Raw genomic sequence first — 72,089 nt, forward strand, 5'->3', positions numbered from 1 at the left:
TTTTGTTTTAACAAATTATCTTGAGCATATAATTGATTATCTAAACACTTAAGCTAGTAATGATTCATTTGACCGTTATAATATATCGGGCTATAAATTCAAAGGATTAGACTATGTAAATTGATTTAATCCATTAGGAAACTTATGTAATAGATTATTCTAACACTTAAGCATATTGTCTATCCAACTTCCATTCTTAACAGATTATCTCACTTATGAAACAAATTATGGCTTCCTTTCTATTCTAATCGGTTATATACCTTGTATAATCGATTAATATAAAACAGTTTGCCCCTGTTAAGCTTACTAAGTGATCTTGTTAAATCTAACAGATTATATACCATGTTTAATCAATTATTTCAACAAAAAATGAGATTATTAATCTGTTTAAGCATGATTCATTCAACAATAATGAATTCATATATCAAGCACAAACATAATAAAGATAAAACAATTGTTACGTCATTTGTTGTGCAAGAAATCATAAAACCATTCTATTGTTCATCATAAAAAACAAATATATAAGGAGGTTAAAGCTCCCCTTATCAACAGTTAATTTCTAATCATTCTTACACAACATAATTTGTAAAAAAATGTTTGAAACATTAACTATGTTTGTGTTAGATGTATTAATCATGAGAGGATGAATGAAATAGTCCTAAACATATCAAGAGTCTATATTTATGGTAGTATTAATCGGTTACTTAAGTAATCTAATTCATTAAAAGAAGCCAAAACACATAGAAAGCAAAAACAGGGCAAAACTATCTGTTATAATCTATCACATAACTAGCATAATCGATTAAAACAGAGAGATAAACATAATCTATTATGCAAATAGTCTAATTTGTTAAACAAGGTGAATGGAAATGAAACAAGGCATAGTGTTAGTTTAATAAATTACATAAGTGACATAATTAATTAAAACAGAAACAATAGTATAATCCATTATGATAGCAACCTAATCTATTAGGTTAATTGATAGAAGTAGTATTAAGCATAAATGTCAAAAATAATTGATTATATAAATGATCTAATCGATTAAAACAGACAGAAAAGCATAATCGATAATGATATTAATATAATCAATTAAACTGTAACAGGATCTAATTTTCTATATAAATCATATTAGAGACCTGACTCTTTAACGTTTTAATTGGCAAATACTAACATTCTCTCTGATTTTTTAGTATAAGCATTCTCAAGAAGAGTTCTTGGAGGTTTAAAGCAACATTGGTGAATAAGGATTTAAGAAATCCATCAAGACTCATTGGAGCTTATTTGTTATGATATTTTTGCACTACTTGAGCGTAATCTCATCAAGTTCTTATTCATTTTGTGTGATTTAATACTTGTGTTGGGTAGGCCAGGATAGAGATTGAGTGTATCATCTCTTGTATTGATTGAGAGTGAGTGTATCCTCTCTTGTATTGGTTGTATTAAGATTTGAATGTGGTGAGGAAAGCAATTGAATGTATAATTGTATTCTTGAACTCAAATCTTGATTAATGGATTACTCCCCAACTAAGGTTGTTGAGGAAAGATTGGATGTAGGCTTGTGAAGAGTTGAACCAATATAAATCTGTGTGTTTTTAGTCTTTCTTTTTATTTTTTTACTTGATTGGTTCAAATACCTTTGATTAGTTCAAATACCTTTGATTAGTGATTTCAAGATTTAAGATTTTTTAAAGATTTAAAAAGTTTTTGAAATCTAATTCACCCACTATTGGCTTGATATATAGGGGCTACTTGATGGCAATGCTCTAGCTAGGAAAGCTAAATCTAGATAGAAGCAACTAAGCCATGTATTCAAGATGCTCACGATTTTTATGATGGTTTGCAAAATGATGGTAGATGAAGGTAGAAGGTTTACGATTTCAATGTGTTGAATGGTGAAGGATGAAGTGTTTAGGGTTCTCTAAGAAAGATTGGGCCAAGTCTTAGAGGAAGGTAGCTAGAGGAGGCCACTTGGGTTACTCTAGCCTAGGGTAACCTTAGAAGAGGTTGTGTGCACAAAATACCAAAATAACTTTACTATAATTTCCAAGGTAATTACATGATGGAGAGCACTTCTACTTATAGGTTAAGGTATCTCAAAATAGGCAGAAACTTTAACCTAAAAGAGCCACCTTGGTTGGCTTGGAGAGAAAGAAGAAATCATCTCCAATAGGAGGGAGACAAGTGGCAAAAATCCTCTCAAATGAGAGAGTGACATGTGGTCACTACCTATGGAAAAATTCTCCATTCTTAGAGTGACACATGGCCACTAACTAGGAGTAAACACTCTCCAATAGGGTGCTTCCACATGTCTTGTACGAAAATGACTCCTTGGCCTCCAAGCTTGTCCAAAAAGTTGACCCCTTGGTCAACTCACCAAAAAAGACGTCCAAACAAGGTCAACATTGGGCCTTGGCCCTTTGTTGACTTGGTTGGTCAAAACTCTATTCTTCTTGACCCAAAATACAAGGCACGATCAAACCTATACTACTAGGCCGAAGGCCCAAATAAAATCCTATACTACTAGACCCAAATACAAGCCTAAAACTTATTCAATATGGCACATGAAAAGAAGAATTTGACTATGACTTCACCTTCTTTGTTTGACTCTTCTTGTATTTGTTTGGCCATGCTTCTTGTGATGGGATCTTTAGTGAGATGGTTGCCATTAGTACTTTTCTTACAATTTCTATTATTTTGAATAATGTAATTATATAAGCTTTTGGAACTCATATGCTTTGAATCAATTATGTATGCTTAAATATTAAGGTTTTGAAAAATGTGTTTTCACGCTATGATAAAAAGTTTGACATTTTCGGTTTTTGAATAACTTGTGACACCCTAAAATTGAGACATTACAAATGTTACGTTGTTTTTTCCAAAATCAGTTGTCCTCAAAGCCACACTATAATGGAGATTCCGAGACGAATGAGATCTATGAATGAAAAATATGCAATCGTGAAAGAAAATTTGGAATAGGTTACCGAAATGTGCATTATGAAACATAATAATTGATAACGTGTAACAAGTAATTGATAAGAAAATATTGGAACTGGGTTCGATGTTTATTGTGGATATATTTTTTTTCATTTCACGTTTAGTGTTTATAAATAAAAATACGCTTTATCAAATCCTAAATGAAAAAACAAAATTCACTAAAATAACAACAATATAATCAAGGTTTAATACTAGTTTCTATTTCATCCACTTTGTTAAATGTGAGATTCATTTTTTCAAGTATTCAATGTGGTCTCAATTTTCATAATTTATGTTCAATTTTATTACTTTTCATGAATAGCTAACGACAGATAAATCATGTGTGCCACATGCTAGTTTATGGGTTTTTAATTTTTTTTAAAATTGTTTATTATTTTTTTAAATCTTTTTACATTTTTTTCTTAATTTAAAAAAATTTGTCCACGTGTTAAGACAATATTGTGTCATGTAGCAACGTTAGTGCCACATGTGAAGACAATGTTAGTGTCACATATTAAGTCAATATCAGTGTCACGTGTCAACATCAATGGCACATGTCAATGTCTATTCAATTTAGTCCTAATTTATGTTAATATTTTTTAATTTAATTTCAATTTTAAATTTTAGAAGAATAAATCTTCATTATTTCAAAAGTAAATGAAATTTTTTTCATTATTTTTAAGATTAAAAGAACTTTTTTATTTTTAAAGTTAGAAGGATCATTCTTCATTATTTTTAAAATTAGAAATAAAATTATTCATTATTTTTAAAATTAGAAGGATAATTCTTCATTATTTTTAAAATTAGAAGAAAAATTCTTTATTATTTTTAGAGTTAGAAGGACAATTCTTCATTATTTTAAAATTATAATGAAAATTCTTCATTAATTTTAAAATTAGAAAGAAAACTCTTCATTATTTTTAAAATTAGAAGAAAAATGCTTCATTATTTTTAAAATTAGAGGGGAATTTCTTCACTATTTTTAAAATTATAAGAAAAGTACTTTATGATTTTTAAAATTATAAGTAAAATTTTCATTATTTTTAAAATTAGAAGGAAAATTCTAATTTATTTCTAAAATTAGAAAAAAAATTAATTTGTTTATAAAATTGGAATGATATTTTTTTATAATTTTTAAAATTAGTAGGATAATTTTTGATTATTTTTGAACCAACTCTAATCCTATTTTTTTGCATTGAGGTAAAATCAAACATAAATATAATAATTATGTTCCAATATAGTTAGTATTAGTTTAAAAATAATGAAAATATTTAATAAAAATTAAATTTAATCTTTATTTAGAAAAAGATAAAATGGAATCGAATAGAATAAAATTAACAAAAATTAAAATTAAATTAAATAATATTAATGAAAATTGAGATTAAATTAAATACAGTACATTAACACGTTATACTCACAATATCATGTGACAACTATTTTTTAAATTAAGAAAAAATTAAAAATTTACAAGTTTTAAAAAATAATTTTTTTTTTACAAAGATACACTCTTTACTAACGACGACGTTATGAAAAAGAAAAATCAAATTGAATATATATACGAAAAAAAACGTTGTCGACGAAAATAGAAATAAAAAATGGTATTAAATCTATAATCCAAGCTGTATCGGCTGAGTATATTAATAAAAAAAAAGTATATACAGTAAAGATTTAATAAAAAAAAGTAAAGTAATTAAATTAGCGTATACAGTTAATACAGGAATAATGTTTAAAATAAAAAAAATTTAAATACTGCAAGAAAATGTCAGATTGTTCTTATTATATTATTTAACATGGTAGAAAAATAAAATTATAGAAAAATAACAGTTTTTTTTCAAGAAATTCATGTAAGTATTTCTTATCTAGCGTACACTGTAATAACTACTTTTAGAAATCACAATTTGCTATATCCATGGTTTATGAATATAAAAATTCTTAGTAACTTTCAAAATTGACAAACTTTATAAAAAAAAATTCAACTACAACATTAAATAACGTTGTTATGTGCCAACTGCACCTGACAGAAAACTCAAACTAGAAAAGTAGACACCGCATAGCAGAGTGCCGTTTTACATTTCAGTCTCCCAACCAAAATCCTTCGTTTTCCTTTTCTTTCTTCATTTGTTCACTTCTTTCGAAGACAACCTTTGCTTGAATCATTGCTACCTTTTTTCCCCCTTTTCATTCATAAAGTTCTTTCCAAGTATGGATTTTAGAAGCAGGGGAATAACATGGCACACGCTTTTCCTATTATTTCTTCTATTTTCTGCCATTTTCCCACTCTCTTTCTCAGCAGCCAATCAACCCCACAAAGCCAAGAACCTCGCCACCCATCGCCTTTCCTCCTCAGCTGTTTTCAAAGTTCAAGGAAATGTGTACCCTCTTGGGTATGTTGTTATTCTACCATGACTTTTTCTTCAAACTTAATCACTTTCTCACTGTTTAACTTTTTCTCAGTTCTTGTTTAGTATGATTTAATGTTTTCTTTTTCTTGGATGACTTTGTTCTGGTATTTCTATTCTAAGTTGAGCTGTGCTTATGAAACATCCTTGACCTGTGTTCTAATATTTTTTTAAAAATAGGAAAAAAAAAACTGATTCTGCTTTTCATCAGCTCTTGTAATTTGATCCCTGATCTAGTCTTAGACTTTTCATGGCTGTATCATTGAGTTTTACCTACCATTCAATTTATAATTTAGTTAGAGAAGAAGGAAAAGTAGGTGTGACTAACCTCTTAACCTTTTTTCCGTAGTCCTTTATTTTTGAAGGGTGGGGTAATTGGACCCCATCTCTGTTAACAAAATAAGTCACTTTTTTCTTATGCCTGTTTTGGGGTAAACACAAAGAAATATGGTTGTTGAATTTCTAAAGTGAATTGGTGTATTGAGAACTAAGTTCAAGTCTAATATATCCTCCCCAAACCAGGTACTTAAGTAAAGTAAGGTTGACTTCTTTTATAAATTGTTCTTTATCTCTAGATTTTTTAATGTTAAGTTTAAATTATGATGATTTCGTGAAAAATATCTTAATCTTGTTTATGCAGGCATTACACAGTGACTCTCAACATTGGCTATCCGGCCAAGCCTTACGACCTTGACATAGATTCGGGTAGTGACATCACTTGGGTTCAATGTGATGCACCATGTAAAGGTTGCACAAAGGTATGCAATGCTTAAACTAAGATTAGGCCTGTTTCTAAATTCTATCCTCAGAATCAGTATTCAGCTGGTGTTAAATTTTTGCAGCCTCGTGACCAACTTTATAAACCCAATCACAACCTTGTGCAATGTGCGGAACAATTGTGTTCTGAAGTGCACTTACCAACAGACCATAATTGTGCTTCCCCAGATGACCAATGTGACTATGAAGTTGAGTATGCAGATAATGGATCATCTCTGGGTGTGCTAGTCCGGGACTACATTAATTTTCAATTCACCAATGGCTCTGTGGTCCGCCCTAAGATAGCCTTTGGGTGAGTGTTTTCTTTACATCTGCGTGAATCACACTGGTTGTGTATCTGCTGTTAGGGTTCTTTTTTGGATAAACTTATACATTAACGCTTATAGACAAAGAAAATAAGCAGGTAAAACGATTGACCCCACATGAGCTAAAACTAACTTCTGCACTTTTATGGAAATTCTCTCATCTAAATTTTCTAAACTTGCTGCATGAGATGATTTTAGGTCATAGGAAAAGCTCAATTCACTTTTGCTTGTAGTTTTCTTCTTATACAAGTGTTTATACAGAAGCTTATTCTAATGAGACATAATTAGTTAATTATTGGTGAAGTTACGATGCTAATAAAAATATGGTGAAATTTTGCATAAGTAAATAGGGCAACACAACAAAATTGATCTGCTCACAGGATTTGTGAATAATTTAAGAGTTTCTTTGTGTGATGCATGGCTAGGTGCGGATATGATCAAAAGTATGCTGGTTCTACCTCCCCACCTTCTACAGCAGGAGTCATTGGCCTTGGCAATGGCAGAGCAAGCATTTTAACTCAGCTTCATTCTTTAGGTCTGATACGCAATGTAGTTGGACACTGCCTAAGTTCAAGAGGAGGAGGGTTTTTATTCTTTGGAGATGATCCCGTTCCCACTTCAGGAATTTTTTGGACAACCATGCTGCATACTTCTTCGGAGTAAGTTTTAAAATTGATGTTATTTGTTCTTTCTTAGATGTTATTTTTTTCAGACATGCATCATCTGTTGCCACTCATGAATGCTTGCAAACAATAATTGTTTCAGAAAACACTACAGCTCAGGACCAGCAGAGCTGTTGTTCAATGGAAAAGCTACGAAAGTTAAGGGTCTTCAACTTATCTTCGATAGCGGGAGCTCTTACACATATTTCAACTCCCTGGTGTATCAAGCTGTTGTAAATCTGGTAAGATGGAAACTGGAAAGCCTCAATTTTAGCCATCAATTTCATTGTCTTATATGTTCTACATATATTTATTCCGCCATCTTCAGTTAATTATCCTTGATCGATGATACAGGTGTCGGATGATTTAAAGGGGAAACAGTTGACAAGAGCAACCGATGATCCATCACTTCCAGTTTGTTGGAAGGGTCCAAAATCTTTCAAATCGTTAAGTGATGTCAAGAAATACTTCAAACCCCTAGCATTTATCTTCACAAAAACTAAGAATGTGCAGATGCACCTTCCGCCAGAAGCTTATCTTATTATCACTGTGAGATCCGTTTAAGACTAAATCTGTAGTTAAGAGAACAAATGAGATAGGCTAACATACTGCACTTTCACAGAAACATGGCAATGTCTGCTTTGGGATTCTTGATGGCACCGAAGTAGGACTTGAAAATCTCAACATAATAGGAGGTAAGGCATGTCTAATGTTAAGTATAAACAAATTCCACTTTTGTTTCTCGTTATTTGTCGTTTTGATGGCAATACACCTTTTTGTCGATCTCAGACATTTCTTTACAAGATAAAATGGTCATTTATGACAACGAGAAGCAGCAGATTGGATGGGCTTCTTCAAATTGTGATAGGCTTCCCAAGTAATATGTTTTACATTATGATTTCTTATATCATTTTGAACATCAAGTGTTTACCAGAGTGTTTTTTTTTTCTCATTACCAGTGTGGAACGTGATTTGGAAGGCGATTTTCCACACCCATACGCAGCCAATTTGGGTATATTTGGGAACGGTTACCCTGCATCTTTTGAAAATATAGACGATCAATGAGCTGTTGGGAAAGGGTGCTCGGATGTACACTTGAGAGCATCTATAATTCCATGTGGAACAACATATATACATAGATTCTTTTGTCACCTTAGTACAATATTTTGAGCTTCATAAGCTTCATTTTGTGAATTTGTATATGATAACTACCAAATGACACAAGCTACAGTTACCAATCCTTGCTAGCAACAGTTTCATTTAGTCGTGCGGCCTCAAAACCTTTCAGCAGCAACTACCTATTCCCTTAAATTAGCTGACAGGGCTTCACCGCTTCCATACACCAGCTTAAGTATGATTGGTAGGTGGTTGTCAGTATTTTGGTAACTTATGAAGTATAATGTATCTGCAATTAAAATGCATATTAAGTTAAAAGAACCTCCTAAATTAAGAAAATAAAAATCAGGCGTCCGAATGCTTGGGAATCGTTACTAACTTCGAATACCCTGTCTGTAACACTCCAGCAAGATGCTATAAGTTTTGATTGGCGTACTGCAAGATGTTAAATACCATTCATCAGTCACCATAGGTTGGTCGCAAGAGATTATAATATTAGGTAGAAGATAACAGACAAGTACACCGCTTAAAAGACAACTGCTCAATAAAAGAACAGCATGTTGCTCAGTTTTCTTCCTCCATAAACACCACGTGGTTTTCATGAACTGGTAAATGCAAGTCTACAATTTTGAATTAACTTACAGGACTTTTCTTTACATATACAGCCTCTTCAGACACTGAAAATTCATAATATCGATATCTAGGTATTGCCAATTCAGCACCGGTGTTAAGAAAATAATGAGTAAAGGAAGTAATCAGTTGTACAAGAAAGGTGATTTCAGATATTATAAGGTACGTTGGAAAGCCGGTTTTAAAAAACATATCTAGGCATCATCAATGTGAATATATCAGAAACATCTTCGACGGAGTTGGTGTTTACTTTTCCAGAATATAAAGGAAAATAAGAAAAAAAATAACAAAAATATGACCCTGAAACATATATTAAAATCTTAAAGCGAAGCAGAAAAAATATAATTTTCTTTCGAAAAGATTTAGCAATGAATAATTATTTTTGAAAGGCGGGAAAGTAAGACGTGTCACCTTTGCCTGGCAAATCTTTGTTATTGCCTCAATATGAAGGTTTTGTAGTTCTTCAAGAGCCAAAACATCCAGACCAGCGATATCCTCACCCTATTACAAGGTTAAAAGTAATATCATTTCCGATCTTTCTTCAAGTATGAAAATCAGAACACCAAGTCCAGGCTTATCTAAAACAAAATACATGACCCCTACGGAAATAACTATTCTAGGCAATTTTGATTCCTACTCTTCAAAGAAGACTAGAGAAACCAAATTCATGATACTGCTTCACCGTGTTGAAAGATCAAATTCCATAGAGTATGAATTTTCTATACTAGTTGCAAATTTTAGGCTGGTGCTAGTAACTTGGTTTGTTGAAGCTGGTCTCCCTGGTTGCAATATTCTTTTACCATTAATCATTCCTACTGGTCCATTGTCTTTAGCTGCAGCCATACAGGAACCTAAAGCTCGCCAGAGATTTAGCTACTAGATTCCAGATATCTAAGCAAATTGTGTTTCGAACTTTGTAAATTCCCGCTTTCCCTAATTCAGTGTCTGAATTTCAAACACAAAAATGTAGTCTAAGTCACACTATAGACTGAGGTAAATTCTTTCAGATACATATGTAGTTGTATTTGTAGTCTGATCTATCCTCTTTGAAAGATTTATTCATGTTTTTCCACTAATTATGTTTCTTTGACAGAAATTTCTATTTTATTAATTACAATTTTATAGAATTAGTTAATCATATCTATCATGAATACATCTATTCCTCCTCCCTTTACAGTCTAGCTTTCCTCAATTTTCTCTTACTTCGTCGTCTCTCGTAAAAACCAGTCACCTAAACTCATTTTCTCATCCCCAACCTCAGTTAAGTCAAGAAATTCACTCAATGCAGATAATTAGTATGATTCATATTATCATGGAACATCAATGAAATATAAAATGAGATCATCAAAATGAGATACCTTCAGTATAGAAATATGACTTTCAAGTTCCTTGCATCTTCTTCTCTCTCTTTGATAATTAGCCCTTAGTTCTTCTAATGCAATCATATCTTCCATGCATCCTAAAGTTTCAGCTTCTTTGTACTGTTTCCTATGAGAGTACCCATTAGATGTTGGATATCCACTTTTAACCTTGGTTTGTACATCATCACGCACATGAACTGTTGACTTGTCCTCAACATTAATGCCAGACTTCCTCATCTTTGACACCAGTATCTGCATGCTAGAAAGCTCATATTCCAAATCTTGTTTTTGGTGTTTTATTTCATCAAGTGTCCTTCTTAGGTCAGCTTCTACTTCGACTTTCACAGACAGAGCTGCTTCTAGAGCAGCTTCTCTTTGGAGTCTAGCACTAAGGTCCTTCTGCAACTCCTCAATAAGAAATTCATTCCCACGCTTTTTTGATTTCCCATCTAATTGAAAATTATTCTTAATATTTTGCTTGCTTTCATAAGATGCTGGAGACAAGTTTGACTTGCCAGGTGTCTCTTTTGCAGCTGCCAGATCACCACTCAGCTCTGCATTTTCATATGTAAGTTTGGTCACTTCTTCAGCCAGGTTTCGGAGTTCAACTGCTGCGGCTGCTGCCAACTCTTTTGCATATGAAGCTTCCTCGGCAAGTTTCTGACTTTGAATTTCAAGCCCGTCTTTCTCTTCTGCCAATCGCACATTCTCTTGCCTTAAATTCTCTATTTCAGCAGCCTGCACAATTTTATAGTAAAAATTATTTCACTCCTACTGGAACACAAACAAGAAAACACGTGTAAGAATCAGTTCCCAAATTTATTCATTTTAAGTTTCCTTCAGCAGAAGGTGCCAGAAAGAGAGAGAGAACCTGCACAAGAACTTCGGAATGTATAATTGAATCGTTACTTCCTTCCTGCACATTCAAGTTTTTGACTGATTGTGCTTCATCGGACTTTCCCAATACGTCTATAGAATAGTCAGTCTCATTATCAGCAACATGACGATAATAAGTTGATGATTTATCCAAGAAATTTATCTGTTTCTTTAGTGAAATAATTGTCTCTTGCATCTCAGCATTCTCTGAATTCTGTAGAATTTAAGCAAATGTCAGGAATTGCAACAAGTCGCCTTAAAAGGTCATACAATTGTGTGATATACCTTCAACTGCAATTGCTCTTGAAGTATCCTGTTATCTGCAGACTTGATCTGAATGCCCAATTAACATTAGAACGCCTTACTATAGTACTGAGATTTATGCTACTTAAATGGAATGAAACCATTCTGAAACTATCGAGAGGACAAGACAACCTACCTCAAGTTCAAATATTTTTTCATTGAGCTCAGTGGTAAGCTTGGATAGAGCCTACATTATAAAGTAATGTGTTAGTTGATGTTTACCGATAAAATATACCCCAATTTTTATTTTAGAAAAAAAAAAGAAAGGCCATGAATACGTAGAAAATTTGCAAACTAAGCTTTCATTAAGAACCATTAGAAAACGAAGTGTCATTCATTACAAGCTACTGAAATCGCAACTAAAACTTTGGGTATGATAGATTTTATTCTTTAACCAAAAGAAAGTGGGGAAGTATCTCTCGACAAGGCAAGAAAAGAGAATTAAATTTGAAGTTCATTTGTTGAGCATAGGACCCAGTACATGCAAACCAAACCCATCGGAGTCAACTACAGAAATTTCTATCAAAAGTAGTCCAGTAACGCCCTCACTGATATCTCTAGAGATCCTCACGACTGAAACAAACAACTTAGTCAAAGTTTGGTATTCTTGAAGAAATAGTTTATATGACAACCTCCTAGAGTTGAAGTGGGGGACAAATTTTTTGTTTGTAAATTGAATAACGCATTCGATGGGTGAAAACAAGCACCACAACAATGGTTCAACAGGTTGCAATCAACACTTCGTCAGCTAGGTTTTGTAAGCAGTAAATTTAACTCTTTGCTTTTTATCCACAAAAATCAATGCAAGGTTGTGCACTTTTGGTATATGTTGATGATTAGAACCAAACTTCATGTAATGATGCCTGGTTGTCACATACAAAATGAGAGGAAGTGTTGTAAATAGCAGACTATTAGCAAAAATATTCTCAATATCTACATAATAATCAGGAAAAAAGATCTTTAGAATTATTTTATTCATTTCAGTATATGTTTATTTCCTTATTTAAAAAAACTTTATTTTTACAATTAGAGAATATGAAAATGTCATTGGTGTAATTGTTTTCAATAAAGAAAATCTTTATTTTCCTAACATAGTAAAGCCAAGGCACTTCAAATATATTTTAATTTAGTTACCTGTGACATTTCGGTATTACTTGGTGCATGTCCTAAGGATCCAATCATCCGTTGTTCAAGGATACGGATTTGATTCTTCTTTTGGCTAATTTCACCCTTCAACTTATGCATGTCCTCCTGTCATAATAACCAAAATACCCCACCCAGTTTTACTCAGATATATTAAAATTGTTGGTCATTTGTCAATCTCAAGTAGAAATCTCACTTGTAATTGGATATCTTCAGGCTTGTTAGCAGCTTGCTCTGACAGTCTTCTCAGAGAACTAATGCAGAAGGCCACCTCTCCAGCCAACATTTTCACTTGTTCCCGCAGTAGATCCATTTGATCTGTAACAGTAGTTCCAGTCTGCAAGGAAGTCATTCAGCACAATTTTGGTTCACATCCACAAAGTCGTGGATTTCAATATGCATGTATCATGTTTATCTTTCCAAAAACATTGATCACTAGTATTTGAGATCTTACCTGAGGAAGCTCACGGCCTCCAACAGTTAAACTGAATAAATCACCTGCTTGAGTTCTTCCTGGAAAAGAATTAATGGCTGGGGCATTATGCTTTCTGCTGACTGAATTCCTGCGTGAATCTTTCATGTCATAAAGCATAACTCTAGTTGGAGTTAATTTTGAGCCAGATGCAGGTGATCCATTTGCAGACCCTTCACTATCAACATTTGGTGATAATCCATCAACATTATCAGGTTTCTGCATCGGTGGTAAATATTATTGGTCGGATAACATACAAATGTGATGTACTAAGTTCATGTAAAATTTAGATCAAGCAATACCAATCGTAAAATCCAAATCCACACTAGGCAAAAAGTCCCCAAACTTTAGTAACCTATTATTTATGAATTAGAATTTTTTTTATTTATAGATTCATATTAACTTCTGATTTCTTCAATCATCTAGTCAATTATGTCAACATAGTAAATAATATATTTCAAATAAAGAAAATAACTTACTCTTAGCTTCAACCACCCAAGCATTCCCCGCCTTTTGCTTCTTTTGTAATCCTTCCCCAATTCATCTAAATTGATAACATCATCCTTTTCTTCTGGTGAAGGAACTGAAGCGTGGCTCCCTGCATCATCATTTATCCAGGACTCACGTTTTCTATCTGGTAAATATGCTAGCTGCATTCAAAGAAGATGAACATCTGTCACTATCATAAATAGCGTTTACAATTTTACTGTAAAAAACTGCAAATGTGTATGTAAAAACAACACATCGATTGAAAGTCTATACATTAAAGGATCAAATTACAAAGCATATTGACTGCTTCACTAACTGGAGTACCCTTGTAAGAAAATACCTCATCTTCCCCAAAAGAATGCCTCCGTCTATGGCTGGGCCTTTCTGGAATGCTTGATGACATCGCATTCTTTGTAGAAACCAAGATTAATTTGGTTAGACGTTGAATTCTTCCCATCAATGCTGCTTTAGCTTGTTCCTCCTCTTCCAATCTCGACTTCAATTTGGATTGGCCAGCTTCAAGCTATTACATAATCAAGTAATGCTTAATGTGGGGAAATGAAAGAACATCATACCCAATAAAGATATCACTAGGTTAAGATTCAAGACACATAAGTCTCCCACCAAGTACAGTGGCATTTTTTAGATGATCCAATATACATGCCTCAGCACAAACCTGAAGCTTCAAATTAACCAGATCTTCTTGTGAAGATGTGGGCATATTGGGATTCTCAACCATGCCACGCTTTAAATGTTGCAGCTCCTGCTTTAACTCAGAAATTTCCCTCTGATATTTCTTGATCAAAGACTTCTCATCCAAAATCTAGCACAGGAAATCAGCTGAAAGTTAAATAGCATGAAACTAATGTGTCAAGAGGTTATCTGATAGGTCATAAGGGTTTATGTCAGGGAAAAAAGGGAGGATCTTTGCATCCTGTGGGGAGGAAGACAGGCTTCCTTAAATGCGTTTGTACATTGTTGTGTTGCCAGAAATAAAGAGACAGTTATTCTTTTGTGAGCTAGGGTGAGTTACGTATATAGTGTTCATACTAGGATGGTGTTCAGGGTTTCTTGCCTTCAAGAAACCTAACATTATCACAATATCGGCATTTTACACATTAACTAACCTTATTTTGAGAAGCTTTGATTTCAACATGCTTACTCCTGTGAGCAAATTTTAATGTGTTATGCGTCTCTTCACTACTGCTAGATGCGGGAGTAACTGTGCAAATGAGCTTCAACAACCAAACCATATTCATTTTCAAACATTAGTTGGCGATGAAAATGTTTACAAATTACAACTGGCAGAAAATTTAAAGATAAATTGCACTAACAGAAATCCTTCCATGGCCACTAAGGGATGATTGTAACAATCGAGTGAGCTTTGAATCTCGATAAGGAATATGAGTTGCCTTTCCATCTGTTAGTTTAGCAATCACCTGCAATGCAGAAACAAGATAAAGATAATTACTTCACTTACAAAATTTGATATTGGGGATGTCACACCATAAGAATGTAAAACATGAGTACACCATTGATATTCTTTACTTGTAGAACATACTACAAGCTGGCACCATAGCATAATACTAGAAATAACCAAAATATGTTCCTTATAGCCTTATAACAAAGACTTACTACCGACACAGAGATGTATTCCAAACAATTGTTAACAGACGAAGCGACTCGTTAGATAATTCACTGCACATATGGGCTATATAAGGACTTTTAAATCCAAAGGATTAATGAAGAAAGTGAAGCATAAAACTCAAGAACAAATTATTACCAAAGCAAGTACTGCAGAGGGAAAAAATGTTCTATTTAGTACACTTGAAAAAGATTCTACTGACTGAAGATTTTATTGAAATTGATCTTTGAAACAATCCATCAACCTCTATTTATAAAGAAACCTAATCCTAAAGTAATAATCACCAAGAGATCTTAGAATCTTTTAACAGCTTCTTATAGCACACTTGTAACTAATTACAAAATCCTATTGCTGCTTATCATCTATATTTTATCTTGAATCAATATGCTCCCCCTCAAGTTGTTGAATCTCCTTAACATGGCTAAATTTCTTAAAAATGAGAACACCAACACTCCTCCTTGCCTTTTGAGCTGAGTTTCATGTTCCCAAAATTTGAAGTTCTAGGTCGGGAAACCTTTCCAGAGAACATGGCAATTCTTTGAGTGGAATACTCATTCATCATGACCATTCAACGAGTCTCCTCACCTCGAACAATACCTTCAAAAAGAGGAGTCTTTCCTTCCCAAGAATTTGTTCCCTAACAGGTCGTATTCTTATTCCATCCTAATAAGAACTTAAATATCCTGAATTGTTCAACAAACTGAGTAAGAGCTACAACATCCCTGCTATTTTCAAGCGCCAAATTTTGATATTGGTCCTACTCGATCCATAACCCTTCAACATTCCATAATATTTTTCCATAGAGAGGGCACCTTTGTACCAAAGATCTTACTTTCTAACTTATAGCATGTAGATATGTTTAGTCACATGGAATATGTATTTGCAAGGTCTTCCCAAATTTTACAAGTACCATAGTAGGACACATAATTTTTATTGATTCATGTAGTCATGGATCCACATAGCCATGTAACTAGTTGAATAATCATTGTCCCAAATTAGGAAATAAGGGTTATCTTGAGATATGACCTCTCCTTCAATATGGTTGAGCCTAACTCTATCCTTTAACGTGGGCCTAATAAATTGAGCCCATTGGAGATAATTTCAACCATTCAAATCAAGCAAATTTGGAAGATTAACATTGCATAGTGGAGTTGTCATGCCAACAAATATGAATTTGTTAGGGTAGAAGGTGGGAGGTAATGAGAAGGAGAAGAAAGGTAGGAGGGAAGTGAGGCCGAACGGTATTGACCGTAAAGGCCAAACGGTGGAAGGCATGGAGAGGTTAGGCCGAACGGTGGACAATGGAGAGCGACCAGGCCAAACGGTGGGAGGCGGGGAGCAACCAGGCCGAACGGTAGGAAGCAGAGAGAATATTCAGTATAAGTTAATTAGAGTAAATAAATATAGTATAAGTTAATTAGAGTAAATAAATATATATTCAGGGAAATATTCAATATAAGATATTTATAATTAAGGATATATGCTAGGATAATATATGGGGAGATATTTATATTAAATATAGGGATATTTATATTAAATGCAGATATATTCTAGGGAAATATTTAATAAGAGATGTGCGAGAAATAATTAGTATAAATAAAGTTCGAGTCTAGGGTTAAAGGTATGCTTTTGATTATTGAGTTTTGTGACAGACATTATTGTCTTGTGAGGGGGGTTATGCTCCCAAAGTAATTGAAGGAGGTTATGCTCCCAATTATTGTTTACCTGTGTTTACTCAGATATTACCATCAATAAAAGAGATTCATTCGTTCAATTCCATTCTTTCATTATTTTTTTGCTTGTTTTGAGTGTGAGAGGTTGATTTCGTTACGTCTCGTACTCGGTCACGTAACAGAATTCCATAGCTCTTTTGTTTAGGACAATAAATAGATCAAAGAGAAATAAGCATAATAGTGTCGCCATGATCAGTGCTCCTCATAGGAGAGACATGCAACCAAAGGCAAAAGGGAAAAACAATGGCAAATTTGGAACCGCCACTTCAAGATGACTTCAACCAAGCAAGCAGTGGTGGGAATGGTACCAGAAATGAGTGGTGCAAAAACCCCACTCCAAAGAAAAAAGTTGTGCATGCAAGCAAGCGACTACTAAGATGGCGGCGCAACAATGGTGGTAGAAACAACGGTCCTGAAACACAAGTTGGGCGCACTTTAGGCAACCCTATAAAAAGGAACCATAGCTAAGACAACAAAGAAGAAATGTGAAAGAAATGCAGAAGGTGAGCTCCCACATTCAAGAGATTTGATACCAAATTGAAAAAAGATTAAACTAAATGAGAGAAATTTTATTGAATTGATACACCAGTCTCTATACATAGAGAATTCTAACCCTAAAGTAATGATTACAAAAAGATCTATAAAATCATCCAACAGCTTCTAACAACACACTTATAATTAATTACAGTTGATAAATAAAAGAGACTATATTTGAGAGACCTTAATCACTCCTCTCATATGTTCTCATATTTATATTGAAAGAATTCTGATACAAAGAGTATAGGGAAGAGAAAATATCAAACTAGAGACCAAGGTACAAAGACAGGTACAGTTCAGATAGCAGTTTTCCAATACAACTTCTTTCTATTTATTCTAACAATTACTATGTCCTATAGTAACTTATCAACCATAGTTTCTCCTAAATCAACAAATACACAACTAACCTCAAAAGCAAACAAAATAAATATGTACAGTACCTGTCCTTTGAAATAACTACAATGTCATGCATAAAACAGGGCAAGAGAAAAACTAAGATCTAAAACATTAGTATAGTATTACCGTTCCAAGAGTAAGCAAGCTTTTATTTATATAAGAACCTTCTTTTCTCCGCAGACCAGTTGTTTCAGCTTTAGAACTTTCTGAACCTGCAAGGTCAATTAAGTGCTGGAAAAGGAGTTGGGGGGTGGGGAAGGAGCTCTTAGAAATAAACAAAACGATGGAGGTATTTACTGGAGCAATATAGTAATCATAATCCTGGTCTTGTGAGTGTTACCAGGTGGGACAATGTCACATCCTCTTCCCTTGTATTTTCCCCTCGCGAACTGCTTTCAATAGTCTAATAGAAACAATGTAATCACTAAAACAGCATAATCCACAACAAAAAGTAGAAACAATGGTATAGTACAATCCCAATTATGATTGATGTAAACAGATTGATAATGAATTCTGTCATATAGCTAGCTAGACACGAAATTAACCAATTCATGAAATAATAGAGCTCTGCAACCACAAAAATTAGTTTAAAACTTAAAAGAGTGCAAATAAGGAAGTGAAAGAAAAAAATATATACCAAAATATTTTTTACTTAGATCTTTTAATTGACTGGTAATGTAACTAGTGCACACCACCAATAATATGGGCTTTTTTGAGTCAGGACCATCTGATACAGACCAAAACTTAATTTTCTTAATGTATTGTCAATTTGGCCGGTTACTTTCTGATACACTCTTCTGGATGGCATTTGGAAGAGGAATCCATGAGCAAAGGATGAACAGCTCGTGATGTGAAAATGGAGGCAGCGGAAACAGAGAACTAAGGAGGCAAAGTAATGGAATAGTAGCTCGGTGCAAGGGTGTGGTTGTATTTGTGATGAGCTAGGAAGCTTAGAAGGATAATATATGTAAGGAAGGTGGCTAGAGGAGGTCAAGCTCTCTCTCTAGCCGCAACTTTGAAGAGGAAAGAATCTGGAGTCATCTCAACATAGGTTCTTTACCATTAATGTACAAAGTGATTACAAAGAGGTGGAAAGGTGGATTTATAGATCCATCCAAGCCTTTCCATGGTGCTACCAACTTAAGTTGATCATCACGCGCACGTTGGGCGAGAGAGGGTTTGCGTTGAGCACAGCCAAATCCGGAAATTCTTCTAGCCTTCTTTCCAAATGAAGTAGTTCTTCATTTCTACTTGCTTGGGAATGTCTTCTAGGTCCTCTAGGAGTCTTCTAGCCATACCTCTAGTGATGGGGCCTTGATTGAAAGATGGGCTTGGTCCTTGATTGGCAGATGGGCTTGGGCCCAAGCTATCACTTTCCATCATCTTCGAAGAAAAGAAAATTGGGTCTTTCGTTGAAAGTTGGGCTATGAAAAGATTGTATCTATAGGACGGATAGAAGTGCCAGCCAAATAGGTATAAGTGAAGTCTTCTAGAGAAGAAAAGGACTATCAGCAAGTCAGTGTTGATAAAGTGAAGCTATTTGATGTCTAGCCCGTAAAAAGGGGATGCAATGTTACGAGTCTCACATAGAATACTTAAACCTTAACGCTCTCCCACCTAACAAACTATTCTTTTTGGGTTATAGACTCTCCTCTTGTGATTAAGTCCTAACAAGGTATTACCGAAGGTTAAAAAGAAGAATATTCAATGCAATCACTTAATAAAAACTATATTCCTCTTATGTTTATAGCATCTTACATCTGTCAGGAATTGTTTGTTTTGTGTGGCTTCTGAACAACCAAAAGCTTAAAGCAACATTAACTAGATTGGACTGTAAGAATGTTAATTTAGATTGTTATTTATTATGACTCTGGTTAACAGCTTCTAACTAGCTCTAGAATTATTTCTTGATTAGCTTCTGTAGTCAATCACTAATAGTATTAATAAGAAGGATTGTGTTAAGAATTAAGAAGCAATTTCTCTCAAGCAACCTCTGTTCTGAGATTGTAGTGTAGGATCAGAATCCTCTATAATCTTTTTGACATGTTCCCAAAATATGAAACTCCTGAGAAAAAGTACATTTTCTCTTTTTTGTTTTTTAATCTTCTTTCTTGTCACAAATGTATTCTCTAAGATCCAGAACTTCAGATATTTTACTCCGTAACGGGCATCTCAAAATAGTCACCATGTCAGTGTCAAATACTTTTGACACTCATGACTGCATTCCACTACTCGTACATTTAATAATATTGCCTATTGAAAATAATTTGATTATATAACATTGAGTCCAGAGGCTGCAAACACATTCACCTATGTTCAGTAGCTGCTGCCAGACTACTACAATAATAATGCATATAGACAGGTATTTTACACAAGACTTTGGCAACATAGAAAATTATATTAGTAAACATAAAAATATTGAACACATTCTAAATCTAAGCCCACTAGAAATTCTTTTGGAGTTTTAAATGACAAAGAAGCATGCATTAAAATCTTAAGCATATGGATATTGTCTTGACATACCAAGGTGAAAATAGTGTGGCTTCGACTGCTAACAAGATTGAAATTATTTGAACCCACGTGTCTATGCTCTGCATTATTTCAGAAACAAGAATTAAAATGCATGAATTAGAATAAACAAGAATCTAACAATACATGACCAAAGGAAATATTTCAACAATAAATAACTCCCAGGAGATCATAAAATTGCAGGAAGCAGAAAAATTTAAGAGCAAAGGATGGTCATGTTTCAGTGGAGCAGAGCGTAAGGCATTCTAAGGGTAAAACTAAGAAGTGAATGCTACCGACGATTTAAAATGATAAGAGAAGAAAAACACTGAAAGGTTTTTCATACCTTCTCCAGTAGCAATCAAAGAAAGGGCATGAGCAGGAGATAGCACAACTTCCTCTTTGATTCCTTCAACATAAGTACCCTGTTACCATTACATATACCTCTAGTCTCATTATAAGATTCAATTAAAAGGCATATTGTGCCTACTTTATGTGATGTCTACGACAAGAAAAATAAGAACCAGTAGCTTTCTTTGTGTATCGAAGAACATTGCTGGCAACAAGTACCAAATTTAGCTAGCTTCCAGGTATTACTTAAGTAATGACACTAAGAATTACATTTGACATAAAATACGGTTTATATTGATAAAGAGAAATGGTATGCGTTGGTGTGACATAATCCTTTTGTCTTCCTATTTTCACAGCTGAGGAAGATATAATATAAAGCATTACATAGGGCTTGGCCGAAGCCCATATACAAAACATATCTAACAGATATGAATTTGAATTGGGATCTCTTATGGCAGAATTAGGATTGTTTTACATATGTTCATACAAGAATTAGAAGTGTATGGACCTTACAACTACAAGAATTAAGAATCATATTAGAATACACAATATTGATCTGATATACTATTATTCAAAGTCTCAAAACTCTCTTTCCCCATATTTAAACCTTATAATTTCAACAATCAAAGATCAGACATGCGGAAAGTTGAAGGTAAACTGGCCATGTAAAATTCACCAAAGTAAAACTTATAACAGTGAGAACACAACGCTAACAACTAACAACATAGTAAGCTCTAAAAAGAAACTCAAAAGACTTTTGGATAAGCTATTTGTGAGATGAACAAATGAAAATAAATAATGACCAGCTCTTGAAACCAATATTAATTAATAAATACAAATACCTGAGCATCCTCTCGAATTCTTAGATTCTGCCCAATTGGATCCAGCAAGTCATTAATGACCTACAACAAGAGCAGACAAAATTGAAGAAAAGGGATGCTGTTAGGTACCTAGATAGAAGAAACCTGGAAAAACCCACTGCAACCACCTATACTCACTGTGTAGAACTATTATTATTGATTTTGGGCACAAATACAGTATGAGAGCAGCCAAGGGACAATGTTCCCTTCACACAGGATGCCAAAAATCCTGTCAACCCTTCTCCAAACTATCAAAAACGTCCCCTGCATACAAAGACCCCCAACAATATAGAAAGTCTCACCCAACCTAAAAACCCAACTAACAACTATCAGGCTTGGAGTTGATAATCAAATTGGAGAAAACATTAAGTGAGAAGACATTTGAAATTAAATTTTTTTTTTCAAAGCACAACTTTGTATGCTTATATTCCCTAACAACTGATCCAACCAAGATAAAGTTTTAAGCCAAATTTAATATTTTAAGTCTACTGCAAGACGTCAATGACCATATCACTAAGCATTTTTTGCATCATGGAATGCTAAACCTCTTCCCATTTTCATCTGCAACAGACTTCGTGGAAAGCATTTTATTTTCCTTTGGGAAAACTGGGTTCCAACAGGGTTGTATGTGCTATAAAACATGTAGCTTCCATTTTCTATTGAACAAACACTAAATAAATATTCATACTGTTTTCAAACGTCCATGCGTCTACTTGTATAATGGCATCACTCTACATAATGGTCCACCCATTTCAACCTATGTCATCTGCAACCATTTCATATTGAGCTAATGTCACACCTGCTTTTAAACAAAATCTTTCAATCCATTTTTTACACCATAACTAAAACTCAGATGGTCCTTTTGTATTTTGCAAGGGCTATTCTCTAACAACAATAGAGTTAATCTGGTCATCATTCTTGCTACTTCAAAGATGAATTGCCCCAGAATAGGTATAACAAGCTTGAAAAAGATGAGAGAGGTCAATATAACATTGTAGTAGTATATGATGCTAACCTCATTGTAAATCTCAAGATATGAGACACGTAATAAGAATTCCCGACCAGGAGTCTGAAATGACAAACATAGCCTATCAAGGATATGAGCGGATTTAAAGTGCAATTTGAAAAACTCAACTCTGTACCTCTTGTATTATACTGAAGACATCCTTCACTGCAAGTGGGATAATTCCAGGTGACTTTTGCTCCCCCTGGCAAAATTATATAGCAAATATAAGGTTTTTTTCCTCTTGTTAAATTTCTAGTCCATGCTAATGCAGATGATTAGCAAATATAAGTTATAACTTATAGGCAGTTACTAAGCATTCACACATCACTCTCCAACATTGTGAACTCATTAAGTGACTAGATTTGTAACCATTGGAAACCATAGAATTGTAGGCATACCCGTTCCACTTTCCCAAGTTGCTTATATTCATTGTAAAGTAGAGAATAGAGTTAGAATTATTCACTTAATTATTCCTTCTTGTAAATTTAAGTATAGCACACCTCCCCAAAGTCAAAAGGTGTCCTTTGTCCAATGTGTTTCTCTAAATTTTATCCCAAAAAAATCAGAATATTTAAGGGAATGAAAATATTATGCAGAAATGCAAATAACAAAGATACTCAGAAGTCTACTCTCATATAGGAACACAAATAAGGAAGCTACGTGACAACCAATCCATTTAATTCTGATTATCAATCGGATTAATTTTGATTACCAATCAATCTAAATTTGATTATTCTGTTAGGATTTTTATTTATGGCATTGATAGTTAATTGGTATAATGCATTTCTATAAATAAGCACACTCTAAAGAGAATGAGGGCATCTGAATTCTGAATAAACAGTCTTGTAATCTTCCTCAAATCAATATATTTTGGATTCTATTCATTCATTGGAATCCCTAAAGTTCTGTAGTTCTTCGAATAGTTTTATTCCAAGTTCTACCTACATCATATTCCCGAACAAATTCAATAAAAAATAAAATTAAAAAATAGCCATAAATCCCATTCAACCAGTTTTTCCTTGCAACAGTTTGACTGCAACCACCATGTGGGGATCAATAACAGGTTGGACTATCAAACACATTTCCATTTTGCAAAGCTCAAATAAAATAATACAGAGTTTGGTGGCATATATGATAACATTGTATGTAGATGATAAAACAGTTAACTTACGTGCATGGTATGAGTCTTTCCACTACTAGTAACACCATATGCAAAAACAGTACCTGCAGATCAGCAAAGCAATTTTCAACCAATATTGTGTTAGGTGCTATAATTGGTTTGTGAAAGAGGGAGAAGACCACCAATGTGTTTTGCTAGGAAATAATACGATTCCGCCTCGGACACAACATAAAGATTTATAAAACCAAACTAATGCCAACTTTGGGAGGAACCAGATCCTATCTCAGAATCATGAATATAAACTAGTTGCAGGCTATTCCAAGGTTAAACAACATAAAACCTTATTTATTGATTCCAAAGGAGTGCCAAGGAGAAAAGGATTGTGTAGCATTTTGACACCATCTCTTTTTGTGTACTCAAGGACAACCAAAATGGTAAATGAATGGGGCAAGGAACCATGGTCTTCTTCCTTTTTCCCATAAATATGTAGTTGTCTCACTAGTAATAAACCACACATTTTAGTGGGAAACTATTGGAGATATGATTTAATTATGTTGAATGTCAATAGGGATATAAGATATATCTATCAAATTTGTACAAATTTTACTTTATTTGTGTTGTAAATAGCAGATTATTAGGACAAAAGTATTATTAATATCTCTATAGTAATTACAAAAAAGTATGTTAAGAATCTTCCTATTTATTTCAACATATTTTTATTTCCTTATTTTAAAGGATTTGATTATTACAAAATAAAGATGACGAGAATGTAATTGGACTGATTGTAATCAATAAAATAATGCTTAATTTTCTTACATAGTCCAAGTTGGTTTCGGAGATGGCTATAAGAAGTCTTGTTTCCGTTGCCTTGTTAATAGTCTTTGTCCCCACAAAAACAAGGTAGTCAAGACCTCCTGAGCCAATTCCAAGGGTGGTGATGTTTCATTTGGCTTTGATTTGAATTAAATAAATTGTTTTGGTTCTTTTGCCAAAATGGATTCTCCATGTTACATCTTCATTTTGTGAAATTTTTTTCAATGCCTGGTACGAAAGTTTATAAAGAGGAACTTGATCATTTGAGAGCAATGATGGAATCAATGACTAAGTCCTGCAGATCCCATACCCATCCACAACATGTAATTTTTCCCTTGTGTGGTGCAGCTTGTTGTAGTAGGCACATCAGGCCTCATCATGTTTTATCTACATATTGGAGATCTTGTTTTTGCTCCAATTAATAATCATGGTTGTTCCACCTTCAGCCATCATTGTTGAGTTTTCAGTAATTGAGGTCTCCAACTTCAATCCTCTACTGCTTTCTTCACTTCGAATAATGGCTACCACTTTAGTAAGTTTTAGAATTTCCCTTTTTCCATGATTTGAAATCATATTTAGGATTCAAGCCTACAATAGACTCTATCTTGTTGAATGTACTTCTTAAGGATTGTAAGTCATTTGAACACTTTGCTTTTATAGCCTGACAGTGATTCAATTCCGTCCACAAAGATTTGAGTTGATTGACACATTTTGTAACTGATTTGTTTCCTTATTTGGCAGCCCTACTTTTCACCATTACATCATAGATTTGTGTCGCATCCTTCGCCTTAGAATAAGTTTGTTCCACTGCCTCCCAAATTTCCTTTGCTGATTTAAGTATGCAGATATCACTAAGTCATGAGACCACTAAATTCCACAATCATGCCAGGATCATGGAGTCTTCTTCATCCCATGATTTTAACTTTGCATCATTTTCATCAGGGGCATTATCTGTGAAGTTATTGACCTTTCCTTTTCCTTTTAAGATGGTCCTATCAGTTGAGACCATTTGAGATAATTATTTCCATTTAACTGATAAACAGAACAAGCTGCAATTCTCCATCAATGTGGGATGTATCCCCAAATTCCAAACCATGATTCATGATCTCAGCCATCATAGGTGGGAAAGATCATGGGAGGGTGGATTGCGCAACAATGAAGGTTGCAATAGGGGTCAAGGTTGTGCAACAATGATGGTTAAGTTTTAGGGTTTCTAGACATGATTAGAAGCTCCTAAAGATCAAGAGCTCTAGTACCATCTCAAATTTAGAAGGACTAAATATTCTACTTTTTTGTATCAATTATAAGGTCATTAGGCCTATAAACACATGAACCTGCTAGTTATTTTAGGAAATATGGACAGTTGATTCTATGGAGACAAATCCCTCTGACTATGGGATTGTTCTAATATACATTCATTGTATTAATAGCAAGATATGGTTGTTATAAAGAATAAAATTACAGCGAGGATAAAATATAGAACTTCCTAAAGTACACAGTGAACATAGTATTCACTCAGGGTGGCAAAACAAGCCAGGCCATTTTAGCCCCACCTGCCATTGGCCCCCAACAAACGGATCGCGCCGAGCCAGCCTCTGACATCAAAACAAGTTGAGGAAAGAAGCTCATCCCACACCTGGGTGTTGACAAAAGAAGAAGATGAATATCTTGCTTCAGTAAAGAGTCTTGATGATGATGACTCATGGAGAATTGTTCAAGACTTAAAGAATGTTTGGATTTAAAAGATACATTGAAGACTTAAAAATTTAGTTGTTGAAGTCTTGTAATCTATGTATTTTATTTAAATTAGAAGATCAAGAGTCAATAAACAGAACCCAAGAAGCAAAGCATTCAGGGAAAGTTTTATTTTTCACAAAAACCTATATGATAACTGATTATCTAATTAAAATCAAGTTTTTCAGAAGAGTCTCTGTGACAATCAATTATCACTACTGGTAATCGATTATCACAGCGAGAAATGTTTTTTGAAATAGGTTTTTGTGATAATCAATTATCACTTCGATTGTCAGCAACAACTGCGACCAAACTCTTCAGCTTTTCACCAAATTTTCAAAAGAGAGAGTCTATATATTTTAGCTAAACCTAGTTTCCAAATTATTTTTTTACTTGGAGGTTTAGAACTGTAACTGCTAGAGAAACTCTGTGTTTGTGAAAAAGGATTTGAAAAACCTATAGAGCAATGACTTTCATTGAGTGTGTCTCAAGTGATTGAGTGTTGTTGTTGATAGGAAAGTTGTCCATCCTTTGTGTGTCAAAAGAGGTGTTGTTCATCCTTTGTGTCAAAAGAAGTGTTGTTCGTCTCTTGTGTCTTCAAGAGAGGTGCTTTCTAGCCCAAACTTTATTATCTGTGATTGTAAGTTATGGTTGTTTGATAATGATTGGTTAATCCCTCTTTAGAGAGATTAACAACTAGATGTAGGGTCTTTTGATCCAAACCAATATAAAACTATTTATGCAATTCTCTATTCCCCTACACTCTTTATTTTTATTGTTATTTATAAAGAATCGATTATAATTATAAAATGGGAAATTTTAAGGCATAGTTTGTTTTAAAGAAACCAATTTACCCCCTCTTAGTTTTGTCCAAACACGAATATTTCGCTACGAGATTCTAACCCTGGGCGGGTTGACAAGGTAGCGGGCTACTCCGCTAGTTTTTTATTTTTTTCCTTTCTCTGTTTGCATGTTTTGCTATTAAATGGAAACGCAAGTGCAGAGACACTATAAGAATGCAACCTCAATGAAAATGCAAGTGCAACAACATTAAGAGATTGCAAAATCATAGCAAATCAAGAAATCAAGGCAAATCAAAATCATGGTAATGCAAGAATTCATAAAAACACATTGCACATGTAGAAACCCCAATCTGAGAAACACAAAATCAAGGTAAATCAGGACAACCGATAAACAATATGAGGGCGATAGGGAAAAATTAAGGCCAACCGAGGGAAATCAGGGAAAATGTGGTGGAGCACCTCCTTGCTCTATGAGGGAACCGCCACTGTGGGATTCGCCTATATGGGATTCTTCGCGCGTTCATCCTGTTCTTGCTCTCCCTTTGGACCTGTATGGTGTGCTCTTGGTCTCGCATTGGATTCGCTCTTTTGGACTAGCGTCACATCGCGTCACGTGATTTGCTTCTCCCTCTGGACTCATTGGTGTCTTCTTCTTGGTCTTGTGTGTTGTCTTCTTCGACTCACGTGTGCATGGTGAGTGTTTGTTTTTTACTGAGCAACAAAACCTTATGTTGGCTCACTCTCGCCCAATCCAATCACGCATTTTTTTATTTTAACGGGTTATGGCCTGGCCCATCATGACTCGTGGGTTCCCTCGATAGGTTGGCGGGTTGTATGGGTCGGCCTGCCTATTTTAGGTTGAGTTGGTGGGTTGGCCCATCAGGTCTGACCCACTTTGCCACCCCTAGTTTTGACAAGAACAAACTCAGAGTGCCACCCATTCGCTGCTTGTATACTCAAAAGCCAAGGTACCTATTGTCACACTTTTTGTCCTATGATAAACTATCCAGTAATCACAAAAGCTTCATGTGACAACAATATCTTAGTAGCTAAGGGATATACATGCACTGAAACATATAAGACTAACTACCTAGAAAATTTATCACCTATTACAAAAATGAATTTTGTTAGAATTTATCTTCTCTAGCAGCTAGCAATGGATAGAGTGTGCAGGAATTTATCTTCTTGAGGAAGAAATTTACATGGCAGTTCTGCTTGGTTTAGCGTGATCAAGCAAGAACAGAAACCTTAAAAACATGTTTGACAATAAAATTTGAAATAAGGAGTTAGGCTAATTGAAATATTTATTGGGCATTGAAGTTGTTCATTCCCATCATGGTATTTTCACCTCCCAACAAAAATATGTGCTAGATTTGTTGGCTTAAACTAGTAAATTAGGATGCAAACTAGTAGAGAAAACTACTGAAGATGTTGTAGTGGACAGACAATCTTATCAAAGGCTGGTTAAGAAATTGATCCACTTGTCTTGTACTAGGCCCAACATTGGTTATGTTGTAAGGATTGTAAGTTAGTTCATGCAAAATCCAAAAGAGACTCATCTCAGAGTAGTTTATCATTCCACAATACTTCAAAGAAACTCATCTCAAAGTTGTTTATCATTCCTCAGTACTTCAAAGAAACTCCTAGAAAAGGAATTCTATTTTCTGGGGGAATGAGATGATATTAAAAGCTTACATATGCAGAGTATGCAAGTTCTATAGCTGATTGAAAGATCTATCTCCAGATATTGCACTATTCTTAGAGGAAATTTGGTGACTTGGAGTAGCAAGAAAGAAAATGTTGTAGCAAGGTCAAGTGTAGAGTTAGAATTTTGAGCAATGGCCTTAGGAATTTGTGAAATACTACATTTAAAGATAATTTTAGAAAGCCTGAAGATTGATTGGATGAAGGTATTGCAACAACAAGTCAGCAATAAATATTGTGCATAATCCAGTGCAACATGATAAAACTGAGATAGACACCTCATAAAGGAGATGTTGGATAAGGGGACAATTTGAACACCATTTGCATCCTTCGGAATTCAACTTGCAAATGTATTGACAAAAGGGCTAAGTGGTGTTACATTTCAATCTATTGTTGGCAATTTAGGAATGGATAACATCGACTCATCAACTTTATGTTGGAGATAATATTTACTTCTACAAATTTAATTACATTTTGCAATTAGCAGATTTAATTACATTCCGTAATTAGGAGGATAGGCTGACATTATATTTTATTTGTATTGAACACGATAATTGACCCTAAATTATAGGGATAGATTGTGCCTACCATATATTAGGAGTTTCCATAATTAAGGATTTTGTATTCTATTGAAGAGCAATTGTTCTCCTATGAATGTCATCAGAAAATAGTTTTTCTGACATAACCGAGTTACCGTCATAAATTGGGATTATTAGTATTAAATTGCTCCTGCAGACAACTTACAGGCCACTAATAAATCATTAACTTACTACAAGTCCTCTATCTATTAATTTCTTCCTTTTCAAAATATCAATTTAACATGCACTAGTAAAAATAACAGCAAAATCATTACCGTTAATCCCTTCCATTGCACCACTGACAACATGATGAGCAGCCACATCATAAACATGCCGAGTTGTTGTGGCAGGCCCAAATACCTTATCTGTCACAGGAAAAATATAGTAACAAGAAACATCATAGACGGAACGCACAGAATGAACAAGTAATATACGCTACATTCTTCAATTTAGAAATCCTATATAAGAGTAGTTTGTAGTTGTTTTAAGTGAATCAATGAAGTAGTGAATTTTAATGCTTACATGCTTATTAAACAAGACGGTTATTTATCTTTATCTTATTTTATGTGTTCTTTGTTTTGCATCTCCAGTTAATGTGATACTCAAACTATTTTGTTATTGTTCTTTGCACTCATTTTGGCACTAGTTGTACATCAAGTACTAAGAACTTTTCTAAAAACTAATGTAATCAACAACTCCAAAAACTAAAATTAACATACATAAATTAAAATAAAAAAGTAGTGAAGTTATAAGAGAGTTTTACAAAGTAACTTATACAGCTAATTTTAACTTATGGAAAAGTTGATTTTATATTTTCTTACTTTTATTTGTCTAAAAGTGCTTGTGGAGTACATTGTCCAGACATACCATAAACACTGTATGTACTCATGACATAAAAGAGTTTTACACTATCATTCAATTATAAATAAATTAATTGACTATAACAATAACTACCTTAAAATAATAATTACCTTGATTGCTAATTTTAACCGAACAGTAATTTTATTTAGTACATACAAAATGAGTCTAATTCTTTGTTGTGTTCTTGATATTGTCCATATTTCTTCAAAATATACCCAATTTGATATATTAAAAAAATTAAAATTAATATTTTAAAGGCAATCCAAATTCATACAAAACAAAGTCTAACATTTTAACTATAGGAAGGACACGTCTAATTACGAAAAATTACGAAAAAGATGGAATATAGTAAGAGTTTCCTTTATTTTATGGAAGAGTTTGTTTAACATGTGTAGTAATTAGTGAATAAGAATACTAACCAAAGCCATAAGCAATTGAAGGATTGTACTCATTCCTCACTATATGATCCCCATCCGCATACCACGCCACCTCGTCCCCCTTATTAATTTCTCTCCCACTACCACAACGCATTAACAACATTGTTTAATAATAATAATAATAATAATAATAATAATAATAATAATAATAATAATAATAATAATGAAAAATATACGAATTGAAAACACACATACTAAACAACAAACTAGAGGGGAGCGAAATGGACGAACCTAAGGGGTCGAAACCGAACTGTGACAGAGACATTCTCCTTCGCCTTGTTCACGTCGAGCACAGCGGCGGCAGCCACCGAAGATATAGAGGCCTTGGTCGACGGCCTCGAGGAGGTGGAGGAGGAGGACGGTGTGGTAGGTCTTCCGGCGGGCTTGGCAGGTCCCACCGGCGATTTCCGCGAGCGGAGCGGCGAGATGGAGGCTCGTTGGGAGGAGCGGACGTAGCCGGAGGAAGAAGACATTGACGGGGAAAGAGAGGTAGGAGAAGGCGGTAGAAAGAGTAAGAGTTTGAGAGAGAAGGAATGGGTCACGTGCCGGCCATGGAAGTGCAGAGACTTTGGAGTTTGGACTCTGTCTTCTCCCTCCAAAAAGAGGACAATTTATTTTGATTTTTCTATTACTTTTCGCCTTTCTTTTGAATTTAAATAAAAGTGAAACTTTGAACGTAAAGTTAATTTTCATGTACGGTTATTTATAAATGACTATAATATATTTTAATTTTTTTTTTAGTAAAAAAAAATGAAAATTGATTAAATTTAAATTAGATACAAATTAAAAACATTAAACATATATTTTAAAGTATACTTTTAATAACTATTTATTAATTTATCGTATAAGAATTTTGTATTAATAACGGATGCATTTTATTTTCCTCTCTTTATAACAAATTTTTGGACAATGCATATTAATTATCATAAAACAAGAACATTTTTTAATGGGTCTATAAAATAAACAATAGTTAAATATATTTATAATATCTAAATTGAGAAGTAAAATTAAAATTGTATATGTTCCAAAATTGTAATACATTTTTGTTATCAAAATCTTAATATATTTTAATTTTCAAATTAAAAAAACATGAATAGTTATAATCATTTTTTGTTGCATATTAAATGATGTTATAATATGATAAGTGAGTTTAAACACGTCAAGTAATATATTGTTTAGGTTTAAACCCTCGGTTGGTCTTCATTTTTATATGGTAATCTCAATTGGGTCCTCATGTTTAGAATTGTCTCAATTGGGTCTATTTTTTGTAAAAATGAGTCAATTTTACCCTAACCGTTAAGTGCTCTTAGACGGTTTATTGAGCTGTATTTTTTTTTTATGACGTGGCATTGTGCATTAAATTAAATGGGTGATATGTTTTAAAATCATCAAATCCACGTGGCATTGTGCATTAAATTAAATTAAATGGGTGATATGTTATTGAGAAACCTTTGTATCCCGATTAAAATCAAGTAAAAAGTTGAGCCCTCCTCGAAGGTTTCTCATACAAAGGTTTTAATCGGTCAAAGGTGTAGAGAAGATGGTGCAAGGAGGTTGGTCGGTCAGAAATGTCAAATACTTTTTATTTAAATAGCAAATTCCACGTAATATAATATTTATACATCAGTATATAATGTGCAGACCAGTCATCGCAATTAAACGGCGTTAATGAAAATTTAACGGAAATTACTTAATTAACTCATTTTTACAAATTTATGGACCGGATTGAGACCGAAAAAAATACGATGACATTGACACACAAATACGAGGTTCGAGGGTTTAAACCTATTATTTAATATGTTAAAAACAAATTTGCACATTTAGATTGAAATGATTATATTTACTTATTTTAAAATTTTAAAGATCAAATTTTATTAAATTTAAGAAAACGATGAACTCGAGTTTTGCATTTAAATTTAGAAAATAAAAATATATTTTTCAATAAACAAGTTTAAAGAGAAAATCGGTGTTTTAAATATGAAAGAAAAGTGTTCTCGAAGGTAATCTATTATGGAGATGAAAGGTGAGTGTGGAGCATGTGTGAGAGAGAGTGTTGGTGTTAGTGGCGCAATGTGGTAGGGTAATGGCGCCATTGTTTGTTTAATAAGTGTGGGAGTCTTGTTGTTGGTTAGTAACAACGGTATTCGAGCTTCTCTGCAAAAATATATTTAAAATTCTGCCACACCACAAAGGCCTTTTGCCTGTCCTTATTAGACAAAATTATATACCTTCAACTGTCCCAGTAAACTATTTTTTTTCAAAATCTAAATAATTCATTTTGGTTGTATCATATCACAAAAGGACATAACCTTCTGTCCTATTATTTATGGAACCCAAACAAATAAATTAAAATATAAATTTTAATATGCTACTAAGTTTATTTTTATTTGTTTCATAGTACGAAAATCTAATTAGTTGTCGTTAAGATTTGAAAAATAATAGTTTTTCATTAAGATTTTTAATGTACACTTATGTCTTACAAAATATTGATTGTGTAATTTGTTGCTTTCCATCTTCTTTAATTCTAGTAAGAGAGAAAGTTGATTTATGCCATTAAATTTTAGTATCTATTACTATTTAAATAAAAAATTAATAATTTTTCTTTTTGAAAAACATTGCACCTGATTAGAAAATATTTTGAGATAAAAATGTGGAATATTATTATACCAAAGTCTTAAAGACTCAAACGATCCAATAAATATCTAGAAGTTATTAGAAGGATAGGACTAATAGATAAATTTGTAGAAGCAACAAATTACCTCTAAGTAAAAAAATTTGATACTTATAAACATAGTTAAGTAATTAGACTAATTACGTCCTATAAACCCTTTAAGATGTGTTTTGTTCACTAAAGATATTATCACATTAAAGCCTTTTATGTTGTATTTATCACAAACTACACGATTTATCATCTATTCATAAATAAAAGGTAACTATTATGTAATGTAAGGTAAAATTAATTAATTTTTATAATTAAAAAATAATACATATTTGATAAAACAATTTGTTCAAAATAAGCATAAACACAACAAATCAATATGTAACTGACTTTTCTTTATAATAAAAGAAATTATTATAAGTTGAGTTTTACATCTATCTACTTTTATATTGTAAATTGATTTTATCTCTAATCGACGTGGAACTTCAAAGCATTATAATTGATAGTTAGGATGCAAATCTTGCTATTTAAGAGTTTAGTTGTCAAATCTCATGTTTCGATTACGACTTAGTCCACGTGACCTCTATAATAAGACAATTGGTATTAATTGCAACAAATAAAAGTTAAGAGAGATTTATAAGGTATTTTATACTTGTTTGTTTGAAAATCTAAACTATGTTCAATCTTTTATCAACACAATCAAGCTCAACTAACACATAGTAACAATACAAGGTATAAGGTGAAATCACATGTAAACTCTAGAAAGGGAAGTTTGAATAGAGTTTAAAAATCTTTTCGCAATTTAGTGTTAGACGCTATTTGCAAGGATCGACGTTCTGCAGATAGTGTTAAACATTGAAGGATTTAAATAAGTGTTTAGAAAGCCTTTAAAACAATAACAAGAAAGAAGACTTGTTTTTTTTATACTAGTTCACTTCAATCTGAGCTACGTTCAATTCTTCTTTAAGCACTCTTAAGGGATTCTACTAATCTTTGGAAAGATTATAACGAGTTTAACAACTCCTGATTTAATATGAATATAATCACTCCTGGTAGCAAATAATCCAATTGAATATATTGTTTAACTTGCTTGAATTAAACAAACAAGTATTTTAAATCACTTTTGATTATACAAAAATAACAAGGTATTTTTATGAAAACAAGTATAGATAATGGTCATCGTAGAGAGAATATTTTGTAATACAAAGAATATCTAAAAACTTGTTGACCTCACAGGACTATCATTCCACCTTTACTTGGAAAAACATAAAGTGTGTTTGATAAACCTCTAGTCGCATAAGATTTATACGAATAATGGTTTTCCCTAAATGTAGTACAAGGTCAACCAAGAATCAATCCATAGAAAAGTCATTAAGTAACTCTAGTATGTACGATGTGATTTGAGTGGGAAACAACTATTACTACTCTAAAAATATCTAAAATGACTAAAATCTAAACTAAGATTAATGTAATCTAAACTAAATAGACTAATAATGCAGTACCTAAACCAATATTGATGGCATACCCCCTAGTCATGACCAAATACTTTCAAGAAGAGTTAAAGTCATATGTGAAATGTGGGCTTAGACTCTCTCTCTTAGGTCACCTTAGGCTATCATAGAGCTTATAGCGTAAGAATAATTTTTGGGCCTTGTATTTTGGACCAAGCAATCTGGAATTTATTTTTGGGCTTTGCATTATGGACCAAATATTGTATAATTTAATTTGGAACTTGTATTTTGGGCCAAATAGTGTAGGGATTTTAGAGGCCAATGCTCAATGTTGACCGAAAGTGGATGTCCATGAGCTTAGATTTGACCATGTGGCAAAGTTTTAACCTAGCTTGGTGGACAAGGGTGTGTGGGATGTCCCAGTGGCCATGTGTCATGCTCACATTTGAGAGATTTTCTCATAATTAGTGGTCACATGTCATTCTAAGAATGGAGAGGATTCTTCATAGGTAGTGGTCATATGTCATTCTCTTATTGGAGAGGATTTTTGCCTTTTGTCTCTAAGTTAGGTCAAGATAGTGTTTTGAAGGTTTTGCTTTTACATTTTGGAGATACCCTTAGCCTATAAATAGAGGTGTCTCCACCCTTGTTTTCACCTTTGAATTTGAGTAATATTATGTTGTCATTCTTGTGCCATACTATCCATCTTAGGTCACCAAAGGCTAGATGCATCCACTTGGTCTCCTCTAGCTACCTTCCTCTAGAGTTGGTCTAACCTTTCTAAGAGTACCATCAAACACCACCCTATCCTCATACAAGCACCAAGGTTGTGAACCTTTTCCTCCTAACCCACCAAATTCTACATCCAACCTAGCTAAGGAGGTTACTATCAAATACTAACATGCAATTCGAACTCTATTTCTTTAATTTAGCTCTTAAATGAATGTATAATGGATGGAATGGAAAGTTGAGAACGTAGAAATGCACGAACTATTAAATACAAATTATTCTAGCCTCTGAATTTTCCTAAAATGATGCAAAACAGAATGTACATGGACTATTTCATGAAATTCCTAGATGGAAACCTAATTCAACCTAAGTGTTTTATAAAATATTTAAATTAATGGAAGTAGAATAAGACTATATTAAGCTTCAAATTTACTAATGACACTTAATGCAACTGGATTCTATGCTTAAAACTACTAGAATCTATCTAAAATACCTAATTTGAACTAAAACACAAAAATGCATGAAAATAACCTAGTGATGGTTGATGCATGAATCGAAAATGCAATATACAATGTATGAATGGTCAATTAAGGTAGGAGATGATGCGAAGCGCTTACATATGCATACAAACACAAATCCAAATCAACAATTCAATCTAAAATCAAGCAGTTCGAAAATCCCTAATTATGAATCCTAATTAACAAACATAATTATCAAAATGAAATTCACTAAATTCATAGTTGTAATTTGTACAAACTGAGTCTAAGATATCTGTGGAAGCATTTTAAGCATAAAAGAGACATTATTGACGTAATAGATTAAGACATAGCAGATCACAGTTTCAACAATTAGTGAAAACAATGAGAAAAGTCTAAATGATTACACCACTAACATAATCGGTTAAAACCGCATAAATGAATTTTCACACAATGCTTTCATGCCAAACAACCAACATCCATCACACACATTCACATGATTATACAAAACATAAATGATGCATGTTTTGCCAATATTACAACTTGTTACCGTAGTTGATGATTTCAATGAGTATATGATTCAGTTTTGTGCTTTCCTTGAGTCACTATGTCTCCAATTCATCTTAGTTGCCTACAAAACAATTGAAAGGTTTTGTTGCAGGTACCTAAATGAATTTGGGGCATTTACTGTTAATTTCCTGTTGTGTTTCCTTTGGAATTCATTTTAATTTCCCTTTAGGAACACTAACCTTCTTATAATAGCATGCTTTAGATAAGTGACCAATGTTATTACAATAGAAGCATGATATAGAAGAAGGTTTGCTAAGATCAGTAAACTTCCTAGGATTGGTTTTATTACTTTTGCATTTATACCAAGTTCCTTGCTTATTGAGCACACTCTTGGAAACCTAATAAAGCTTCAAGGTTGGAGCTAACTAGAGTGAATTTGATAGAGTACTCATCAAGTATTTAATTCTTTCTAGGTGAGCAGGACAATTCATGCATTCTTGATCTTTCATTTTGTTTTCTTTTTCAGCTTGCCTAGATGATTCTACACTTTCTAGTTTAAATTTCAAGCTTTCATTTTCCTGACCAGATTTTCAGTCCTTTTATCTAAGTCTGTCTTTTCACTTTTCAACCTATTAACTTGATATTGCATTTTCATTGCCTCACCATGTAACTCTTGAAATGCATCAAGTAATTGATAATAGTTTGAATCACTATCTTCCCAGGGGATATAAGCCTTTTTTTTGCTTGTGTCTTCTGCTGTCCTGACTGTTTTTGTGATCTAGCTTCTGCTTCATTTTAAGGACAGGACACTCAAGTTTAATATGGCCAACTTTGTCACATTCATAACATGTTAGGGTGCAGCAACTTTGCTTTTCTGTCTGCTACTTCTTGTGATTCCTGCAAAATCATAACTTGATTTATTTCTAGATTTCATGAATTTTGAAAACCTTTTTACCATGAAGTTCATTGCTTCTAGTTCTGGATTTTCTGATTCATATTCAGCTTCTTTAATGTGTTTTCTTGAAGTTGTCTTGCTTGTAGTCTTGAGGGCAATGATGTGTTTTGTTCTTCTTCTTCTTCCTCCTTTAATATGCCAAGCTCTAACTCATGTTCTCTTAATTTGCCAAAGGTGTTTCCAAGGGCAAGAAGATGGTGAACCTCTTTTGTACATCATAGATAGTTTCACCACTCATTATGAGCATTTCATATTCTTGAATGAGAGAGTTCTTTCTTGCTTTCTTGACCTTATATGTGCCTTCATGGGTGACTTCTAAAACATCCCAAATTTCCTTTGTGGTTGAGCACATAGAAATTCTATAGAATTCATTAATTGTGAGTGTTAAGGAAATGATGTTCTTGGCTCTGACATCGTAATGAGCTTTTCGATTTTCATCTGTATTCCACTCAGAGAATTCTTTAGCCTTTGTCTTACCATTCTCAATTTTTTTTTGGTTCAAATGGACCATTGATAACAGCATCCCAAACACCTTTGTCCACTGATTTCAAGAAAATTTTCATCCTTATTTTCCAAAAAGGGTAGTTTTCACCTACAAATAGTGGTGGCCTATTTATGGATGCATCTTCTCCAAATGTCTAAGATATATTGGCCATCAGAAACGATTTAATCGATTAAATAGTAAAGGTAATCGATTAAAATTCGAGTAATTTTCAAATTCTCAACTCTGGTGCCAATTGTAAGAGAAGAAATGCTTTATATCTCAAGCCAAGAGGGGGGATGAATTGGTTTAATCCTTAAAAATTGTTCTTTTCAAAATCTTTGTGAAATCTTTGACTTTCTTGAAATCAATAAACAATAAGTGATGAATCAATAATAAAAGAGAAAGAGTAAAGAGAAAGATCAACACCGACAATCTATACTGGCTAATCACAAGCGTGCATGCAGTCCTCCTTCAACAACCTGAGTTGAAGGGATTCCACTATAAATTGATTGAGTTTACAGAAATATAGAGATACCCCTCTCAATGCACTTCTCAACACACTCAAAATCAATATAGCAAACAAGAGATGAATACCCTCACTCTTTTACAACCCTTGAGAACACTCACAACTCTCAACACTTGGCCAACACGCACAGGTAGACAAATACAGATTGTCAATGATGATCTTGATCTTCCAATTGCTCTCCTCTTAGTGTAGATCAAATCAGAACAGTTTAGTCCATTTTCTTGAAAGAACTTTGATGTATAAATCACCCAATTTGAACCTTGATTCTTCCATATCACTTTTTGAGCATTCATGTAATAAAAACTCAATGCAATAGTTAGTATATGAAAGTGATAACAATTGTATGTTTTGAAACAGAGCTCAAGACGCATATATATATAGGATTTTCTGAATCTTGACGCATTATAATCGATTAAGGTATTTACCTTAAACGGATGTTGACATCCGTTGAAGGATGTCACCTTCGTTTAAAGGTTTCGTTTTTTATTTTAGGGTTTTATGTCATGGTTTATTCGAGTACGCACTTGGAGGAAGCACCACACATGCACTACACCACGAGAGCGGCACTGCACCACCACGAGAGGGAGACTGCTTGATAATTCTTTCCACCACCACCAACCTTTGCAACTTGTAGTATCTCACAGCAGACCAAAGAAAGAGAGGAACAAGTATAATGTTAAAATGAAAGAAAAGTATTTTACTTATACACGATACTACAATAGGTTATTAGTGAAATAGGTTATGAAGGGGTAAAATTAAAAAATAATAACCCTAAAACTAAAATTTTACTGAGGGGCAAAATAGTAAAGGGGAGGTAGAGGGAGAAAGGTGTGGTGGTGGAGGGAGCAACACCCTTTAGATTGAGAGACAATGAATCCCTGCAACAATTGATTTGGGCTGATCTGAGTTAGAAAAAAAGCAATTGTGCCGCTGATTGGCTTCACTAAAGTGTAATGTTCTGTGTTGAAGAATTATGAATTGGGCTATTGCATTATATATGGGCTGACTCCCAATTAAATGGAACGTTGTTGTTTCGGCCTACTGATTTGAAGAACAATTTTCTTGAGCTTCTAGAATGCTTCATTGAAAGAGCAATTGCTGAAATTGGGTCGCTACCTATGATGGGCTGAAGCCTTTGTGGATAAAAGATTAATTAAACGCAGCGTTGAAGGCATAATTGATTTGAAGGGGTCCAGATTTTGTGTTTCATTTTGGAAGAGAAGAACAACCCAAAAAGCTAGGGTTCATGCATAGAGAAAGAGAGCGTGAAGAGAAGAGCTCGTGTCACTTGCTCAAGAGCGCAAAGCTGAACCAGACGCACGTGCGGAGGCTGAAGCAGTAATAAGGTAGAAGATGCCAGAGCTGCCCGTTCAAGTTGATCGGAAGGCATAGATGATAGAAGTGTAAGCAAAGTAAAGATGACCGTCCGATGGGGAGAAGCTCGAAGCGTCTTGAAGAAGGTTCCCATTTTTTTTTTCTTTTTCCCTCTTTCTTTAACCCTATAAACGGGGGAGTCTTCTGCAATGTAATATACAAACTTGACACTTTACAACTTTTCAAATATAGTTTTACGCTCTATAGATTAGGTTTTTTTTTACGCTAGAGTAGGTTTTCGTTCTCCTTGCGAGTTTTGTTCGGTACCTTTTCTTGTACTCTTCTTTTCTCGTTAATAAAAAGTTTTTTTTTCGTTGATGTGTTCTGTTTTGAGAGTTTTTATGATTATGTGTTTGATTTTTGTGATGTTTCTGTTTTTTGTTCTTGTGTGACTGTGTTTCTTGTTCTGCTGAGAAATTGATTTGGACTCTAGAACTTTGCATTCTATAATTCCTTTCGGAATTAAATGACTCAGTATTGAGCATTCTTTTTCGAGATGTCTTCTCGAGTCAGAGATGAGTCCAATGCATAAAAATTGATTCAAATTTGTGTTTCTTTTCTTTTTAAAGTGTATATCAGATTTAGATTTGCATTGATTGAGAATGAGTAGAAATTACCACTGTTAAGTTCAGAAATATGAACTACAAGACCCTATGATGGGCTTACTTTAGTCAGAATGTCTTTCTAGTGTAATTGAAACTTTATCCTCAATCATTTGCACATTTAATTTTTGTTTGTGAATTTTAGATTAATGAATAGGGTAATGAACCTTGGTTGGACAAATGAGTGGAAATAGTCAATTTAAAGTTATGGAATATGAACTAGAATACCCTGGATTGGGATTCAACTTCACAGGATGTCTTCCAGAGAACTCTAAGCACTCTTTTATTCATATTAATGTACATTCATTTATGAAATCAATTATGTTTGTGAGTTTGTTATCTTGCTTTTGATTAGTTAGAATTTAGGTACTGATTTGGCTTTGTTTTAATTCTAAATTTTGTTATCATTTGCTTTCTGATTTATGATGTTATCTGAATTAGGTTAGCTTTAATCTTTGATGTTAATTTAATTTCTCTGCAAGTTTAGGATTCTGCATTTTGATTACAATTGTGTTTTGAATTCAGATGTTATCATTTTATTGTTTTACCCTAGGTTTGATGTGTTTTACAGTGTTTAGTTTGTTACTGTTGTGATTTAGTGTTCAGATTTGATTTGTTCATTTCAATTTCCATGCACATATGTTTCTTTTGTTTTAGCTACTGTTTGACTTGTATGCATAGTTAGGTTTAATCATTTCCATACTTTAGTGTAGGTTTTATTTCTTTTCATTTTATTTCTTGATTTTTCTTTTATACATATTTGATTTCTTTACTATTTTCTTTTTAAATTTCTTTGTTTAATTTCTTTCCTCACCTTGTTTTGTTTTAATAAATAGTAGTAGTAGAATAACAAGATTTTAACCAAACATTTTTTAACGTAATTGTACCGAGTCCGAGGATTTATACCTAGGTTGTCCCTTTACAACATTAGTAGGGAACTCTAGTTTGTTCTGATTTTAGGTGACAAAAATCAGTTTAACAAGGTCATTATATGATATCTTAGTAAACGCATTATTAAATGATATTTTAGTAAACATGCTAATATGGTAATAAACGCACCATTAAATGATATTTTGGCAAACACATCAATATGCTACACGATATCTTTGCTAAACGCACTCATGTTGTATCTTACTAAACAATGCAACAATGTGCTACATGATGTTTTTGGTAAATGCGTTAAATTTATAAACAACGCTGCAAAAACAATATGTTGAGTAACACCTTCCTAGCGCTCTCGTACTAAACAAAGACCATTAAACGATGCGCTATTAGTAAACACCTTTTAAAGGCTAAACAATACCTTGATGCAAAACGATATTTTCATCCAACGATTAAATCTTTATTAATCAATACTTGGTATCTTTTCAAAAGTGATTAAACGATTTATATGTATTGAAAAATTGACGAAGTTGTTTTGAATGCGCAATGCAAAGCATTAAATGCACAAAGTTTCAAACAACAAAAGTAAATAAAAAAAAAAGGACACATCTCTCAACATGCATTTATACTCTACTTTGTACAAATACCTATTACAAGTATCCATTGCTCCATTATGAACAAGTCAGAAGTTGACATTAGAAACAAAAAAGACATTCATGGAATGTTCTCTCCATCAAATGTCGTGTTAAAAATTTTGTACTACCTACTTTGGTTAAAGTATTGCAAAAAGCATGTCTGCTTTGAGACGTTGACTTCAACCTATGGTTGCTACCTATGAAAAGGCTACAAAGATCTAAAGATTGAAGACAAGCATTGTCTAACGAATCTTTTCCCATGAAGCCTATAAATAGAAGAATCTTTGGAAAGAAGATTAAGAAGGATAAGCACACGAACAATGAAAAGATCAAAGAAAAAATCATTTGTGAAAGAACAAAAACTTTGAGTATACGTTAGTTAAACGCTAGACAATTGTTTAGCAGAAAGCAAGAGTGGGTAAACTCAGTTCTAATCAGTGTAACAGGTATTACCAGGATTGACTAGTGTAATCAGTAGTGGTGCTAACACTCAATTCTAGTTAATGTAACAGGTCTTACCAAGATTGACTTGTGTAACCAGGAGTGGTGCTAATACTCAGTTCTAGTAAGCGTAAGAGGTGTTACCAGAATTTACTAGTGTAACCAAAAGTGGTGCTAATACTCAATTGTAATCTTGTTGAGATTATACTGGAACCCTCTCTTGGAGGAGAACTGAACATAACTCAGTTGAATGAGCCAATATAAAAATATTTGTGTGTTTATTGTTTTAGCTTTACAAAACACCTTACTTATAAACATTGTAGTTGCTTACTAAGTTAACTATTGATAAACGCTCTTGTTATCAGACGCTATTTTCCTTAAGAACTGTCTTTCTTAAATGCTGCAATAATTTTGTTAAACGCTTGAAATACACTTTATCTCTGAACGTTGTGGTTTAAATAGTACCTTATAAATCAAGCATCTAACAACCTATGTATATTGTCTAGCCGTCACCAAGGTTGTTCAACATCCATTTGCGAAAAGGTTTTTCCATACACTATTCAACATCCCTTTTAGTGTTTTCGTGTAATTTTAGAATTGAATTATTTGTTTACATATTGCTCTCTGAAAAATGTTCATACATAATATAAAAGAAACTCAAAGTAGATATCAAACTCAATTACTAGAAAATGATGAAAAAAGAAATCCAATGTTTAGAAAATGACACTATGACAAAAAAGGCTTTATATAACCGTTAAAATTGGTTTTTTATACCATTTTCTAATAGGTATAAAAGCATGAGGTATAAAAAGTGTTTATTTTTTATACCAGTTCTAGAACCGATATAAAAGTTTAACTTTTACACCTGTTATTTTATAGAACCGGTGTAAAAAATCACAATTTTATATTTATTGTTTCCCTAACAAGTATAAGAAGTTTCATTTTTTATACCTATTATTCGCGAAATAGGTATCAAAAGTTTCACTTTAATACGTAATATTGCCCTAACCAGTATAAAAGTTCTAATAATGATAATTTTTATTCAAATGTCCTTTCTCTTTATTTTCATATTTGTCGAACATAATCATGAGATCAAAATAGAAAGAGACAAGAGAATATAATTGGAGAAAAACTAGAAGAAGAAGTCATCAAATTTACTATTACTATGTTCCTCATCATACATATCAAATTTATTATTACTATGTTACTTATCATACATAACCCCTACAACTTTATAAAGCACACAAAATCTCCATAGACTAAGCCTTGTATAGGCTACTAAGAGACTGAAATCTATAAAACCTATAAACTGTCTAAAACAAGTTATTGAAACTGTTGATAACGGGTAAAACTTTCCTGAATTACAAAAGTTAAGAATTAATTAAAAAAATATCAATATAAAATTTTGGTCCCCGCATCAAATATTAATTTTTCAATTTAGTTCCTAAATGAAAAATCTATTTATTTAGTTCCAATATGAAAAAAACATTTACCAATTCATCCTTCAGTTTCTCAAAGTTACAATATAATATTAGATTTAGCCACTGTACTTGACACCATTTTTAAGTTTCTCAAAGTTATAATAATCTCATTGGTTTAATCCCCAATATGGAATTAAAACTTCCTATCAGGCCATCTATATTTTAAAGTTCAAATAAATTTGATGGAAAAGTTCCATTATTTGAACAATCTAATTGCTTAAGACACGTGCACTCTACACTTTCAAGAATGAAGGTTGGGAAAAATCTCACATCAACTAAATCAAATTAATTATCAGCTTGCATCACATCCTTCCTTCACTAATCAAATCTTACAAGCATCCAAAAAATCGAAGAAGAAGAAAAAAAAAAGGAACAAGAGACATGGTTGTGCGACAGAGAAAATATGAACTTTCTGCTTGTGAAGATTATAACTGTTTATGCATTCTACAAAAGCCTTTACAAGTTAATTACAACAACCAAACTTCCCATAACCACTTTACAGAACATGACACGAGCTGAAATTTGATGTTGAAAACTGAAACTGTAGTAAAAAGAGAAATAATTGGGCAATTGTGTCATGTTGTCTCTAATCATGTGATGGTAAAACATTGTGATCCTTTTATAAATGTTCTTCACCCAAATCTTATTTTTCTACATATTTTATTATCTCTTTGATCAAGAAATATTCATGGTTGTTGAAACTGTGAGATTGGAGGAAGTAAAAGCCTAAAATAAACAAACATAGAAGCAATCATGGTTTCACTGTGAAGAGACATGTAAAGAAAGAAAAAACGAAACCTCATGATATTGACGCAGAGGAAAAAAGAATCCATACTGTGAATTATCTACCTTCAAGCTCTACAAAACCTTGATGTTCAATTATATCCTTTGCTAGAGAATTCTTCCTGTATCCTATCAAATTTCTTCCAACACCCTACAATACATTAAATTTCGGGAACCGGAGAGGATGGTGGAGGCCTCTCATCGTATTCGTACCCAGTCTCCTCACTGATTTTCCATACATGTATTTATAACTCTACACTACTCTCATTCATTCTCCTCCAACCACACTCATTCAATTTTCTCTTTCATTCTTCACAGGGGACGCTGCTTTCACCCTCTCCACTCCACCAAGGTTTTTTTCCCATCATTACTTTCTTTCTTGATTTTTATTTAGTAGTTCTTATTATGCCTTTTTGCCTGTTTGTGCTTTTTATTCAGTAAATTAAGAGTAGAAGAATACCCAAAATGAATCCTAAAATTGGTTGCTTTAATATTTCTTTTCGAAATTATATTGATAGTTTTTTTTTTGTTTTTTTAATCTTATGTTTATTTGATGCTAGTTTAAATAATATTACAAAAGTATAACAATTAAAAATAAATTCATTTTAATAAAATTCAATTTCTGTACAATATTAAAATTAATTTTAATAATTAATATTAATTTTTTACTTTCTATAAACATTTTTACAATTAAATATAACATTAACAATTATTATTTTATATTAATTTAATAACTAAGAATATTTTGGTAATCTGCAATTTTTATCAATTAAACAAATTCTTTTAATCAGTCACATCAATCAAATCCTACTAATTCTCACACACTTTACTTCCAAATCTACTCTCAATTACTTACAAATCCACTCAAAAAAACAACAAATAAATTACGCTCAAATCCTCTCAAATCCTCTCAATTACTCTCCCACAAATCATCTTCCACAAATACATCCAACCGAACAAAACATTAAATACCTTCATCATTACACGACACCACCATGGTCATAGTCACCGTCACTTCTGTAAAGGAAAAAGAAAAAAAAGAAAATTCTAAATGAACTCATTCTACAAAGTTATTCTGGAAAATATTTCATGTACTCCAGAAAGCATTTTTCGAAACACATTTAATGTAGAGTATTCTAGAAAATTCAGTTTGAAAAATATTATATTCATTATGGAAAGTTTATTACAAAAATCTATTCCAAAAAACATATTTTGGAATATATTTCATGCATATAGAAAATTTTATTTCAAAAATAACTTTAGTTCCAGAAATTTTTGTTCCGAAAATCCTGTTCAGTTTGGAAATTAATAATTCGAATGTCACTTTTACAAGAGTAAAATGTCAGTTTTGAAAATTAATGGGTGTAGAAAGAAATTAACGAGGGTGCATGAAGTAATTGCTCTTTTGCTTAAACCTCAGTGTTCAAAGTAGTAGCGGACAAGTGGAGAAATCGCACAAAAGACAGTGTTTTGGGAGGTTCAAACACGTATAAAACATGTTCATCGTTTAGTCATCAATTATTAGATTTAACATTTGTGTGAAAAATTCGACATTTTCACAACATATCTGGAAAATTTTCCATCATGCGTTTGTGTTCCGTGGTGCAATTAGCAATCAGATAATTTAGATAATATAAGTGAGAAAATTGTAAATCCTTTGAATGATTCGATGCAATTTTGTGATTTTTAAATTGACGTGATCTTCGTGTGGTTTGAATTAGCGATTTCGTACACTGCTGAATTTTGAAATTCAAACAAAGGAGAATATGTGAGAAGTAAGCGTAAGCATTCCATTTGAAAAATGAGAGAGGGAGAATTTAAAATCTCTGAATTCTATTTTGCAATAATTTGAAGCAGTGCAATTAACTGGTAATTTCAAAGAGAATTGATTCATTCTTAAACACCATTTCAACTTGATTTTAGTATACTAATTCAGTTCTCTTATGTATGCTGCATAAGGAAACCTAAACCTGATATAGGAATAAATTTCACAACTATGTGCTTCTCTCCCTAATCACAAGTAAAGATTTAAAAAAACAATACTTGATACTGATGTCATTCGTAGGATAACCAAAAACATATACATTGCATTTGTCTTGATCTTTATGACGGTCAAATTGTTCTAGTCTTGGACCTGAGTTGTTTCAAGTGATAACTACTAATAATATGATCTTCGTAAAATAATGTGTGTCATCGATAATTTTTGAGTTTACACGTTAATTAAGATCTTTTGTTAATAAAGTCCTAATTATTAGAGGTTACTTTAGGTTCAGTTCTTTATCAGATTGACCACATTAAGAGATGTAAAGTGGTTGTTAAATTCTTAACATTACATAATTTCAAGACTGGTGAAGAAAGTTGAAAATAGGTCAACATAGCTTTTAACAGAAAGGGTTATTACTTTCAAATAGCTTTTCATTACCAGTCAATTAAAATTTACTTTAAATAAAGTTCTAAAGTTATTGCGAAAGTCTTAAACTGGTCCATACATAACACTTCCCTATTAAATACTTCTCGTTTCTTTTCATTTATCATTTTAAGGTAACTTTGCTAAAACATAGAAATAAAGTAAAATAGCTCTGCCATTTTTTGAAGATGTGCAACTGAACATGTGGTGCGGTTGGAATTAGATTGAGAAAGTCATAAGATCAGCTTGGTTATAGGAGTTGTGCACCTACAATAGAGGTGAGTTTTTGACTTATTGAGTTGACATTTCATCTTATTCCTGCTTAATTTTAATTTTATATATTATGATTTGAAGAATGTAATTTCCATCAAATAATCTTCATATAAGAATGAAGGAGTTTAAGAAGGACAGAAGCCATATTCAATGTTGGCATGTAGTGAAACTTGGAGAGGAAAACATTGAAAGAAATTGTGATAGATGGCTAGAGATTATCCCAGCTGGCCTAAGAACAATTTCAACATGTTATTACCTAATGTTTTGTTTACTAAATAAAACATTACATGTTAATTCATTAATCAGGTTGGATATGTTATTTATTGTAGTTAATAGTTTGTATTGATGGAAATCCCGTAAGGTAGAAAATGGATGTATAAAAGATTGGATGCTAATAAACAGCTGACAGATGAATTTAGAGAAGGAATGTATGAGTTCCTACAATATGTATTGGTCAAGAAAAGTTTGTAGAACAAGGTTAAATGTTAAGTGTCAGTGTAAAGTTTACAAGTATGTGGATCATGTTGGTTTGGATCTTTACCAAGGTGGATTCATGCGTAATTATTATTGGTGGACAAATCATGGTGAAGATTTGCCATAATTCCCCCTAGTGGATATTGGGAGTTCAAATTATCGAACTTGTGAGCAAAGGGAAGAATTAGGTCATTTCCATCAAATGATTACTTCTGGGCAAGCACCCTTGTGGGAAGGATGTGAGAATCACTCAGAATTGTCAGCTTCTTTTTGGAAGCTCTAATCTTGAAATCTGATTATAATATGTTTGAAGGATGTTTTTAATAGGATGGTTCAACTTATGGGGGAGACTATGCCAAAAGATCATAGAATGATTAATAATTTTTTCGAAGCTAAGAAGTCGGTAGTAAAATGGGGTTTGGGTTTACGAAAGTTGATTGTTGTCCAAAAGGATGCATGTTGTATTACAATAAAATTTTTCATAAAAGTATAACTAATTGCTTTATTTGTGGAATGGATTGATATAAGAGAGGAATTGAAAAGAAGATTGCTATTAAAAAAATATGGTACTTTCCTATTATTCCAAGACTTAAAAGGTTATACTCTTTAATGCCTACATGAGATGGCATAGTGAGAATCAAAGGGACCCATCTAATTTGAGTCATCCATTTGTCAGGGAAGCTTGAAAGCATTATGATAGAATGCATCCAGACTTTAGTCAAGACCAGGTTTATGTAAAAACTCATATCTTTATAGTGTAATTGACTTTCAATCTCAAGTTGATTGAAAAGACACTATATTGGATGTAGGCATTGAAGTCGAACCAGTATAAATCATGTGTTTATATTTCTTTCCTTATCTCTTTTACTTTCATTGCATGTGCTTTATTTCTTGAATTTCAAGAAAGATTAAAGATCATTCTTAGTTTGCAAAAAGATTTATAAAACAATAGTTTTTATTGATCACCAATCCACCCCCTCTTGGTAAGAGAAACAAACACTAGTAAAAAAATAGTCTTTTAACGTGCCTAATACGTCTCGGTTTTCACAAAACCGAAGCATATTAAAACACGGTAGCATTTTTGTAATTAAGGCGAACTTATACGCCTCGGTTCTTTGGAAATCGAAGCCTATGCACTCTACTGCCTCGGTTATTTACTAAACCGAAGCATAAAACCCTCTACTATAATATATTATTTCAATTTGCCTTCTAACCGAGGCTTATAGGTTATTTTGAACTTGTTTTTAACTCTTTAGGCATCGGTTAGTAGATGAAATGAGTTAATAGTGCTCTTACTGCCTCGATTATTTGTTCAACCGAGGTAGTTGCTCTTTCACTGGTTCAAATTACTTAAACATGAAATGAGTTTACACGATTTTCTTCTTTTCCTAGCGCGTGCCTCCTCGTTCTTCTTCTTCCCCTACGACCTCCACCGCCACTAGGCGAACCTCCGCCACCAAACGCATAGTCCTCGCGTCCTCCATTTCTCTCGCGCAAAGAAATCTCCACTTCGCGGTTTGGTTTCTCTTGCGGGTTGCTCGCTGCATCCAGAGCTGTGCCGCCACAGTTCGTCCACCACTGACGCCTCCATTATCTCCGACGAAGTGCTGTCCAAGTTGGGTGGCTCGTCGAATTCCCGTTGGGGTTCATCTAGGGTTTCTAACGAGCCTAAGGGAAATGGTTCCTTTGGGTCTAGGGATTCCAATTGCGAGCTTCCCCCTTCTCGCGCTGACGAGACTAATAATTGAGCAGCGGAAAAGAAACCTTCGGGAGGGTTTGAGAGGAGGGAGAGGGATAGAGGAGGGTTCTTCGATTCACATTCGCGCGCTGACGAGTCGGAGAGCTGGGTTTCGAATAAGAGCTTTGTGCCTTTGGAGCGGCGATTCCCCTCCAACGGTGGAGGGTTTGAGAGAGAGATGAAGGTTATTGAGTTTGGCTCCAACGACAGCGTTGATTCAAATGACTGGAACAAGAAGAAGGAAGAATCCAACGTTGGTAGCGAGAGTGTTGGTGCTGATGGAGGGAGACCAAGGCTTATTCTGCAACCTCGGTCTTTGTCGGTGTCCAGTGAAGGGGGGATGGGAATGTGGAGAAACCTAAAGGAGTTAAGGATACAGGTGGAGGTGATGCCTTTGTGAAGAGGGGTTTTGGGTCTTCGAATGGAGGAGGACGATCCAAGATGGTTCTAAGAAGGGTGTACTCCAATGTGTCCACCGAGTGTGTGGAAATTCACAAGTTGTTTTCCAATTGGAAGGTGCTTCTTATGGTTCCTACAGCTTGGTCCAAAAACTTCTTTTACCCTTACCAATTCAATGATGTAAATGTGGCACTTTTTAATTTGAGGAAGAGGGTTCAATAGTATGTTCTATTGGGGGGCTCAAATGCTCGGTTCTGTTGGGATTGGTTATCTGCTAGATTTCAACTTTGAGAGGAGAAAGGTGAGGGGGTTGTTGGGAGTTGTGGTGGTTGGTGTTCTTGGGACTGCAATTTGGGGTGGTGCACTTGCTAATCAGCTTAGGTACAACTCCAATGTTTTGCTGGACCTTTTGTCTTGTACTTTAGTTTTGGATTGCTAGATTTCCCTTTCCAGAGCTTGGTCTATTGGGTTATTGGAGCCCTGGCTGATGATTCTGAGATCGTCAACAGGTAAATTAATTCAGACTAATTATAGTAGTGTATGAGGGTAGATTAATACGTAATTCCCATGAAATATTATTGAGAATTGTGTTAATGAAGTTATTAACATCGTTTAATACAAGAGTATTTTAGTGTAATCCCTATACATATTTTACTCCTATCATGCTAAATTTCTAAACATAGCTTATGATAACTGAACATTCACATATCCGATAATAGTGTTTCATAATAACAAATGCAATTATAGACTTACCATATATGTTTTCTAGAACTTTGTTTGACACTTAAATAAACTCTAGGAGCTAGTTCATAGATTGACTATCATCATTAATATACACTATTGTAGTCAAATTATTAAGCAGAGGTTCTGCATCAAATTATCAACTGATGGGTTTTCTTGAAAGTACTCATTAAAAATGAAAAGAGATCATATATATATATATATATATATATATATATATATATATATATATATATATATATATATATATATATATATATATATATATATATATATATATATATATATATATATATATATATATATATATATATATATATATATATATATATATATATATATATATATATATATAAAATTTGAGTTTAATTCACATAAGGATCCACGTTATTTTTAACTTAATAAAAATTTAGAGATTTTAAATTAAAAGTGATGTTAATAGCTCTTGAGTTGAATTGGTATATATATATATATATATATATATATATATATATATATATATATATATGTATACAGGTGTAGGGGTTTGTTTAAAGGAATACAGAGTGTAGGGATTGCTGTTGCATGGCAAGTAGATGAACATAATGTGTGTTTGATGTCCTAGTTGGTAGTGAATTGGGTGCTCACAACAATAAGCTATCCATTACTCTTTGTTTTGGTCATGTTTGTTGTGAAAGATGAATAGGGAGAATGTATATACAAGGCTGAGGAACCTGTCATGGATCAAGTTTGTTATATCAGCAACAAATGATGATATAACAATGTCCTCTTCATGTTTTGACTCTTAAATTGATGATTGAAATGAGCATGTTAAAATTTTATAATTTAGTGATTATGTGACTAATTGAATGTGAGGTTAATGAGTGTCCTGGAATTGAAAGAAGATGTTGAACCGACATTCGGAGTGTGCTGGAATTGAAAGATATGCAAGCATAAATGCTCCATGATCTTAATTTAATTTGTATTGGGGGGATATTGCCTTGGTTCAGTAGGAACTGAGGCGAAAAGTCCTTTGAAAAAAAAATTCAAATACCCTATTGCATCGGTTACTTGTGAACCGAGGCAAAATCCTACCCCTTTTTGCCTCGGTTCACAACCGAGGCAAAAAAAGGGTAGACTTTTTGTCTCGTTTGGATATGCCTCGGTTCAGGAACCGCTGCCCATGGGCTAAAATAATTGTTATCGTTTCCCTTAACTGTATTAGTGAAGACACTTATTTTCTAACAAGAATTTTTTTGAAACAGCGCGCAAGACAATTATTTATAGGATTTTTGAATCCTGACGCAGTTTAATCACGCAACTAATGTAATTTGTTAAGTTTTTCCTTCTGCTTTAACAATTTTACATTTGTTTCAGATTTAACATATTATACCACGCATGCAATCGATTTTGTAAATCATACAAGCCCATAACCAATTAATATGACCATTATAACAGTTAAGGCTTTAAATGCAATTGATTTTCACAAGATAAACATTTTATTCGATTAGGAAACTTATGTAATAAGTTAAGTTCAACACTTAAGCAAATTTTCAAATCAATTTCTATTTCAAACATATAAATGCACTTATCAAACACATGTTGCCATAACAACGTGTTTTAATCGATTATACAACTAATGTAATTGATTACTACCCAACTATTTTTCCCCTATTAAGCATATATTGGTATATGGAGAAATCTAACAGATTATATATTTACAACGACCAATTTGTCAAAATGTAAACCACCTCTCTAACTCACTAATCTAATATAGCCAATAACAAATCCTTGCAGCAAGAACAATCCTCTTATGTACAAAGAACTTTTCGCTCTTCTTCCTAGCCGCACGCATGATAATGGTTGATTTCACCATTATTTGTGATTCAATTTTGATACTAAATGAGCCCTTTTTGACTTAGAAACTTGCTTGAACTCTTGTTTTTAGTTTACTTTTGTGAATAAGAGAATTGAGGTTATACTTGATGATTTTATCACTAAATTCCCTTTATTTTGTAGGAAATTAGAATGATTTGGAAGACGAGTTAAAGTACCAAGGAGTTGGAGTCTAGAAAGGACAAAAAAAGCATCAGAAAAGAAGGCTATAGAAGGTCGGAGGACGCCTGGATGCCCCTTTCTAGGGCCCTCAACGCATGATGTCTCGCATAGTTGCCAGGCTGCCCTTTTCTAGGGCCCTCAGCGCAAGAAGTCTCGCATCAAAGTCTGGGCGTCCTTTGAGGGCCTCTCGCAAGCTCGCCCGGTTTCCCTAAGTAGGGGCGCTGAGCGCCAACGTGTTGAGCTTGGACTCTATTATCTGATCTATTTAAGGACCTGTACACGTTAGAGTTGGTATCTTTGGGCAACACAGACGTAAAAACACACTTTTCCACTCTCTTGAGGCATAATTGGATGCGGGAGCTCTCCTCTTCAGTTTCTAGGGTTTTTCTATCACTTTCATTCCATTGTACACCTAGTTTCTACATGATTATGGAGAACTAAATTGATTTATTGTTGGGGAAGATGTAACCTCTAAACTCTCATGTATTTGAATTTGTTCTGAATTATTATATGCTTCTTTCATTAATTGTTAGGGATTTTCTCCTTTGCTCTATGCTTGTTATGTTTTGATCATTCATGGCATGATTTTATGGTCTTCTTTGTTATTGGGAAATACCTAGAAACCACGATCTGGAGAATTTCTCCCAAAAGCAATATTGCCCAGGGATGGGGATAGGAGGTTTGGTTGTCTTAAGCTTCTGTTCGTAATGCAAAATTAATTATTAGGGATGCAAGGGATTGTGGTATAATAATTAATGATAGGCTTTCTTCGCCGAGGGATCAGGTTTTAAGTAATTTAGATAGTGACGTTAACAATTGAATGAAGAAAATGAATTCCTATATGCATGAGAGTAAGGATGGTGAAATCTAAACCCCAACAACATACTCATCTCATATTATCAAAATCATACATTCACTTTTGTGTTTTGTCCCAATTGATCAAATCACATTCATATTTACTTTTTCTGCATTTTGCATTCTAAACCAATGAAATTGTTCTTAAGTCTTAATTAATTAATGTATTACATGACTGTCTAGTGTCATGAGTCTTCTGGGATACGATACTTGGTATTACCATTTTATATTACTTGATACAATTTGATACACTTGTCAATATGTTAACAACGCACAGGGAACAAGACAATCCAAGATTGCTAAAAACAAAATTTGATCAATCAAGAGTACACCTCAATAGTGCAGTAGTTGATCAGTAGTGAAAACCAAATTTGTTCTTCAAGAAACCTTCAAGATTATCAACTTTTGTATATCTTGTTTCTTGGAGCGTCTCAACACACATATAATTCTTTTCTCAATTCAGAAAATATCAGATATGAAAGTTTAGAAGGATCAAAAGTCTTGAGAACAGTGTGCAGTGCGTCAATTTATAGTTTTCTCATAACAGACGCAATTCAATCGATTATGTATGTAATGTAATGAATTACATTATTTACAGTTGCAACAGAATTACAATTAAAACAGTTCTAATTTAATGCACATTTAATGTAATGGATTACTAATAAATGCTAGTCAAAATATTTGAAAAATATGATCGTTATCATTGTTATGACTTAGCTTGAAAACAATTTTCAAATTATAATAGACTTAATTGATTACATAAGGTTTAATCATTCACGAAGTTCCCATTTTTGCGTGGAATCTCAATTTAGTCCCTTTGTTTATGGAAATCTCAATTGGGTCCCAAATTTATGAAAATTGCAACAATTGGATCCTTTCCGTTAAATTGTCTCCAACGGCGTTAGTGTGTGTTTGATGTGGCACGCTGTAGTTAGTTTCTTAACAGACGTGGCTGACTGAAGCAGGCGCAGCTGAAGCACGTGGATAATAAAATTTTTTAAGTAAAAAGAAAATGAAAGTTTTAAACCAAAATTGGGATTCAGATTTTTATTTGATCGAATTAGGGATTGGTATTCTTCTGAGTACTTCTAGGGTTCGTCCAAAGTTCAATCTGTAACACCCCTTACGGAGTACTACTAGAAAATAACAAAATCCAAAATTTTACGCGAGTTTGTTTTAAAAAAATTTAACTTCGCGGAACTAAACCATCAAAAGTCTAAGCGTCTTACAACATAAGGTTAAAACCTTACAAATATAAAATTCATTATTCGAAGACATAAAATTACTTTAAAACATGTAAGTCCCCCATGGTTATTCCCATAACTCTCGTCGTGCTACTTCATCTCTGTCTCATCTACAACGCCATCTACTCCCGTACAAGTACGATCATCGTAGGTGGAATCACAACCACAAAAGGAAAAGGGTGAGTAACTAAGAACCTAACATAGCATATAATTTCAATATCAAAATATCACAACTTAGATTATCCTAGTCCACAACCTTACATTACATCGCAATATTCAACTCATAACTCAGATCATCACCACTCAGACTATCAAAGTCACAATATTACAATACATCACAGTATTAAACTCACGACTCAATCATTTACTCAAGCTTCTGTTGTTTCCTTGAATTTTGTCTGAGGAAGAACTCTAAGAAAAGAAGTCTGAGCTTTTTGAGAATACAATGTGTCTGAGGAAGTTCTAAAAAGCTAGTTCAAGTGTTTTGCCTGGTGTCGTGAATAGGAAAAGCTCGCGTTTCGTGTGTCGATAGTCGGAGCGATTCTCTTCGAGTTGGCAAGGTGGTCATCTTCTGGTTCGTCTGTCGAAGGAAGATTTTAATCTGCGCTGTTCTGGTTCGTTTGTCGAAGGAAAGTTTTTATCATTCTTTTTATTCACTCTATTGTAAATCTTTAAACTGATTTTTTTTAGTGAAAACGTTAATCACTTTTTATAGTGATTAACAACTGGACGTAGATTCTTTTGAATCGAATCAGGATAAAAATTTTGTGTTGAATTTTCTTGCTCTCTATACTCTTTACATTTTACGTATATCAACTGTTTGATAAATTTTCTCTAAGAAAATTGATTTTCTAAAACTGACCATCTTAAAACGAGTTTGACCGAACATGCTTTCTGCTATCGTAATTTATTTCGTTGCACGACTCTATAACGATACCGATTGTTCCAACAATATATGTGTCTAGCTGGTTTTAACGTGCAATGCTAGTTATACGTTAATTAATTCACTTAATTAGTATCTATACTTATAATATTGAGACCTAATTTAGTACACTATCCAGCAGTATCTTACGTTTATAACTCCTAATCCTATCATGTATCCACGCCATAAATTCAACAAATCAATGACCAATAATAGTTGAGACTGTATCAAACATGTTTATAGAATTGAAGTTCACTCAAAACAACCATGAATCGCTACACTGATACCATAAAACAATGACAAGTAGTATTTGTTCATCATGTGAATTATGAAATCATGATCAGCCCTATACTAGACATAATGTATGTAAATTCCACATATACTAATAACCAAAGATAATATCATGTGGAAATTAATAGCAACAGATTGACTTCATTTACTTAATTAATTTATAATTCATTTCAATAAACAGTCAAACATATATGCATCGAAATGCCAAAGTAATTAATTTCAACTTGTTCATTCGTTACACGTATTAGAAACTAGATGAGCTCACTCCCCAAAGCTCTTGCCAAGCTAGGCATATTAGAGGTTTCACAGTTGGGTTGTGTGCGTGTCATTTATCTGTTCACACAGAGAATTATTGTTATTATGATTCATAATGAGTTCGTAGGATAAATTCACAACTCTATCTTTCCCCAAACCTTAAGAATTAAGAAAGGAAAATCATCTCTGGTAAAAGTCATGAGTGTGCACCCTCATCACTCCTATTAAGACGTTTTCTGTTCTCAAAACCTCTAGTTAGATACAATATTCTACTATCTAGACTTCGAGGAAATGGTAAATTATACCATTTAAACTCAATTCTTCACAGAGAAGACACGACAGATCCACAACACACAGGTCATCCTAAGGACAAACTGCTCTGATACCAAAAATGTAACACCCCTTACGGAGTGCTACTAGAAAATAACAAAATCCAAAATTTTACGCCAGTTTTTTTTTTTTAAATTTAACTTCGCGGAACTAAACCATCAAAAGTCTAAGCGTCTTACAACATAAGGTTAAAACCTTACAAATATCAAATTCATTATTCGAAGACATAAAATTACTTTAAAACATGATAAGTCCACCATGGTTATTCCCATAACTCTCGTCGTGCTACTTCATCTCTGTCTCATCTGCAACGCCATCTACTCCCGTACAAGTACGATCATCGTAGGTGGAATCACAACCACAAAAGGAAAGGGCGAGTAACTAAGAACCTAACATAGCATATAATTTCAATATCAAAATATCACAACTTAGATTATCCTAGTCACAACCTTACATTACAATGCAATATTCAACTCATAACTCAGATCATCACCACTCAGACTATCAAAGTCACAATATTACAATACATCACGATATTAAACTCACGACTCAATCATTTACTCAAGCTTCTGTTGTTTCCTTGAATTTTGTCGTACCAAACCTGTTTCGCAAAACAGGACGATTCGAGTCGTCTTCCATCGCAACTTCAGACCTATCTCCCTGACTCCTCAAGGAATTACGAGTAAAAACTTCGGTTAGGCGCACCCACCGAGCACTATACTCACACGAGTCGAAGTCATTGGGCGAGACATTCAACCCTCTCTAGTCCCCGCGCACGAGGAAAGGGTGACACTCGAACCTCAGTCTCCGCAGAGACTCAACACACTATCGTATCGCAATACGAACACCATCGATTCGACAAAAATTCTAAGGAAATGACAGAACGCTTGCTCTCACAATTTTACCATCACAACCATCACCATCATATATAAAGTTAACTAAACTCATTGACTAATAAATAGTGGAAATTAAAAAGAGCTAGGAGCCTTTTTTAGCCTTGGGAAGGTTTGAACTTGAGACCAAGCACACACACCCTCCATGCACACTCACATCAACCACTAGACCAAGCTCCATCCACTGATATAATAGCGCAAACAATTATACTTAAACACTCTTTCAAACTTTTTTTGAAAATTAATATGAAACCAATATAAATTTAATTTTCTTCCCTTCCTTAAATATTTCTCAACATTGATTCTCATCACAATTTATTATTTAATACCACAAAATAATATGCTTAAGGTAAGGAATCATTTTATTTATACGAGTCTTACAACAATCGATTTAGAGTAAAGTCAGTCTCTGATTTTTGAAAAGTAGAGAAAATCTGAGAACATATTAATCGATTTCATTACTAATACAATCGGTTAAAAGTCGTAAAATCAATTTTTCAAGCTATTTAACAATGCAGACAAGCAAAGATCATAGACATACATCAATACACATACACAAATAAAAGCAATGATGCATGAATATAATATTTAACAACAACTGTTACCAAAGATCATACTCAAGTGAATTGTAGTAGAAACAAGTAATATTTGATGGTTTACTCAAATCAGTGAACTTCTTTGAGTTTACTCTTTCACTTTTTGCCTTATAACTTATTCCTTGTTTATTAATTACCCTTTTTTGTGATCCTAGAACAACTTCTAGATTTGATCTACCAAGAGTAAATTTAGCCAGTGTATTAGTTAGATATTCAATCTTTTCAACATGAGCATGACAATCTTTACAATCGTTCTCAACAACTTTAATTTCAGATTTACCATTTAAGGCAGATTGTAAAACATTATCAAGTTCAATTTTCAACTTATCATTTTCTTCAAAAGGTTATTGATTCTATATTCAAAATCTTTTCTTTTAGAGTTTAATCGATTAACCTTATATTGAAGTTTCATTGCTTCGGCATGGAGTTCCTGAAATGCATCCAGCAGTTGATAGTATCTATCCTCAATAGGCTCATCTTCGAAACTGCTCCTGCTGCTTTCTGAGTTGACAGATCCAGCCATGAGACATAAGTTTGTCTCCTCCTCTAGACTGTGGTTGTCTTCATCACTGGATGAATCTTCATCATTATTTCCCATGCAATGTATGCTTTCTTTTGTTTGCTCTTTCTTTTATCCTGGTTGAACCTTTCTTCATATTTATGCTTCAGCTTCAAGGTTGGACAATCATGCTTGATGTGTCCCTCTTTTCCACATTCATAGTACGTGAGAGTTACAACTTTTCCTTTTCTCCAGCCCCACCTAGAATTGCCTGCAAAATCAGATATAGTATTTCTATTTTTCATGAACTTTGTAAATTTCTTTACCATCATGTTCATCACTTCTTTTTCAGGCACATCTACATTAGAATCATCATAAGATTCAGTTCTCCTTGAGGCTTTCTTGCTGGTAGCTTTGAGAGCTATGGACTGCTTCTGTTTAGTCTCCTCTTCCTTTCTCAACCTTCCTAACTCCAACTCGTGTTCCCTAAGCTTGTCAAAAAGTGTGGCCATATTCATTGTTGTTACATCTCTTGATTCAAATATAGTTGTTACCTTTGGTTGCTAGCTTCTTTTAAGACTCTTCAAGATCTTTATGTTGATTTCTTCTTTCTCAAATACTTTGCCAAGTGCAATAAGATGGTTTACTATGTGGGTGAACCTTTTCTGCACATCATAGATATTCTCTCCAGCCTTCATCTTGAACATCTCATATTCCTGGATCACAAAATTTTTTCTAGCTTTTTTTACCTCGTCAGTCCCTTCATGAGTCACTTCTAGGACTTTCCACATTTCCTTTGCGCTTTTACACGTTGATACCCTGAAAAACTCATCAATGGTAAGTTCATAAGAAATAACATTTCTAGCTTTTATATCATACTGAGCCCTTTTATTTTCCTCTTGATTCCACTCAGAAAAGTTTCAATACAGGTTTTCAATCAATTAATTTTGTAGACTCAAAAGGACCATTAATCACAACATCCCATACGCCCTTATCTACAGATTCAAGAAAGATTCACATCCTTATTTTCCAAAGGATGTAGAAGCACCTTCACCGAAGGTCTGAGAAACAAAGGCCATCAGAATTAATTAATCGATTTCCCGAAAAATGTAATCGATTATTTTTCGAGTAATTTTCGAAAACCAACTCTGGTGCCAATTGTTAGAAAACAAGTGCCTTGTTTCTCTTACCAATAGGGGAGGAGGGTGAATTGGTGATCAATAAAAAAAATTGATTTTTAAATCTTTTCGCAAACTAAGAATGATCTTTAATCTTTCTTAAAATCCAAGCAATAAAGCACATGCAGTGAAAGTAAAAGAGATAAGGAAAGAAATACAAACACAAGGTTTATACTGGTTGGGCCTCATTGCCTACATCTAGTGTCCTTTCAATCAACCTGAGATTGAAAGCCAATTGCACTATAAATATATGAGTTTTTACAACAAGGCTTTATAGCGACCAATATGTCAAAATGTAAACCACCTCTCTAACTCACTCATCTAATATAGCCAATGACAAATTCCTGCAACAAGAACAATCCTCTTCTACAATCACCCCTTTGAGACACCTCTCAAAGTACAAAAAACTCCTCTCTCTTCTTCCTAGCCACACGCACAGGGAACAACACAATCCAAGATTGCTAAAAACGAAATCTGATTATCAAGAGTACACCTCAGTAGTGCAGTAGTTGATCAGTAGTGAAAACCAAATATGTTCTTCAAGAAACCTTCAAGATTATCAATTTATGTATATCTTGTTTCTTGGAGCGTCTCAACACACCTATAATTCTTTTCTCAATTCAGAAAATATCAGATATGAAAGTTTAGAATGATCAAAAGTCTTAAGAGCAGTGTGAAGTGTGTCAATTTATAGTTTTCTCATAACAGACGCAATTCAATTGATTACGTAAATAATATAATCGGTTACATTATTTATAGTTGTAATAGAATTACAATTAAAACAGTTATAATTTAATTCACATTTAATATAATAGATTGCAAATAAATGCTAGTCAAAATATTTGAAAAATATGACCGTTATCACTATTATGACTTAGCTAGAAAACAATTTTCAAATTATAATAGACTTAATTGATTACAAAAACAGTGTAATCGATTAAGCTATACACTTAAACAGATGATTGCAAAGACATGAGTTTAATCGATTATACACTTAATGTAATTGGTTAAAACTTGTTATTTTGTCACCGTTTAAAACATAAGTTGTGTGATGAACTTAATTGATTACAACATCACTGTAATCAATTATTTCATACAAAGTTGCTTTGTGCTTGTGGTTTTATCACATTAAAACATTTAGTATGCATACCGAAGATATAAACACAATTAAGATCACAGTAGTATGCAGACCAATCAACATGTCATCATATGTATCAACTATAATGAAAACATTTACATACTAACATATGTATCAATCACAAATACACATTTCTGTTGTGTCATGAAAACATATATGTGTTGTTACAATCAATGTGTATCATTATCAAAAACCAAACACATCAGGGATTGGGTTTTAACACTCATATTGCTTCCCCTATCAATAATTCTTATGAACTATCAATTTCATAACTAACTTTTTGATTGAGTATTGATTACAGGAGCGTCTAAGAACAAGTCTTGGAGAATCAAATATCTCATTTGGGTTAATCATCAAGATTCTTGCAAGAAAACTGAGCTGAAAGGTTTCTGATCAACTCTGCACTGCTGGTGTATTAATGTGAAAATCAGATTCATCATTTGCAATTAGAGGATTGTGTTCCTGTGCAAGTTAGGCAAGAGGAGAGAATTGTGGTGTTCTTTATTAAGAGTTGAGATTGCTCTCAAGGTGTTTAGAGAGTTGATTGGTCTCTGTTTTTGTAAGATTGTGAGGTTGTTCACATATTGTACTATAAGTGAATTGTATGTTATTTTTTTAAGGGATTTAAGGGTGATTCAAAGTGAATTTGGATGTAAGGTTTATGAAAGTTTGTGTGAGATTGGATTGATGTGATAGATTAAAACAATGTTTTAGTGGATAGAAAATAAAATTATCAAATTGTCTTTACTAGTAATAATAATATAAAATGATATTTATAAATAAAATATTTTTTGATAAAAAATATTTTAAATAGTAGAATAACAATATTAAAAAAATAATTAAAAAAATATTTTTTAAGGAAATTATTATTTTTTCTTTAAATATTATTTTTTAAGAATATAATTTAACCATAAGTGGTATAATAATAATAATAATAATTATTATTATTATTTATTACTAGTTAAAACATATGCACCTATCTATATCGATATTCTTATTATATTTAAAAATATAGAGTTTTATTATTTAATGAGTAATTAATTAAAAATAAATTAATAAATTATATTTTAAATATATACAATTTTAAAAAGTATATAGTTATTATGTTAAGAAAAGTTATTTAATGTTTTAAGTAAAGATGATTTATTCAATAATTTGTTTTATTAAATAAATTAGTAAGCTATTTTTTATATACTAAAAAGTTACATTAGAAAAAGCTGTCAAGTAATACATCCTTTCAACTGTACAAAAGTTCAAATATGAAGCATCCAACTTGAGCAGAATAGACATAAAATAAAAGTTATTGACATGAAAATATACAAGGAAGTATATTTGCAAATTAATTAACAACAAACATCCTGATCAAAGCATTGACATGGAATCAAGTACCTCTAATTTAAATCTCTAATTTAAATCGATTATAGCGTTACGTTTTCGCATGGAATCGACTGCCTTCAATTTAAAATCGATTACAACAGGGTTACATTTAGCATCAAAGTTGGAAGTTATGAAATAATAGAGATTAAAAATGATATTTGTTGTGAAATTTCTTTAAATCTAAGCACTCAGCAGATAAAAAAAATCATCTATCCCACAAATCAACTCTTTGTACGTAATCCTCGTAATCGAACATGATTTAATTCTCCAATCCATCTGTATATATTTTTTAACAGAAAATTAGGTCCAAACGAACACAACATTAAAAAATTTGATAGCATTGATGGGTAAAAAAATAACATGATTTGTTTTAAATGATAGAAACTTAAAAATAAGATATTTAAAGAAAATTTATTAAAGTTTGTGAATAATTTTATGGCTGTAGATAATTTTTATTTAATAAATTAAAGTGCAGAATTATATTTTTATTTCTTACTGTTTTGACGGTCTAAATAACCATACGATAGAAGCCAAAATGAATTGATGCAGTTGTTTGTTTTGTCGTGGTGAGTGAGTGATCAAGGAAGTGAGAAGATCTAGTTGGATTTGGTTGCCATGCATTATGATAGTAAAGTCTTTTCAGTGATGAATGAATTGATGTAGTTCTTTATTTTCTCCTTGTGCATGATTAATCCAAAATGACGACTGATGTGTCTCCTTTACCTACTTGTATGCTTTGTCATTTTCATGCAGCAAGGTACCTCTTAGATCTGTAATATAGGACTCAAGTTATTATGATATGCCTTGGCCACCTTCTGCCACTGTCCTTTTGCCCCCACCATTCATGCTGTTTCCCCTTTTCTTTCATCTTGCCTTTAGGACCTAGACACAACCATTTCATTCACAATTAACTTAGCTTTTATGATTCAATGCTTCAAATTCTTCACTTTTTTTAACCACTACTATCTTGCTATTCTGTTAAGTTTTCAAATAAATGAAACGCCTATTGTTATGTAATAAAAAATAACTATCGGGTATTTGTAATAATGAATCACTCTTACAAAATCATATATTTATTAACAATATTTTTTTATCTTGGAAAAAATTCTTGCCTTTTTAAATATTTATTGAGTTATTATTCATTTTACTTTTAATTAATAATGTGAGATATTGAAATTGAGTTATACGCCTATTAAATAAAACTTGAAATAATTTATTTTATCAACCAGTGAAATCTAGCCTGGTAATACGTTGCGGCAAAGTGTGGGAAGATAATCACAAAGTGAACCTACTAGCATAAAGAAAACATTTTTTTTTTAATTTTAATCAGTTCAGGCACTTGATCTACTTACTAGGAATGAAATTTTATCTTTTCTTTCCCATGAACATAATTTCCACAGTTGTAAAGTTTTATCTCAAACTAATATGATTTATAAAAAAAAATCGTTAATAATTATTTTTAATGTTAAATTTATTTTTGGTTTCTAAACTATTTATAAAATATTGTGTTTTGTTTTTAAATTAAATTATAAAATATTTAATTTTTGTATTTTATGTAAAGTAGGTAAAACATTTTTGTGTCGAGTGTTTTATTTGTGACAATACAGATTTTACAATGACACATAATACTACTTTCACATATTCTTTATGAAAAAATATTTTAAATTAATTTTCTAAAATGCTTGAATTAAACATTTTATAATTTAATTTAGAAACAAAGCACAATTTTTTATACTAAGAACCAAAAATATATTTAATTCTTATTTTATAATTAATCAGACTCGGATAATGTCCAAACAATTCATAGATTTAGTACATTATTCCGTTTAATGAAAGAGTGGCACTTGCAGGCTAAACAGGTGTTCATCAAATAACTGCTCTGCATGGATGCAATGCAAGACCTCAATTATAGGTAACTTCATTGGTGCAAAAACGTTACAGATGCAGCGCCAAATAGATACATATCAGCTGAAATGCGGCATGCAAACTATAAAATTTAGAGGTAAATTACAAGAGCTAAAAGCAGAAAGATCCAAACCATTGATTAAAGAAAATGAAAAAGAAAGAAAAGAACAGTAAAGTTTATATTTAAGAATAAATAATTAAATGAATTATAAACCTACAACAATGTCCAAGAATCAATTATAAAAAAGGAATCGTTTATTGGGTGGGGCAAGGTGGTGAAAAAAGAGCATGTTCCCGACACAAATGGACAGTGACATATTGTCAATGTAGCATCTCTTGTGGCTTACAAACATAAAACAGAGCCACTTTACAGCAGAAGCTAGTGTAGATCCCAACATCAGCGACTGACACAAATGAAAAAAAAAACGAAAAGACTTTTGACAAATTTAATTAAAATGCCATTTTTCCCCCTATGATTCAAGTTTCTAACACCTGTTGACTGACCTGTACAATTGTAAACATTTTTTCTTTACCGTGGGAGCATCTTTTTCAAACCCTTGCCTCTAGACATTTATAATTTAATTTACACTTACAACTGACGCAACTTAATCTGCCAGACTACAAAATTGGATCATCCAAATATGCTGATAATTACAAGAAAAACCATTTCCAGCATCTCTCAAGCATGTTAAAGATTACGTTTTATGCTTCCACCCGACAAGTAGCCTAGTGTCATTTTCAAGTGTCATCATTGGAGATCCTGTTGGACCATATAATCTCAATTTCAAGTGTTCGGGAAGAACCATCTTTGTTACCATCATGATTAAGACTGAATAATCCACTATAAACCCCCTCTGATACAACTTTATCAATTTGAATGGTGACTCTTCCAAGAGTTGTCTGCAGAAAAAAGCACAATACTTGCAGTCAGCAATTAAAGCACTATAGTATGTGCTTGGTCGAGATAGAGGGAAGGTGAAAAAAAGGGTAAAATTGCTTTGACCCAAAAGTGAAATACATTTATGACAGAAGAAGACAGGGATCCTTCCAGTTATTAACAAAATAACACCAGTATACATCATAAAAAGAACGGTAGTCATTATTCCTTTCAGAAAAGGAACTGATGTGCAGTTACCACATAAAAATGGAGAATGAGTATATCACTTACGGAATGAATATCTAGTTACCTTCCCAAAAGTATTCTTGCTTTTGCATATGATATGTAGCTTTTGGCCCTTTGGAGGTACATCAAATGCCCAAGTGAATCCTTCTTTCCATTCGGGAGAAGTACTATGATTCACTACCTAATAGAACCAAAAACCATAACGGTATCAGTAATATTGTTCAATAAAGTTTAATTCTTAGGAGAGAGCACACAAATCAATTAACAATGTAATAAATAAATTTTGGACGATGATAAGTAAATCTGCAGTCATCACATCTAAAACTGGAATGATTCACAGTTAAATTACACCCAATATTAAAGTGAAATCATATAATCAAAAACTGAATCCTTTTAAAGTCGTTCCAGATTTGAGAAGTAGAAACTTGTAATAATTAGTAGAAGAAAACGCTCAAAGAAAATGGTAAACAAAGAAAAAGGACCGCAAAGAACAAAAGACCAACACTTTCAGCTTAAAAATTATTGAAGAACTTCAATGGTATACATTGGCAAAGACATAATATTAGTGTAATGGCATGTTTTTTAAATTAACCATGTACCTTGGTTTGTTTTGGAGGACCATTTCCTATTGTTAACCGGCAGAATGCGTTAGTGCTTCCCATAGTTTGCCTGAGGTTGTTTCCACGCTTAATGGTGACAGTCAAACACCCTGGTAAGCAGTGCAGAAGAGTATCTGCCCTCTCATGGAAACTAGGTGGGCAGGTTTTCATGAGCATTTGCAAAATGGGGATGGCTTCAGCAGCAATCATAGCTTGGGACTTTGCTATATCTATTGGCATAGTTGACCATGATTGTCTTAGCAAGCAAAACGTGTCAAGTACAGAGTCCTGAGCCGCTTCACCACCAGATTTAAGTGCACCTACCAAATGAGGAATGCAAAGAGTTGCTGCTTCAGATGTGTGGAGCTTAGGGAAGTTCATGAATATCACATGCAAAGTTTTCAGAACCGCTTCATTGATTGTGGCAGTTGACCATAACTCTCTTTCCAGTGCAGCTGCATAACAAAATTGGTAAAATATATATAAAAGAAAAGCATCACAATTACACCCTATCTATATGTGTGAAAATTGATTTTTCTCATTAATACAAATTTGAGATTGATACAGTAAAAAAACTATTTCACTAACTCTAACATTACAGAAGATGTTTTTACTGGTCCTCCATTTCTCCGAAATGAAACTAAAAGCAGAAGTCTACGCTGAACAAAAGATTTATACCACGAGAGAAACAAATATAGAAAGGAGATATTTGTACATGTTGACAATTTCTAATAACTAGAGAAAACATGCATATGAAGAGTAACTTGGTAATGCCTGCCTCTAAGAAACTCAACAAACCAAAACGTATTGTTTTTCTAGTTCTAACAAGTCCAAAATGAAACATATGCTAAATCACAAGTTGAAGACATCTGTTCTTAGTCTAACAATATTAGTTCAAACAGAAAAAAATAAAAGAAACATTTAGAATAACAAGCATTTCCCATTAACTACTACAGCTATTACTCAAAACCTGATCCTTGTAAATTAAATGAGTATTAACATGAGGTTGTCATACAATAATAAGCTTGATCCATGAAAAAATTGCAAAGTTAAATGAATTTCTTTTCAATCAATTAAACCAAAGACTACTAATAGATGATGTAAACAGACATGGGTAGAGCCATGGGACATATACTAAAAGTAGTTGCTTAAAAGTATGCATAAGTGTGAAGCAGGGACATTAGTAATAGGAGCATTTATGATATACCTGTCAAAGACCTGATCAACTCATTTGATACATATTCTTGCAGTGTATGTGTAGAAAACAAAAATTTGATCAGTAAAGCAGCTTGTGCAGCAACTTCTGTGTTTGGAGACAGCAGCAATTCTTGAATCACCAGTATGCCTCCAGCTTCTGCAACAGCTCGTCTATTTGTCCTGCTGTTCATGACAAAGTTTTGCAATGCACATATAGCTACCACCTTCATTTCTTCAGTTGGCTGATCTTCAAGTAAACTTATCAATGCCCGACATGCAGAAACAGAGGCACTAGATCTAGCATGTCCTTCATGCTGGGAAAGATCTCCCAGAGCTAAAGCAGCAAGAAGCTTACCAGACTGTGATCTGGTTTGTGGATCCAAGAGATACTGGGACAAAGGCGCTATAGCATATTTAGACACCTTCATCTCTCGTACTCTCACATTGTTAAATAAAGCTTCTAATAAATTGCCAGATGCTTCTTCACAATGATGAGATCTTAACAGGTCTAACAGAGCCTCTATAACTCCAGCTTCCATCATCTGCTCAGCACTTGAAGCATCACTTCTGTCATGAACTATTAAAGCATTAAGGGCTATGCTAATTGTATTCTCAAGTGTTGAGTGCAAAAGTTTTACAAGAACTACCACAGGAACTTTAAAGTAGTAATCGGCATTGGAATGTAATACATTAGAGAGAACTAGAGCAGCTGATTCCCAGAGTGCATGCGGTGGCTGAGGGTCTTCTTGAATAATAACCTTTGCAAGCTCAAAAATACCTCCTGCATCAGCAACAGCCTTAGGCCAACTAGTGGAAATTTTTTCCAATGCTTTTATAGCTGTTTGCTGTAAGTTTAATATTCCAATTCCTGCAAGCTGTACGAGGGGCACAACTGCATTCTTAGTTGTAATATCTTGCTGAAAATGTTCCTGTGCAAGAAGATGAGATAACAGTTCTGTGCCAAGCTGCTGAATAGCTTGGGATGGGGATTCCAGAAAAGAAATCAAGGGTTCAATAACTTGGCTTGGAGTAAGCTTCAAGGTGGCAAGACTTTGTGGTTTCTCCAATATATTTACAAGTGCTTGTAATGCACTATGCTGTCCCCATAAGTTGAAATCTCGACGGAGCAAAACATGGAAAAGAGGTTCTACAATTTCTGCAGCATCTGAACTTCTTGCAATTGCGCTACTATTAGTTAAAATGCGAAAGAGCTCAGATATTGTGGAACATAAAGAGCTAGGTGCTAATTGTAGTAGCTTGAGACAATTATCAATAATGCCAGCTTTCACCATGTCCAGTTTACTTGTAGTCCTATCTTTGCCCAATTTGATAAGAGCAGATACGGTAGCCTCAATAAGCTGAAAGTTAGTACCGGAAACCAAGCTCACAAGGAGATCCACAATATTGTAGGCTGCTGCAAGCTCTACCTGTTGTTCATCTTCCAACAATCTCTCAAAAGCACAAACCCCAGACTCTATTGCTGTCTCAGAACCAGACTGCAACAGTAATATAAGGGGTTCTATGCATTCTGAGGCAACTGGATCTGCTCTGATCTTGCTATTGGCAAAAAGGGCAAAGCAGAGTTGGGCAGCATGGCTCTTCAGTTCCAAGGATGAAGCAGAAGACAGTATTTTGTATAGACATTTAAGTGGGTTTCCTTCCATATCAGTAAGAAGAGATACTTTTGAAGAATTTCCTGAAGTTAACTTGATCAAGGACATGAGAGCAGCCTCCTGTTCATGCCCTGACGTCGTGTTAAGCATATCAACCAATGGTTGAATAGCTTGTTTAGCTAATTCTGAGTCTCTAATGTTGTCAGCATCAAAAAGTTCGTGAAGTGCTCTTGCTGCACTGTATCTAGCAGTTCTTGATCCAAGACGCAAAACAGCTATAAGTTGGTTCAATGAACTGATTGCTGCTTCGTGTTTAATGAGATCAGAATTGCAAAATAATATTCTCAATAACTCAGATATAGCAGCCTCAGTTGAGTCTTGAGGACTCAAGGAAAGGTATTTGTTCAAAGCTTCAAGAGCTCCAGCTTCAGCAAGGATTAATTTATTGCTATCACTTCCATCTGCAATGGATATCAAGAGTCTAACAGCAACTGGTGGAGCAGTAGGCCTTTCTGGTATTGGTCTCAGGAGATCCACTAAGAGCGGTATAGATTTCCTGGCCGTAGAACCCACCTTTACATCTTCAATTTCAAAAAGGTGATCCAAAACAACTTGATCAGGGTTTTGTACCAATGAAAATTCTTCTGATAAATCCATGAGATTAGGCATATCTGACTCTACATGCCCAATTATAGTTATCAATCCAGCAACAGCACCAGAATTTGCAATGGCAAGATCTATTCCCTTATTGCCATTACAAACAAGACTGGCCATAGCCTGGGCAGCAAAATATTTATCAATTACTTCATCAGATCTTAGCAGAAGAGTGATAGAAGGTATAATGCGCATTGTCACAGGAGACTGAACAACATTCGTATCCTGAAATAAAATGGCCAACAGCAAGGCATTGATCCATATTCCTTCTGTATCCTCATATTCTGCCTGTCAAAAGTTAGGTAGGAAATCTATTTAATTCAGCAACAGAAATCATGCCATGATCAACAGACAAAATCAAACGGGCAATCAAGATATGTAGATCAGCAACAGAATAACAATCATATGACCAAAATTTAGTAGAAAACAGAATGTACATTGTGCGTTAATCTTTTCACTCTTTACTTATGTTTACAATTCAGTCTTAAGCTCAAGCTTAATGGGCCCAAGTCCAAGTTAAAATAAAATTAGTAACGATTAATTAAAAGGGAGGAAAAAGAATTCTCAAAGAATCTGTTGAAAAAATATAACAGTTTAGAAAGCATATATTTTTAAATTATGAGATAAGTAACTTATATTTTAAAATATTAATTCATATTAATAAAAAATAAAGCAGTATATATTTTGTTGATCCATCTCAGGCTACCCCTAGTTTGGAATCTTCTTCACGAAGCCCGGCTACCAAATGATAAAAGTTGTTATGAAGATTACAACAATTTGTTTTCATTGCTCACCTCTTTCTTCCAAAATCTGTTTCTTTTATGACACACTATCCAAACTTTGGTCCACTTATAACGAATTCTAAAATGCCAATTCCTATGACCTCAAAGTTATAGTTAATTTCCCAATTGCAAATAGATATTTTCTAGAAAGAATAACGCAAGCCATCACACAGCATAGATGGCATATTTCAGTATTTGCTACTTGCTGGGATATGGATCAGAAAAAATTTGAATAGACTATCTAGAAGACAAAGGGAACTGATTAACGCAGCATTAATAGAAAGCTTATTTATAATACACCTGTGGATTTGAAGTATATCTTCCAAGTTTGTCGGAGAGAACTTCAAGTCCACCAGCTTCCATAATTGTGGGCTTGCTCTTTATATGGAAAGAAGCAATAACTGAAAGCAACCACATCGCAATAGTGCTTCCCAAGGCAGTGGCAGGATCAGGAATATCAAACTCATCAACTTCTTGAAAACCATTTCTCTCCATAAAACCTTTAGAAGCGAGAACTTCAATTTCTAAAGAAGAATACTTAAAACTTTGCTTTATCATTTCAACTAAAGAATATATTAATGGTTTCAGATGCCCAGAAACGTCAAGTGAATCCATTGAAAGCTCTTTCTTCTGCTTAGCAGCACAAATTAGCAAGGCAGACCCTCCAATTTTTACTTCTAGACTGGAGGAGTTCATTATTCTATTAGCCAATGAACCAATGGATCTGGAACTAGTAGATAACAAATCACCAAGAACAGCAGGCTGATCCCCACAAAGTCTAGATAGAATTTTAATTGCCTTGTCCTGCACAAGGGAGGGCCCCTCAGCCAGGCAGCAGACAAGAAGTTCTAAGCTTGACGGTATTTCAGCCAGAGCTGACCATGCAGAGTAATTGTTCCTGACACCTTTCTTGGTCCTGGCTAGCAATGCGATTACTTCTAAAGCATCAGCAGCATCAGTTTCGTCCATATCCATAGCTTTTAACAAATCAACAAGTGCAAGCACAGTGAAACGAGATTGAGCACTCCCCTTAAGAACATCACCTACAGGAAAATGCTTCAATAATTGATGAAGTGCACGAGATGCATTTTGCTTACCTTCCAAGGACCCTTCTGCCAGAACTCTAGTTAAAGCTGAAACAACATCTTCAGCTAGAGCCTCAGCAGCAATAAAAGGATCAAAGAGAAGATTGGCCAATGCAGCAACAGCAGTTTCAGCAGCATCAACAGAGGATGTTTTAGCTAACTTGATTAGTGGCTCAACATCACCCTCTACAATATAAGACATTTTATTTGCAGCCTTGTTCTTTGTTGGACGAGACAGAGCACTTAGTGCTCGAGCTGATTGAGTGGCAACAACTTGAGTTTTACTAGTCAAAAGCTTCATGCAAGGAAGCACAATCTCATCAGTTGCAAGACTATCACATATGTCTTGTCTTGTGATAAACAAATCAGCTAGAACCGAAGCTGCATATTCTTGGGTTTCCTCATTGGATGAATTGAGGACCTGAACTAGAGATCTCAAGCCCTTGTTAGCTGCAGAACCTTTTTCAAGGAGATCATTCTGTGAAGCCATAGTAAGAACATGACCTAAAACTCGGATTATGTGGGCTTTCGAGCTTGGAGAATCCCGCAGGAGCAATGCTAATAGCTGATTAATTGTGGCAGAATCAGCTACTCGAACAAGCTTTGTTAGTGCCATAGCAGAAGCTTCCTGCCCTTTTGGTCCACCACTCTTAAGAAGCCATAAAAATGCTGGTATGGCTCCAGCACTTTCAACACAAGCGCGAATATCTTCACTGTGACAGCACAAACTCCACAGAACATTTGCTGCATCCTCTCTTGCTTTCTGTGATCCTGTCTCCAACAACTGCACCAGTGGAGGAATCCCTCCAGCAGCAGTAATTGCCCACTTGCTGTCATCAACCTGTTCAGTTAAGATCGCTAGCAGCTGAACTGAGTACTCTTGATGCTGCTCACTGGATAATCC

The 72,089-nt window shown here is 33.5% G+C and overlaps 3 protein-coding genes across 9 annotated transcripts in view; 1 reads left to right on the top strand and 2 right to left on the bottom strand.

Moving 5' to 3' along the window:
- Positions 1 to 4,980: 4,980 nt before the first annotated feature.
- On the top strand, positions 4,981 to 8,379 carry LOC108338157 (aspartic proteinase Asp1). Its single transcript, XM_017574892.2, has 9 exons — positions 4,981 to 5,357; positions 6,013 to 6,130; positions 6,215 to 6,441; positions 6,880 to 7,113; positions 7,220 to 7,358; positions 7,471 to 7,665; positions 7,739 to 7,811; positions 7,906 to 7,993; positions 8,076 to 8,379. Exons 1-9 carry the CDS (start codon positions 5,176 to 5,178, stop codon positions 8,179 to 8,181), a joined length of 1,362 nt encoding a protein of 453 aa, XP_017430381.1. The 5' UTR covers positions 4,981 to 5,175; the 3' UTR covers positions 8,182 to 8,379.
- Positions 8,380 to 8,484: 105 nt separating this feature from the next.
- LOC108338156 (kinesin-like protein KIN-7E, chloroplastic) lies at positions 8,485 to 31,206 on the bottom strand. 6 transcript variants are annotated; one of them, XM_017574889.2, is made up of 26 exons: positions 30,824 to 31,206; positions 30,575 to 30,672; positions 29,570 to 29,659; positions 23,714 to 23,766; positions 22,679 to 22,744; positions 22,552 to 22,605; positions 21,519 to 21,578; positions 20,672 to 20,750; positions 20,341 to 20,408; positions 18,158 to 18,220; positions 17,944 to 18,048; positions 14,841 to 14,945; positions 14,634 to 14,741; positions 14,183 to 14,329; positions 13,847 to 14,029; positions 13,497 to 13,667; positions 13,000 to 13,236; positions 12,742 to 12,882; positions 12,537 to 12,653; positions 11,539 to 11,589; positions 11,385 to 11,432; positions 11,095 to 11,313; positions 10,221 to 10,961; positions 9,274 to 9,363; positions 8,612 to 8,667; positions 8,485 to 8,521 (listed from the first exon to the last, which is right to left on the bottom strand). In XM_017574889.2, the coding sequence occupies exons 1-25, from the start codon at positions 31,063 to 31,065 to the stop codon at positions 8,647 to 8,649; spliced, it is 3,357 nt and encodes a 1,118-aa protein (XP_017430378.1). In that variant the 5' UTR covers positions 31,066 to 31,206; the 3' UTR covers positions 8,485 to 8,521; positions 8,612 to 8,646. The 6 variants fall into 6 exon arrangements, with proteins under 6 accessions (XP_017430378.1, XP_017430380.1, XP_052736072.1 ...); XM_017574891.2 differs by lacking the exon at positions 30,575 to 30,672 and having other exon boundaries at positions 30,824 to 30,994; XM_052880112.1 differs by lacking the exons at positions 30,575 to 30,672; positions 30,824 to 31,206 and adding an exon at positions 26,029 to 26,111 and having other exon boundaries at positions 29,570 to 29,661.
- A 33,075-nt stretch (positions 31,207 to 64,281) lies between these two features.
- Positions 64,282 to 72,089, bottom strand: part of LOC108337973 (protein CELLULOSE SYNTHASE INTERACTIVE 3) — a 10,850-nt gene continuing 3,042 nt past the window's right edge. For both annotated transcript variants that reach the window (XM_017574567.2, XM_017574566.2), the window contains exons 4-8: positions 70,401 to 72,089; positions 67,062 to 69,606; positions 65,855 to 66,309; positions 65,320 to 65,436; positions 64,282 to 65,032 (exon numbers count right to left, since the gene is read on the bottom strand). The exon at positions 70,401 to 72,089 is cut by the window's right edge and continues 1,381 nt beyond it. In XM_017574567.2, coding sequence (XP_017430056.2) covers positions 64,871 to 65,032; positions 65,320 to 65,436; positions 65,855 to 66,309; positions 67,062 to 69,606; positions 70,401 to 72,089 — 4,968 coding nt within the window. In that variant the 3' untranslated portion in view covers positions 64,282 to 64,870. The remainder of the gene's footprint in view (positions 65,033 to 65,319; positions 65,437 to 65,854; positions 66,310 to 67,061; positions 69,607 to 70,400) is intronic.

The sequence above is a fragment of the Vigna angularis genome, chromosome 7 (genome assembly GCF_016808095.1).
Source record: "Vigna angularis cultivar LongXiaoDou No.4 chromosome 7, ASM1680809v1, whole genome shotgun sequence".
NCBI classification, from domain to species: domain Eukaryota; kingdom Viridiplantae; phylum Streptophyta; class Magnoliopsida; order Fabales; family Fabaceae; genus Vigna; species Vigna angularis.

Excerpts from the sequence above, each read along its gene's own strand:
- LOC108338157 (XM_017574892.2), top strand. The coding sequence starts at position 5,176 with ATGGATTTTAGAAGCAGGGGAATAACATGGCACACGCTTTTCCTATTA. Across the intron at positions 6,442-6,879 it reads CGCCCTAAGATAGCCTTTGG|GTGCGGATATGATCAAAAGT; the intron begins GTGAGTGTTTTC and ends ATGCATGGCTAG. Across the intron at positions 7,812-7,905 it reads AAATCTCAACATAATAGGAG|ACATTTCTTTACAAGATAAA; the intron begins GTAAGGCATGTC and ends TGTCGATCTCAG.
- LOC108338156 (XM_017574889.2), bottom strand. The coding sequence starts at position 31,065 with ATGTCTTCTTCCTCCGGCTACGTCCGCTCCTCCCAACGAGCCTCCATC. Across the intron at positions 23,767-29,569 it reads TGCAATGGAAGGGATTAACG|GTACTGTTTTTGCATATGGT; the intron begins GTAATGATTTTG and ends GCTGATCTGCAG. Across the intron at positions 10,962-11,094 it reads ATTCCGAAGTTCTTGTGCAG|GCTGCTGAAATAGAGAATTT; the intron begins GTTCTCTCTCTC and ends AAAATTGTGCAG.